Source organism: Lissotriton vulgaris, chromosome 2_1, assembly GCF_964263255.1.
Source record: "Lissotriton vulgaris chromosome 2_1, aLisVul1.2, whole genome shotgun sequence".
Classification (NCBI taxonomy): domain Eukaryota; kingdom Metazoa; phylum Chordata; class Amphibia; order Caudata; family Salamandridae; genus Lissotriton; species Lissotriton vulgaris.
The window spans coordinates 1475572586-1475644674 of NC_141687.1; positions in this window are offsets into that span (position 1 = coordinate 1475572586).

Consider the following 72089-nt stretch of genomic DNA (forward strand, 5'->3'; position numbering starts at 1 on the left):
AGGGCAAGCACACTTTTGATAATCTGAGGTCAAGTAGCAGGATAGACTACTTCCTTATAGATGTTAGAGATTGGCACAAAGTGCAAGTGACATCGAGATTAGAGCGTGACCACAACCCATTGTGCCTGCTCTTTAATCTGGAACAAGGTGAAAATTCTACTAATCAGGAAAGGGGTGTTACAACACTAGATGTTGTTCCAACTAATAATCTCCGCCATATCAAATGGGCGACTCTGGTAGATAAGCCCGGGGACATGAAGGACCTAGAGGAGATAGTTATCAAAGAGGTCACCAGATTACAGATTCATACCAATGAATTAAATTTTAATCAACTGATTGAAGAGTCACAGCCAACGTTTTTTGCTAATTTACAGAGGTTTTTCTTCAAAAAAACCAAGCAGAGGAAGGGTCCTGGCCCACCGATAAAAAGAGGGTGGTATGACCACTCCTGCAGAAAAGCACGACAGAAGCTCAGCGTAGCACTGAGGACTAAAATAGGAGTATTAAAGTCCAGGGATGACTACAGGAAAACACAAATTAGGGCAAAAAGACTGTGGGATGAGAACATATGGTCAGATCTGAAGAAAGCATGTACAGCCAAACAACAGAAAGAGTTTTGGGCCATCTTAAAGTGGGGCAGTGGGGGAATAGCAGACTGCCCGAAAAATCATGTAGCAAAGGAAGCATGGGTGGACTTTTTTAAACCACAATACGCAGATAATCTATCCCCTCCAACCGAAATGCCACCAGAAAGGGTATTCTATACTCATGGAATATTCTCATTGAAAGATGTAAATGAGGCAATGGACAGGGTAACTAGAGGAAGGGCGCCAGGAATTGATGGAATACCAGCGGATGTGTTCTTATCTGACAGGGCCAACTGGTGTAAATATTTTGTATGGCTTGGTAATGCCATCGCACAAGGAGCAACGATACCAGCAACATGGAAGGGTGCGGATATAATACCAGTCTTCAAAAAAGGGGATAAGGCTTTACCAAGTAATTATAGGCCCATTAGCCTTATCGACTCAGCACAAAAACTGATGGGCAGGATGATACAAAACAAAATGCAAGCCTGGATAGATGATAAGGATATCCTTTCCCCGTACCAAGCTGGCTTCCGCCCACTAACTAGCTCTGTTGACCAGGTATTCCACTTTTTAACCATGTTCTGGAAAAATGTAACCCTGTCAAATGGCCCATTATATGCTGTTTTTGTTGACCTGAAGTCAGCGTTTGACTTAGTACCCCGACAAAAACTTTGGACTGTTTTGCGGGATCTCGGAATAAGCCCCGAATTGCTCACTCTGCTCATGAGGATGCACGAAAACAACTATGCCAGGATCAGGTGGGGTGCACAGGGAGACGTCACCGAACCTTTCCCTGTGGAACGAGGGGTAAGACAGGGGTGTGTCCTGGCCCCCACCCTATTCTCTCTTTATATCAACGGCATAGTAGACTTTTTAAAGCAATCTCCGACAGATGCCCCGATATTAGATGGGGAGCGGGTTCCAGTATTAATGTTTGCTGATGACACCTTACTGGTCTCGCGGACCCCTAGTGGTTTACAAAAGACAATCAACGCTTTTGGTGATTTCTGTCGGATTCGGGGCTTGGAACTAAACGCATCAAAGACTAAGTTTATGAATCTGAACCCTGCAAAGCAATTTAAGGGGAAAATGCATTTTAATGGGTCTTCATTGGAGGAAGTGAACGCTTTTACCTATCTAGGTATTTCCCTACAGGCCAACATGAATTGGAAATCCCATATGGACTCTGTGGTGCAAAAGTTCAATCAATTGGCCGGGGCTATAGCACAAAAACACAGATCTTCATTTACAAAACCCATCCAGCCAATAATGGAGATCTACAGTATGAAAGTGTTGGGCGCTTGCCTTTACGGATCAGAGCTATGGGGCTTTACCAACTTGAGTACACTGGTCTCTGCAGAAAACAAATTCCTTCGTCGAATAGCTGGCCTCCCGCAGAGCACTCCATTGATTCCGCTCCAATATGATCTTGGGAGGAAAAAGATTGAGGACATGGCCAGATTGCGTCCCCTCCTATATTGGAGGCGTATAAAGACTACTCCTGAATTGGGACATTACGCAGCTGCTCTAATGGACGTTGTTAGCTCTGATCGGTTTCATAAAATATCTTGGCTTAAAGAAATTAAGAACTTGCTCCAAAAAATGCACCTAGATCACCTGTGGACTGCAGTAGACCCACATGCCTTTCCATCTAAGGCATCACTGAAAAAGATGTATTGGGGCATGATATACAACACTGTTTTGACTTCCAACCAACTAACCATGTTGACATCCCAGTTCTTGGATTTTAAAATTACTCCTAAATGCGAACAGTACTGGGATTTGATTTCTAAACCCCTAGATAGGAAGCTGTATTTTCAGTTTAGAATTGGCTCTTTACCCCTTAATGCCTTCACTGTCAAATGGTCCCCTGGCAATGTAAATATTTGCTCCTATTGTAAAGTACATGTAGAGGACATCCCACATTTTCTGTTTGCCTGCCCGCTATATGCTGCCCCAAGAAGTAGATGGCTAAAACCGGTTTGTAGGAATTTGGGGATAAGGAAATATCTAGAGGCACTAAGGATATTGAGATCAAATTGTGCCCCCAATCTTGCTATCGCTGTAGCCAAATACCTGGGGTGGGCCTGGATAATACGCATGCGCACTTTAAACTGTAATTAATTATGGGAAATGTAATTACAATGATAACTTGCCTCGCCAAGACCTTGTACTGTGACTCGGATTTTACTATGCATGAATTTTCTAAATTGAAATATTCGCCAGCACTGTATAAATTGATGGTATTTAATATGTATTTTATCCTGTTCTTAAAAATGTAGTGTAGTATTTATTCTGTTTAGCTTAGGGAAACATGCTTTTATGACAATGCTGTCGAATAAAGTATTAAAACTTGACTTGATATATTTTCCATTTACTTTGTTTTTAAAATTATTTTATTTTGTTGAAATTATTTTGTTTGTTTTTAATGTTGATTGGACTGGAGTATGAATAGGAATTTGTACTCCTGTGCTATACATCACTTTCCATACTGTTGCACTTATTGGAGTGAGAATAGTAAATGTAGCCCCTCCGCAATCCAACACTTTCCCTATTGTGGTACTGACTGGAGTGGGACTAGTAAATTTTACCCTTCCGCTATCCAACACTTTCCCTACTGTTTTACTGACTAAAGTGGGAATAGTAAATGTTACACTTCCACTATCCAACATGTTCACTACTGTTGCACTTATTGGAGTGGAAATAGTACATTTTACCCCTCTGCAATCCAACACTTTCCCTACTGTTGTGCTGACTGAAGTGGGAATAGTGCATTTTACACCTTCGCAATCCAACACTTACCCTACTTTTGTACTGACTAGAGCGGGAATAGTACATTTTACCCCTCCGCTATCCAACATTTTCCCTACTGTTGCACTTATTGGACTGGGAATAGTAAATGTTACCCCTCCACAATCCAACACTTTCCCTACTGTTGTATTGACTGGAGTGGGAATAACAAAGCTTACCCCTCCGCTACATCACTTTCCGTACTGTTGTACTTTTTGGAGCGGGAATAGTACATTTTAGCCCCTCCGCAATCCAACACTTTCCCTACTGTTGTACTGACTGGGGTGGGAATAGTAAATCTTACCCCTCCACTATCCAACACTTTCCCTACTGTTGCACTTATTGAAGTGGCAATAGGTAATTTTACCCCTCCGCAATCCAACACTTTCCTTACTGTTGAAGTGCCTGATGTCAGATTGGGCCAGACACTCCACTTTGTTTTTTAAAAAGAAATATTTGTGCCATACAGTGGACTTTCTGCTCCCCAACGGCCACATTGGGGCTCCCTGCACCCCTTTCTTTTGCCCCCAATGCAAAATCCCTCTTGTCTTGTGCGGTTTCTACCCTTTTGCAGGGCAGATTTGGGGCAACCTACCCAAATAACTTTTTATCTCCCGTCAGGGGAGAATAAAGGCATCATTGCCCCTTCTGGAGCAGGGTTAAGGGTCAATGCCAGGGTAGGCCAAATCCTCCTTTTGTGTGTTTTGGAGCCTTTTTAATTCCCTGGTGTCTAGTGGGCTTTCTTCCTACACACTCACCTGGGGGAGGCAGACTGGGGCAAACCTCCAGTTTGCTCCCCACGGTCCAGCATTAAAACTGTTGCTCCCCTTTAGTGGTGGGAGCATGGCCATGCTCATAGTGGGCAGTCCCATCTCTCCTTTTTCAAATTATTTTTATAATTTCTGGTGTCTAATGAGCTTTCTGCCCCAAGGGCCAAATTAGGGGTAATTGCCACTTTAACCCCAAGAGAGACAGAAAGACTGTTGCACCTTGTTTGGGGTGGGGATTTGCCAAGCCCATAGTGAGCACCCCCTACCTGTTTGTTTGATTTCCTCTAACATTCCCTGGTGTCTAGTCAGCTTTTTGCCCCCCCCCCCCCCCCCAGAGTGAGATTGGTAAAACGTGCCTCCAAGGGGAGGCAGAAAGACTATTTGCCCTTTTTTCAGATGGGGCTCTGGCCATTGCCATGGAGGGTAGACCCACCCCTCTTTTTTTTATCCCTGGTCTCTAGTGGTCTTTTTGCCCTCTGAGGGCAGAGAGACTCTGTACCCCTTTCGGGTCAGGGGTATGGCTCAATGCCATGGAGGCCACACCCTCCTTTTGTGTGTTTTTGAGCCATTTAGAATTCCCTGGTGTCTAATGGGCTTACTGCTCCCCTGGAGAAGAGAGATTGGGACAAACCTCCAATGAGTCCCCCAAGGGGTGGCATAAACCTTTTTGCACACTTTTGGGGTTGGGGTAGCCATCACCCCTCATTTTTAAATTACTTCATATCCCTGGTCTTTAGTAGACTTTCTGCTCCGCCCGCGTGGCTAATAGTGCCTATCTGCAAATCTCCAATGTGACGCCGGGAGGGGGCAGAAAGACTGTTGTACCTTTTTAAGTGGTGACGGCATGGATATACCCATGGTGGGCAGTCCCCATCCTTATGTTTGGGTTCCTGGAACTTTCCCTGGTGTCTAGTAGCCTTTCTGCCCCCCCCCCACCACCCTGGAGAGGCAGATTGGGGCTAACCTCCAAACTGCTGCTTACTGTAGGCAGAGAGACTGTTTGCTCTTTTTTGGGATAGGGGTGTGGCCAGTGTCATGGTGGTTTGCTCCCACCCGTCTTTTTCTAGATATGCTTTTATCCCTGGGGTCCAGTGGGCTTTATGGCTTCCCAGGGGGCAGATTGAGGGTAATGGCCCCAATCTTCTCCATCAGAGGCAGACACACTGAACATTTGTGGGTGTGGTGGGGAACACAAGCTATTTCCTATGTGGCTGCTCCCCGAAACTCCATAGTGTCTAGTGGCTGGATCCCTGCTTGGGGATTGCTGTCCTGTGGTGATTCTCAAGCAGGGATCCACTGGGCAGATATACCATTGGAAAGAAGAGATTCTCCCCTTTCCAATGTTACCTTCCCCTACACAATCTGTGTTTTCACTTAATCCGTAACAACATCAGCGTGTTCTGCATGCTGATCATCATTACCAAAAGCAGAAAGCCTTGGGTTGGTCATAAAGCTCTATCCGAGCAGCCTGAGCTAAAAATGATCAAAAAGAATCCATCTAGTGCACCTCCCAAATGCCAGCCAGTTGCTGTCACATGCACTGGGGAGGTTGTGCGGGCATCGGTCATTGGCCAATGTCTGCTCTAATGGGTTAAAAGAAACTAAAGAGTATTAATACAAATTTATGAATTCCACAAAGTGGAAAGGAATTCCAAATCAATCAATGCCCAAAGATATACTTTTAAAAAGAAAAGCATGCTAATTCACACTTGATTAAATACTAAGAGGCTCATTATAATGTTGGGCGGGACACCAACTCAGAATTCTTACCAACCGATTTGCGGGCGGTGGTTCCGCCCGCTGCATTACAATGCGACTGAACACTGTTCGGTCGGATTCCCATTGTATCCAATGGGAGCCTGAGTTCCATCCGACAACCGGCCATAACACAGGCCCATATGGGGAAATGGCGTGTTTGTGTAAAACCCTGCACCTTGCCGCGGGCACCCCACGGTGCCTGCCACACAGTGCAGGGTTTTACGGGGGGCCACTTAGCTACCCTCTTGGCCCCCAATCGGAGGCTGCAGGATGAAGGGGGCACTGTTAGGGACCCCAAAGTCAATTTCCAACAGCCTTTTCATGTTGGACAGGCCGACGCAGAAAGGCTGTTGGACATTGAAATTGTCAACCCGAGGACGGAAACACTGCCCATAGGGGTGTACGATGCAGTTCTGACTGACATGAATACTCCGACAGCTGGTCGAAACTGATTCATAACCGGGAGGTCTACCTTCCAACCGCGAACATCAGAAATGGGCGAGCAGATTGTAAACTGACCAAGTAGATCAGAAGGGTCAATGAGAATCTGACTGTGGGGTGGAGGATTTCGGCCCAACATCGTATTCAGCCCCTAAAATAAATTTACCAATATACACAATCAATTGAAGGGGAGTTATTGCTATAGTAGTTGTCACAGGGTTATCAGTGTAAAACTCTTAATTCTTGCATTTCACAATGTAAACACCTTTCTTAGTGCATTTGACAAAGACATCACAGTGTAAACTCTGATTCTCAGGGTAATGTGGCAGAGCAGCCCAAGGATACCTCATGGAGGTTTTTGTGGTCTAGAAAATCAGAATTGAACAACACACAATAAATCAGTGTCCTACCAATGTTTTTCTTTGAAAACAAAAAGTAACAAAAAGTAAAGCAAATTAATGCAAAAAAACAAATACTATATTTAGAGTGACAAATATTGCAAGAATTCAGGTGGAATTAGAAACTGAAGCCCCACCTTTATGGGCCTCTTAAATTAAACAGAGTGCAAAGCACATACCCAACAGAAATATCACAGGGGGACATTAACTGTACATACTGTCTACTTCTATTATGTTTTTGGTACCATGTGGCAGTTTTCACAGATTAAACCTACATACTTCGTAACATCTTTCAAAATGAAAAATAGGAGGCCTGCTGAGTTTGTCACCAAATTTAACAATGACTACAGTAAGTCAAATTGTTTCAAGGTGAAAATAAATAAATATGACCATATGTTCTTTGTCTGGAGATTCCCATCATCACTTTGAGGCAGATACAATGTATATATTGACATGAACAATAAGTGCATAATTTAGAATTTAGCAGATAAGGTACTCTGTCCACCCAATTCTTGTCCATCTGTCCTATTGTAAGTCAAATGGGCTGTCAGTTTTCAATTGGTGGTATTCTCGTTGGCTCCATCGATGGAAAGCTTATATTGTTATCGTGATGGAGTGCTGGCCATCAGAATAAGGGCATCACACCACCTGTCAGTGGGACATACACCCACAACATCAATGCCATGTTGTACCGGCTTGTTGGCGTATGTAGCTTTGGCACATTGCCCAGGACAGATGCAGCTCATTTCCTAACCTTTGTAGGTTCCAGCGGTGTACTCAGTGAATTACAAGAGCACTGGTTCAGTATTTAACACCACTATTTGTTACTTTCACACGCCTTTGCTATTTACTCGCCTTTTGCAGTAGCTTTTCACTTGATCCTGATGAAGGCCAAGACATTTTTATGGGTCCCCGGGCCAAAACATGTTGAATAAAGCTTGCCATAGCTAATCTTGTAACCAGTTTTAATGCACAATTCCCTTCAGCAGTGCAGCCTCTTCCACTACACACCATGCTCACATAGGGTTTTAGAGTAACCCACTCTTCCATAAAACATCCCTGTGCTCCTCCCTCGCAGTGAGGGGGTTGTAGCCTGCGTTGACACTAGCCTCTCAACGCAAGGAGGTACCCCTATGATGAAGCATGACACCTTTGGTGTGTGAGGGGAACCATCCTTAAAAGGGAACCCCCTCCCCTAGCGTGGTTGTCACATTCCACATGCCCCTCAGACAGACTTTCTGGACCCCTGGGCTCTTTTTGTGATTGGGGATCACACCACCTACCTCATGGTCTGGGATGTCCTTTTTTCTGTCCATCAGTGACAGCGAAAACCTGACAACGATGAGCAGAAAAATGTATTATTAATGACACCGACACCCAGAAAAAAAAACTTCCTCGGTCCATCATCGTAGTGGACAAAATGCCCTCTGCCACCTTGAGATATAAAGTAAATACAGTTAAACCCTAAATTTGGTCCTTTGGGCCATATGTACTAAGCATTTCCCCATAGGCATAGAATGGGTAAAACCCTTTGATGCATCTGGCCCCTTGTATTTTCCTTCAGACACCAAGAATTTTCGGTGGCTAAAGCTAAAACAGGACCTCTCTACAAAACCCTCACCAATTGCATTTGACAGGAAGGTCACAATATAAAATACATTCCTAATACATCTGTCAAATTGTTTCAACTATAAAGCCCCTCCCTTTGGTTTTTGTCACAATAAAAAATCCTTTCTCTTGCATTTGAGATAGGATGCACTATTTAAAACACCTTACTATTGCATTTGTAAGAGTGCATACTATAAACCATCTTCCTATTGCATCCATTAGAGGGTTCACAATGTAAAGCCCCTGGCAATGAGTTCAATGTGAAACCCTTTTCTATAATATTTGTCAGAGAGTTCAGAATGAGAAACCCCTTCTTACATAATTGGTCACAGCATTACACCATGCAAAGCCTTTTGCTACTGTATTTGGCTTGGGGTCCTACATTAAAAAACACTTATCTAGAGCCAATTGCACAGTGTACTAACAGTCTACCTATACAGACCTACTGGATTAACATATGGTTTTCACAATAAATATTTCAGACCTCCTGCTTTTGTCCTGCCTTTGTCATGAATTTTTATTGTTAAACAGATCAGATCTCCAGCATCTAGCATAACTTTTCCCATTGACCTAAACAATGGCGGGTGGCAGGGAACGGGAAGGGGACAAGGTGTTTGAAAATAACTAAATTAAAAAAGAACACTTACCTCTTCATGCTGCCATCGCTCCTCTGTCATTGCTTCTCTTCAAGTCTAGAAAGCACACAGGCTCCCCTCAGCCAATCAGGATGCTGCTGTCACCATGACAGCAGCACCTTGATAGGTCTGAATGTCATGGTTTGGCACTCAGACGGAGACTGGGAGCCTCTGCATGTTCCCTACCCAGGCTGTGTATTATAGCATGGTAGAGGACATGCTAAGTGTGCATGACTGCTTGGCCGGCCTAAGATGGCCAGCTAAATCGTCATGTGCACTTACGTTCATGAACCACTCCTCCCCCTGTGACACCAGCCCTACCCCTACATAACCCAGCCCTGCAGCTATGAAAAATAAAATGATAAAAACAATGTTATAATAATTTCATTTTCCCTTCTTCAACTGCTCTCAGAGCAGTGGGGGACTCTCCTCTGCTTTAGTGGAGGAGCCGCTGCTGGACCCAAACAGGCTTGGCTTATTACCACAGCCAACTCAGGCCTACCCTATTGAGCACAATACACACTCTTTTTCAGCGGAAGTACAATTCCGGCCAATCAAATACAGTAGTGAGGAAGATCAACTTGTTGTTGGAGCCACGGTCATGCTGTCAGTAGTGCTTCTTTAAGAGGTTTATACGTTGAATATATAAATTCAGTCCCAAAAAGGGCTCATTGTCCCTGCTAGTAACTGTACTTGCCGTCTAGGTTTAAACACAATTAAATTACGTTTTCTGAAATCCAGCTGGGAAAACAAACTTGAAACAGCCACACAATTCATGTGGTTCAAAGTTTAACCCATATTCATTCATGTAAGCCTACTATTACGTATCATCTATGAGCTACAACTTCTCTGTACTCATGTATATCAATATGGACAAGCCTGATGTAACAAAAGCGCCTGGCAGTGGAACCCTACACACGACAGCACCTGAGTCGCCATTATTTGAACCTCATATGTACTCATGAGGGTATGTGTGCACACCGTATCACACCCACTGTCACAATGTTATTCCTAGCGGAACTCTACAGTTTTTTTAAATAAAAGCTCAGGTGCACCACTTCTCAATCAACAAGAGAAGACAATTATACAGTCTATTCTCGAACTACAATATTATTCCAAAATTTTCTTTATTCCAAAAGTGAAAGAATTATAAATACAAAGTCAAAAGCATCACTTGGTGAAATCAACACAGCCAACGCGTTTCGTCCATGAAGCAGACTTCTTCAGGGGTGTAGATGCCAAAACATATAAACATACATATAAATACATATAACTAGACATCATTCCAAAAACACATTATTTCATTATTTACAAGCAAATAAAACAATTATTAAAAACACACAAGGACTCTTTTTATAAACCAAGAAAAACATTAAAAAGCACATATAATATGTACTAAAACAAGGGACTGTTAAAAACAGAGTTCTTACAATATGACTAAATATGAATCAAGTTTCCAAACCTAACATAAATAACACACTCAAGCTAGCCAAGAAAGCTACAATACCTATATACATATGAATCAATGGTACAAGGTGAAAAAAAACAGGAAGAGACAAAAGAAGAAAAAAAGAAGAAAAAAGAGAGAGAAACAAAAGAGTGAAAATGAGGAAGATGGAGAGATCAATAAAGTTGCCAACTTCATAAATCAATAGCAGTTCATCTAGAGCCGTAAAACAGGAACAACAAGTACTATCACCGCATAATCAAACAACGCCATTCAGGCGAACCAACGCTAATAACATGGTGGTATCAGGATAGATCTCATACCATGTTAGATTCAATTGTACCCGGGTCCTACTTATCGCCCTAAACAAATCACTATAGGAGGATTACAGAAGAAAAATAAAAACATAGTCCAAAGTACAAGGACATTTTAAAGAAACTTCTGAGATGGAAGCGAACCTTGAATCGGTAATAAAGAAACAAGAAATATACAAAGATTGAATGTCTGTCAGGGGACCCTGGGCCACTTACCATTGGTTTATCCCAATCATAAAGGGTAACTAAAAAGGCAAGATTGTAGACCCAATCACAAGGTGCCCTAGACAGGTTTAGTCATAAGAATCCAAATGGTAGCTGTCCACAGAGGAATCTACTGTATGATCTATGAAAAAGATATATAAAGGAGCACATAATCAATGACAGAATTCCCTATAATTAAGGGTAAATAATAGAGAAAATAATCTGTATTTTCAAAAATACTCACTAGATTAAGTGTCAAACTGATCAACTGAAAGAACATAGTCGGAAGCAATACTTATCTGCTTGAAGGCACTTCCTCCCAGAATTGAAAACTGACAATCTTAATCGAAGGTATTCTATAAAATGGGAAAATCCCGCAATTATGCACAGAAGCAAAGAAAGAGTATCAAAACCTAACTCAGCATAGAATATTTAAAAAAAATTAAATCTTATGTTAAGTAATGTTCCGCTGATATGGTAAGCTTACAAGAGGCCTTTAACAATACAAGTAGATGGGCAATAATAATCTATCAAAAAGAACCACGCCCTCTCATACTCACACGGGGTGCGCCAAAACTTCTAAATCACACCCAATCATTTGCCCCATATATGTAAGGGACAAAGAATCATCATTATTTTAGCCCGCAGTCTGTGAAAGAAAACCGATAAATGGAATGACATAAGAACCAAGTCCATAGTACAACCCGATATCCCCTCACATAATTGCCTGCTCTTTGCGGGCCGATCCAACCCCCAGCCTCACTTAAATGACAATATCAAGTGGGGAACATCCTTTACGACGTGGATGTTACCCCACGCTACCATTACGGCGCATCTCTTATAACCTAAGTCGTAACCACGACTTGCGCTTGAGGGCGCTCAAGGACAAGGAATAGTTAATTTACTATTCCAACACCTTCCCTACTATCCACGGGGACTGGTGTTGGAATAGTAAATTAAAATTTTCCTAAGTCCGCACCCTACAGTGCAAGTCGTGGTAACGACTTGCGTTGTAAAACACGTGTTGTAATGGCACGCCTGGTAATAGCCCGCGCCATACCGTCATACATCCATGTCAAGTATAACGAAGCATGTAGGATTAGATTTAACATTTTAAATATTGTAACGCACGTGCCGGGAGCTGGGAAGGTATCCTCCAGCTCGTAATACCTGCACTACGTGCCAGACTTCAGGGTGAAAAGTTAGAAACAGTGGGTTCCGTCAGGACCCTCTATTTTAAACCTTAAACTGTAAAGCAAATCATACACACGTAGAGAGGAGCGACCTCAGGGAAGTTTAAATGAGGTAAACCGCGTGCTATATATAACCCGACTCCCATGGTTAAGGTAACATGGTTCAAATTTAATAAATATTACCTCGATATTCAAAGTCAGAAAAAAGACCCGCCAACAAACCGTATACTCTTTTTAAATTATGAGTTGCCCCCTTTCCCCACTTATCAGAGATGCGCTACCAGGCAAATTTTTCAGTAACCATCAAAATAACCGGCAATGTAGCCGACGAACAGGCACAGGAGGTAAAGCCTGCCGTGTTTGAAAGACGATTTAAATACTCGCGATATTAGGCAAAAAGAAGAAGAAACAGCTGGGAGTCATCTTGATCGGCGCATGTTCTAGCGCGCCGCCCCAATCTGTTGGCCATTTTGGACTAGTCTGAAAGACTCAGACCGCGTATCCTCAATCAAGCAACCAGGTACAAAATCCAGTACTAAGGGCTTATGGATTATTTGAATTTATATAATGGAAAAAACTAAATAAATCAAAAATATTTAAAGGTTTGAACAGATCCTATTAGAAAAGACCATCAAAATCGAGAAATGAATCAACGCCACAAGTGATGATGCCCTACATGGTCTGGTCCACAAAGCCCAGTAAAATTATCCAAATAAACAAGCTATCCTAATATATGAACCGACCTATGTAAAGTCTATCCACAACTTAATCGAATCCCCATTATTTAACGAAATGGAAAAAATAGAGTGATGTAAACTCTTGCTTGGCGGCCATCTTAGCACTATTGCTATATAATAGAAACAAATAACCAAACAGGCATGCTTAGCAAATCCGCAAAATCATAGCCCGTTTTACTTTTAATCCTGGTCCACGATGGACAATGGCAATTAAGTACTAACTGCTCATGACTGGAAAATCGCAACCTTAGTATGTGAATATAAAGGCAACCCACAGGGGATACAGATGACAGAGATAAAAAGAGAATAGTTATATTTGAGAGTAGTGACCTCAAGATAAATGGGTCACCAAAGAGTGAAAATAATGGTATGAGAGATAGTGATGGTGGCATTCTAAACAACATTAAACCAGTCGTATTCATAATTTAAAATACAAAGTCAAAGAAAACAGTTATCAGAAAAAATTGCTCACTAATAATGAAGAACCCTGGAAAAATCAGTTCAGCACAACAGCAGTGTTAAAAGCAAATCAATTTTACACAGGTGATAATATCAAATGATTAGCTCCAGTTAAGTAAATATGAATAGGATTTCAACAAAAACACAGTGTGTACTACACTTATCCCTAAACTAATTATTTCGATGAATCCACATGGGGTGCTCAGGGGGACAGTTACTAAAAGCTTAACTAATTTACACAAACAACAAAATGGATTCAGTTCATTGTATGTCTGGTAACTCATGGGCAAACTACAACATACAATTGGGAAGGGGGCATGTTTTTACAGGAAATAGTGCATCTCATCATCACTGTTGTGCCCCAACTCCACACTTCGTGATTTACTTATCCACCCAGCTTCATTCTTCCTCAGGGATAATTCCCTATTGCCTCCTCTTGGATGGGCTGGAGTATGATCAATGCCCATAAATCAGAGCTTTATAATACCATCGATTAAGATTGACAGTTTTCAATTCTGGGAGGAAGTGCCTTCAAGCAAGATACATATTGCTTCCGACTATGTTCTTTCAGTTGAGCAGTTTGACACTTAATCTAGTGAGTATTTTTGAAAATACAGATTATTTTCTGTATTATTTACCCTTAAATGTAGGGAATTCTTTATATATCTTTTTAATACATCATACAGTAGATTACGCTGTGGACAGCTACCATTTGGATTCTTATGACTAAACCTCTGCTGTCTAGGATACCTTGTGATTGGTTCTACAATCTTGCCTTTTTAGTTACCCTTTATGATTGGGATAAACCAATGGTAAGTGGCCCAGGGTCCCCTGACAGACATTCAATCTTTGTATATTTTTTGTTTCTTTGTTACCGATTCAAGGTTCGCTTCCATCTCAGAAGTTTCTAACAAATGTCCTTGTACTTTGGACTATGTTTTATTTTTCTTCTGTAATCCTCCTGTAGTGATTTGTTTAGGTCGATAAGTAAGACCCGGGTAGAAATGAATTTAACATGCTCTTCTTACTTTGAGATCTATCCTCATACCACCATGTTATTAGGGTTGGTTTGCCTGAATGGCGTTGTTTGATTATGCGGTGATAGTACTTGTTGTTCCTGTTTTACGGCTCTGGATAAACTGCTATTGATTTATGAAGTTGGCAACTTTATTGATCTTTCCATCTTCCTCATTTTCACTCTCTTTTTTCTTCTTTTTTTTCTTCTTTTGTCTCTTCCTGTTTTTTTCACCTTATACCATTGATTCATATGTATATACATATTATAGCTTTCTTGGCTAGCTTGAGTGTGTTATTTATGTTAGGTTTGGAAACTTTATTCATATTTGGTCATATTGTAAGAACTCTGTTTTTAACAGTCCCTTGTTTTAGTACATATTATATGTGCTTTTTGATGTTTGTCTTGGTTCATAAAAAGAGTCCTTGTGTGTTTTTAATAATTATTTTATGTGTTTGTAAATAATGAAATAAGTGTTTTTGGAATTATGTCTAGTTATATGTATTTATATGTATGTTTATATGTTTTGGCATCTACAGCCCTGAGGAAGTCTGCTTCATGGACAAAACGCTTTGGCTGTGCCGCTTTCACCAAGTGATGCTTTTGACTTTGTATTTATCATTCTTTCACTTTTTGAATAAAAAAAATTTTGGAATAATATTGTAGTTCGAGAATAGACTGTATATTTGAGAAGTGGTGCACCTGTGCTTTTATTTAAAAAAATATATGGACAAGCCTGTCTCAGATGAGCATGCAGCCTAAAATCACTTGGAAAAGCTTACTGACCATGGCCATAGTCTCAAACATTTATCCCCACCCTGCACCAGTACATATAAGAGTAAGTACTTAATTTTATGCAGAAACATTCACAAAGGGAATTACCACATGCACTGTTTGCTTTACATAGGCATATTTTGCTCCCAGACAGGTTTTGCACCTTGGCTCATGTGAGGTGCATACTCTTTTCTATTCCTCATTGACAGAGAGAATTGCAAAGGAATGTGCACTTGGTGGATTTCCTGTTCCCTATGTGGCACAAAAACCTTGGTACAGAGGTGTCTCCGGATACGTTGCAATACATGAATGGCATTTCAGATACCTTAATTCATCGCCTATGTAACACAGAAATGGTGAAGTACTGATTTACATTCACACTTCTGTCCTATGGGTGTATAGTAAATCTAAACATTGACAGGTACAGGCTCAATCAAGACTATACTTCTTGTTGAAAATGGGAACTTGTGGACATCAAAGACTCCCCAGAATTGTGATCAAAGGGTGAATGTGAAGCAATTCACAAATAAGCATTCACATAGCCAATAGGTCTGCCTGAGCAAATTGGTGACAAACAAATATGCCTTCACCTAAGCATGTCCAGCATGTTTGCACTAAAAAAATGTTGTATTTAATAGTCAGTGTTGTGGCTCTTTTTACCAGTATATTTTGAGTAGCAAAAACTTTCTAACTGTTCCATTAACTTTTTTCAGTATTACTGTTTGTGAAAGGAGACGAGAAAAACAATGTAGCCAAGCACTAAAATTACAAGCAGCTACATTGTTGCAATGTCATCTAAACTCTTTACAACAGCAACTTAAAAAGAAGACAGAAAATACATCCCCATCTACCTGGGCAGTGAAATTGCAGTCAAAATTAATAGCTAGCATTTAACATTATAAAAAAGTTAAATAAGAACACTTTGAACTAACTTTGTCTCTGAATAGAAAGGAAATATTTTTAGGCGGATGTGACCAATGTGCACATGATTTGTTCAATTGCAAAGTGGATGGAGCCAGTAGCTAAAGTGCAATGTGATCCTGTCCCATTCTGTATGCTGTGGTTGGAGGAAACAAAATGTGAATGACAGTTTAACTGACTAATTAGTGAAGTCTTCTCTAAATGCTACTCCAGATTATTTTTCTGAAAGGCCAGACCTACAAAACACAGTGTGTTTTTGAATGCTGCACCCAGATTACGTTTCTGAATATGGACCAACCCGTGCCCCTAGCGTGGGTTTTAGGAAAGAATGGATTGAATCTCATTATAGTGTAACTTAGAAATTCATTTACATAACATTGCTTCTTTTTTTCTAGACAGATGCAAAATATCTTTCATTGGATTATGTCTGCGTTGCTGCCTATGCAATGCCTGCTTGTCATATCATTTATCAAAATACCATTTAATTCTCATGAAGATCCATCTGAAGTTAAGGATTAATAATTTATTGCAAGGGGGCATGGTTTGGCGAGGACGTGGGATGGCTGCCTTTCAAAGTGATCAGCGAGGACCACGGTGGGGAGACTAGCCTTGCTCTTCCACCCATGTTTTCATCATGCTGTCTTGGCGGGACCTGCTGAGGGAAGCTGTGTAGCAGCAGCAGATCTGTGGAAAACTCGAGTATTTGCCTGCCAATGTGTATTTCCCTGATAAAATGTGGCAGGTGCTCTGAGGAGTATGTCTTGCCCGCTATTTTATTTTGCATGCTTGAGCTTCACAACGTCGAGCTTTACCCCTAATTGCCACTGCATGTTGCTGTTGCTTAAATAAAATTAATGGGGCATTAGATATAAGTTTTGCCATAAAATGTCTCCATTATTTCAAAATTCTGTTTCTAAATATGGAAAGTGTTTTTGGAACTCTTTTTCCATATCTTTCTGCTGCTTATTTCTGTATTTCTGACTGCGTTGCCCCTCTCCCTCCCTCACTGGCAATTTCAGTCTAACATGGGCAGTATCTGGGATCTATAATTGAGCACCAACAAACCACTAGCTGCCAAGACTATTACTAAAGTAATTACTACAAAACCTTTTTCTGTACTGGACAATATGGGTGAAACCAGAAGTATTTGTCAGGATTCTCCCACCAATATGTTGGATGATCAGCTCATTCCACTATTAAGAATAAACTGCTCCCCAAGCTGTCTAAAACTTTCACTGCCTAGGCGCATCAAAGAGTCAAACAATATTCTCTGTCCCCCATAAAATCTACTACTACTGTCTCAATGGAGCTTCTGCTTGAGGAGATTTGTGCACTTACATGGAAGACACTAAAATGAAACTTCAGTCCAGTCTGTAGATAAAAAATTTACTTATGTAGATGATAGGGTTACTCAAATGGAATGATGGGTTAAGGTGATCAGTCAGTCAAAATATCTTTATTCGATTTAGTTAAAAATCATACAAAGAGATAAAAACATTTCAGACATTATAAAATATATACAATACAACTATTTACAAATCATTTACAACAGACAAATCAGAGTATACGTTGGATTGATAAAAACGTAATTCATTTAGTAAAACACCAGGGTCTCACATCTTAATTTACACTTTTTACAGGGGTCATTAAACTAATGGATATGTTTCTTAATTCTAGTCACAGGTTAAGGTGATCAAAGATGCTGCACTAACTGTTCAGTCATTACAGTCTAAAATCTTCTCTTTAAAAAAAAACATGCTGAAGACATAGAAAATTGGAAAAAGAGAAGCAATGTGGGCATTTATGGTATGGCTGAAGGAGAGGAAGGTTCCTATCCCATGCCTTATTCCCAAACATTCCTTCTTAAAATGTTGGACCTACCTATCTCCCCCTTCTTTGAACAAACAAATAGTGCATAGACTCGGTCATTCCCCAAGTGCTGCTTCAACTTCACAGAAACCCAGAGGAGTAATCCTTTATTTTTTAGAATACCTGAATCTTCTTGAAGTCATCAAAGCAGCTAAAGCCAAGAGACATATTTAATGGTCTGTGTCCAACCTACTTTTTGCTCAGGATTTTGCAAAAGTCGCTGCAGAAAGAAGGAAAATGTTTCTTGATATGCGACCTGCGCATTGCTCTCTCAATGCTAGATTTGGTTTATTCCACCCATGTTTATTCAAAGTGTCATTCAATAAAAAGACTACTACTTATAAGTACCCCTCCCTACTGCAAAATGTATTGCCAATTGTAGAGGAGAGGACACATCCAAATTTTATGCTACTTGAGCTATGCTCTTTTCAGTTTTTTTAATATATATATATATATATATTTTTTTCTTCATTTTGCATCTTATAAACGTCATTCAAAATCTTTAGCGTACATCTCAGCAACACAGAGTCCAATATTGATATTAGACGGGCATATTCACTTACAGTGGTGGGCAGCAGTACACATCATCTTTAAATATATGAGTTGGACATTAAAAAATGTTGAACAGTTCAAAATGGCCATACGTAATTAACAGCATGAGAAAGGTAGGCTTGTCCATTCACAAAAGATAGCTCTCTCCCACAACTCGGCATAGATAGTGCATGTAGCCTAATCCCAGCGTCCAAGCAGGGGTGCAATAGGCGAATGGTGCATGTCTCATAGTAAACTAGTGAGGCTGGATTAGGCCTGGGGCTTAGGTTGCGTGATAGTCCGAGGGTGTGTAGAGGGGGACTCGCGGGGTGAAGTGATTGTTAGCTCATTGCGTGTCTTGGCCCATGTTACAAACGGAGCCCAAATACCTTTGGGCCTGGATTTTGTGGGCATTAAGTCCCAGTACGATGTCAGCATCTCCTGGCAATAATTGATATCTTGTATCCACTTGTTTACTTTGGGCGCGTCAGTTGAACCCCAGTGTATCGTAATGCGTCATTTGGGCAGGAGAAGCATCATGGCCGACAGGCGGCCAGTGCCCGGAGGAGCCTCTGCCACATGACCCAATAAAGCTATGAGTGTAGAAGCCTGTTACGTCGTGAATAATATCAAATACTTTATCCCAGAATTGTGAAATAGGCTGGCATGTCCATGCTAGATGGAGGAAGGATGCCTGTGTGGTAGCATATCTCCAACATGTATCGTCCAGTCGCAGGCCCATTTTCTGTAATTGTATGGGCGTGCGATAATCTGTTCAAGTATTTAAAATGAATGAGCCTCAACTTATAGTTAGGTGCCTCAACTTATAGTTTGGTGAAATACATCCGAGTTGGGCACAGCAAAAGGCCCACTGTTTCTCAGTGGGGTGTCGAGCGAGAACGCAACTCCACTGTTCCAGTGCCGTTTGTGTCATAATCTGCGAGGTACGTTGTGTGGTGTTGTAAATGCGTGTGATGAGTTTCTTGGGTGACAGGTTGGCTAAGATGTTCTCTACTGCATCTAGTGGCGTTGGTGCTGAGGGGAAGGTGGAGGGAAGTCGCCTACAGTTGGCTCTAAGCTGGTCGTATAGGAAAAGTTCCAAGATGGGGGTCTGGGCATCCTCAGGGCTGTGTGGCCTATCCAGGAATTCATTATCTGGGTAAAGGTTGTTGAAGGTGACCAGTCCTATCTGGCGTGTGTCCTGGCTAGAGCTTGTGTCTTGCATGGAAGGGAAGCCAGGATGTGTCGATGCAGCATATAACAGTGGCAGCTGTGCGCAGTGTCTAAGATCCTCCCATGCTCATCTCAACGTCTCCACCGTATAGATTTCTTCTTTCATTCTTATATAGGTATAGTAAAGTACCACCTGTAGTGGGGCTGGGGAAGCAAAGTCCCTCTCCACTGCGACATGGGATTGGAATGGAGTGGGGTGCAACCAAAAGCATAGATATTGTGCATGTGCACTTAGCGCATAAAGCTCGAGGTCTGGTGCCCCAAGTCCTTCTTGCTCGAGCAGCAGTGTCAGTACTTCTCAGGAAATACACGGATGTTTACCTGCACAGACGTGAGTTATAAGGAGAGAGTGCAGTTGTTCGAAAAAAGCCTGTGTGAGAGGGAGGGGGATATTGGCAAATAGGTACAGGGGCTTAGGCAGTATTACCATTTTTGCAATTGCAATTCTGCCGGCTAATGATAGCGACAGCTTGGCCCAGGTGGCTATTTTGCTCTCAAGCCAAGTGATCAATCGACCATAGTTCATGCCCCATGTCTCCTGCAGATCCCTACTGAGCCATATCACCAGGTACTTGACCGCCCGACAGTTCAGCATGTGGACCAATAATACATTAAACAAAAAAGTACAAGCCCAAATGGACATTAAAGTATAAATTCATAATTTATTAATACAAAAATGTATTTTCTTGCTTTTTTGTTTTTATAAATATAGAAGTGTGAGACAGAGGCACCAAATAAATATAGATATATCTGTACAATCATTAAACTGCAATCAGTATCATATATTTTTGGTCAGTTTCTATTTGGCATCTTAATTCATTAAATCCATGGACAGCCAAATGTACAATGGTACACTTACATATTTAAAAAAATCATTCTATTATGAAAAAAGACACTGAAACACAACTAATACAATCAATTAACACCAAACATTTAAATCATCACAAAATTTCATGGCTAAAATGAGATATACTATCTCATTTTATGGAATATCAGCGCATTGCAGGAGGTGCTTTGTGGGAAGAAATTCCTTCTGTGCGGCCTGGACCAGTGGGGTAAAATCAGGGAAGATAGATATGTTGTTGCCCTGGTGGTTGATGGGACTGGGGTCTCTGGCTGCTTTTAAAACAGAATCACAATAGTTTAAAAACTGCGCTATTATGGGTCTAGGTGTGCCTCCGACTGGTGGTCTCGGACCCAAGGATCTGTGCACATGTTCTACCACAAACACAGCGGATAGTACAGTTGGAAACAGTTCGTGCAATAGAGATTCAATATAAAGCTCCATTTTGGGGATGACAGTTGTTTCCGGTATCCCAGCGATGTGAAGGGTGTTGCGCCAAGAGCGCTCTTCCAAGTAGTCGGTCTTCGCTTGGATCATTGACAAGACCTTTTCCATGTGAGGAGATGTTCTTAAGATTCGACTTGATACTCGCGCATCTAACTTAGTGTAAATAGATTTTAGATTTGTGAGTACTTCCAGCATAATTGTGCACAGGTCGTCTTCTTGTGAATCCCCTCTGTGCTGAGGCTCAGGTTCGGGTTCAGAACTAGGATCCATAGTGCTGGTGTGACGCTTGTTCTCCAATGTGAGTTTGGGTTGCTTCAGGTAGTGTTTCCCCCTTGTTGTAGGCCAATATTGTCTCTCACCTTAGGGGGTCAGGTGTCTCTTACCACTGTGGAACGCCGCCACCAGATATTTACAAAGAGATATATGCGCCGAGTTGTATTCCTGCTTTGTGACAAGTCCGCACAGGCAACAGGTCCTCAAGTGGATCAGTGTCTGACTTCTGGTATCTAGATAGTGGGGGCCGTGGTAGCACACAGGCCCCAGCCTCAGCAGGGTGCTCGAGTGTTCAGGATCCTTTTGCCCCACTCCACCCCTGCCCAGAAACAGCACCAGTCTCCATCACTGCCTATAGCCTAAAGCGCCTCTGGCCCCCTGGGGCCTGCAACCCAGCTCGCAGTTTGTGTCCACCACAGCCACCAGGGAAGGTCTCAGCCCAGAGTCCCTATGACATGAAGGGCCTGCCCACTCATGTTCAAGCCTGCACAGCCCCAGGGGGCTCAATTGTTACTTACAGGTGCCAGGGGAAGTCGCACAGCCATCGGCTAGATCGGCCCGTTGGACTGCGTGTTTCTTCTGCGGTCCTCATCTCAGCTTCGAAAGGTCGTGGTCAAGGCCTCATACAAGGCGCCAGGTCCACAACGAATTGCTCCGTTGGTGTAATCATTCCTGTTGATGTCATGTTGTAGGGGGGTGTGTGGCTCAGATTCCGCCCCCTGCCAATAGCTGCTGCCGAGGCCCGGCTAGGTTGCGCCTTATTTTAGGCCACAGCAGTATCCTCCGGGAAGGCCGCAGGCCGTGTCGGTTCAAAATGGCAGCATGGCTCGGCGCCTCTTGTCATCGTCCTCCACTCAACGTCTCCAGCCACATATGCCCCCTCCAGGCCAGCCAGGGTTCACTCCTGTCCAGGGGTATTGACGGTGCAGCAGTGGCACAATACAGTCGATGTGGCGAGTTCCAGGTTGCGGATCGCCCAGGCGGAAGTCTCCGCCGCGGGTCGGCCTTGCCCATCATCGCACCAGAGTGTCACAGGCTGCAGTCTCTGCTCTGAGCAGTGCCGTGCTCCAGAAAAGAGGTGGTTCTGACCCATGAAGTATGCTGAGTGCAGCTCTTTTTGTCTAAGAGTATGATCACTCCGCATGTGGAAGGATGATGGAGGATTTAGAGCCTGGACGGCAGAGCCTGCTTTTAAAGCGGCCATCTTGCTGCTCAGCCAAGCCACGCCCCTAGTTTTGCTAATATTTTCTTACATTTTTGGCTTGCTAGTCTATAATATGGTTAATGTTTTCTGTGTATCCTATTTGTTTTAATTAGTTTTAATATGCCTGCATTCTTTCTTTCAGGTTTGTTCTATGTCTTGTCAAGTTTCCTTGGATATTGTGCAGTTCGGTCTCCCCTCCGTTTTGTTGGCTGATCGGAGTTTGGTTGGTCATCCACTTCCATGGTCCCAACTCCGGCAAATTTTTGTTTGTTATATTCGTATGTCCTTTTTGTCATTCTTTCCAGCTTGTTCAATTCCTACTTCTCTCTCTCTCACCTTCTTTTCTTCTTTCCTTCTTTCATGCATTCCTTTTTCTTTTCTTTATTCCTGCTTTTCTCAAGACTTCACCCAAACTTTTTAATACAATCCATTTCTGATGTTTTTTCATTGCTTATTTTTTATTCATCATTTACATGTGCTTTTTCCCCCTTTTTTGTGCGCATTCACTTTAGGTTCTAATGTCTAGTAGCTTAGCCAGTTATGCCAAAAAACCTCTAGTGGGCATCAGAAAACAGACATTGCCTCCCTGCAGGTACATCTCTCTCAGAATGTCTGATTTACGGCAGCTGCGTCACGTGAAACAACAAACGGGGTAGACATTGCAGCATAAACAGAGAGTTATACAGGTGTAGTCATTGGGCAAGTCTGTAATTAATTGCCTCCTCGATACCCATTACTTCCCACAAACTACTAGCCCAACTTTGCAAAAAAGCCCAAAAGTGTTTCCTCTCATAGTCTTTCTCTATTAAGTCTATTTTAGACATATAAAAAAGAAAGTCTAACCACTCCGAGTGTTGAGGTGAGGTACTTCCCACCTAATTTTGACAAATTTCCCTTCTGGACAATAAAATTTAATGACACTGGAAATCTCTAGCAATTCCTAGAGCTCCTTCCACTATTCCAAAAATGATCAATGAAAGGCTTACCTTAATTTTTAGGCCCAAAATACCTGAAACTGTCACTCCCACTTCATCCCAAATTCTCTTGATTGCAGGGCATTGGTGAAACAGATGAACATCTGTCACCTTTCCAAGACCACACTTTTCTCATATATCAGGTCTTCCCTTCCCCATCTTTTACAACTTCTCAGGCTATATATATGCCCTGTGGAGAAGAGAAGAGGTGATTTTTCCTTAAAACCCTGGCTTGACAATGGAATACAATGTGTGCATCGATACTTGACACATATTTTGTAGCTGTTCTCTTGGCAAGCATCTTCCCCACAGTTCTTCTGCCAGACTGAAGTCTCCATCCATGGTGTCTTGTAATTACCAATACAAAAATGAAATTTCTTTGTTTCCTGGGAATTTACCGACAAGTTGCTCTTCAAAGCCATTTCCAATACCCAAGGTTAGCTTTTTGCTTTGTTCCCAACTTTTCAAATGTATTTATTTGAATCTTGAGAGTTTGCCCCCTAACAGCTCATTTAACACGTTCCATGGTATAAGGTTACCGCCTTGAGTAAGATCGCCCCGGACACATACGCCTGCATTTCTTATCAGTAGTGCCAGTTTGTCTTTAAGACACTCCAGAGTCCCTGGAGATTCCCAGATAGGGGCAGAGTGGGAGTATTAAGCTAGTTTTAACCGTTGTCTAATGGTGTTCCACATTCTAGCCACTTCCTGCTAATTTGCTATTTTTGAAAGTATTTTGGGTCTCCAAATTTAAAAAGGAATCTGTCTACACCCAGCTTGCTTTTTGTTTCATTGCCAAGAGCATGGTTCCTATTTTTAATCCATCCGGCGTATTGAAGAGCATTCTGGAGTTAGTCAATTGAAAGGCCCATGCATAATATTGGATTTCTGGTAGAGATTGACCCCCTTCTTCTCCGCAGCCTTTTCCATGAGATCCTAATCCCCTTCTATGCCCTAATAAAGGCGTTTATCACCTGCTGAACTTTATCTATTGAAGATTTCTCAGAATTCAGGGGGATCCTATTGAATAGGAAAGCGATTTATGCAATATTACCATCCTGACCAGTTTAACCCGCCCAAGAATCGCTAGAGGAAGGTGTGCCCATCCTTTTATCAACTGCACAATTTCTTTTGATATTTTCCCAGGTTTATTTCAGAAATTTTATTTATAACTTGCACAATTTTTAAACCTAGGTATCTCATTTTCTTCTGAATCAGCAGGTTATCCATTCTATGATTACATACCATAACCTCTATTTTCCCCTCGTTTACTAGGTGACTGGACACTTTTCTGAACTCTGAAGCGATCTGTAAGGTGGCCGGCAGAGCCACTGCAAAGCCTGAGGAGCAAACCATGAGATCATTTGCGTATGATGCTACCTTCTTTACCCAACCCCATTGGAGAACGTTTTTTTGCAAAGAACTCTATATAGAGGTTCAACAAGAGGGGGCATAGGGGTCAGCCCTGTCTTGTGCCTCTAAATATTTTAAAAGATGAGGATAGATTCCTGTTCACTAAAACTCTTGCTGAAGGATTCTGATATTTTAGTTGGATTGCTCTACAAAGTTTATCCCCAAACTCGTATAATTTCAGAACAATAAAGAGGTAAGACCACCTTACCCTATCCAAGCTTTAGAACCATCTCAAGTTATCACTGCTAAGGGGGTCGAATGGATAGTTGCAAGATCAATAGCTTCTATAAGCCTGTGTGTTACCTCATGTAGATATCTTCCTTTAATGACCCTTTCTGATCCTTGTGTATCACATATCTGGCTATTTTGCTTAATCTCCCAGTCAGGATTTGTTTTCAAGATTTCAAGAGTGATATCGGTCTATACAATTCACAGCTACCGGATTCTTTACCTGGTTTCAAAATAAGTGTAAATATCAACTTGTCCCAGGATTTTGTTAGCTGTGCCCCTTGATCTAAAATCTCCCAGATCATTGCTGTCAAATATGGGTTTAATACCTCCCCTAGAATGTTATAAAGCTCTGCTGGTATGCCATCAGGGCCTACAGCTTTACCCCTTTACTTGATTGTACAGCCGTTCTTACCTCCTCCTCTCTGATATCATGATTTAAAAAGTTTTGCTGAATTGAGTGCAGGGGTTTAATGGAGCCTGCTGAATAACCATTAACCTCCTCCTCTAGTACTGTTTCCTCTTCTGAGTATATATCCCGGAAGTAGTGTTTAAATGTCTCTTCCATCTCCTTGTCACTAATCAGCATAGCACCAGACTGCCTTTCCTTGATTGCCTTAATCTGGTTTTTATTTTGCTCTACATAAATCTTCCAAGCTAATAGCTTCCCTGCTCCCTCCTCATAATCAAAATGGGCTAGCTCACTAGCATCTCATCTTTTTTTAATCCGAGTTTGGAGGATTTCTTCCATTTTATATTTCAGTAAATTTAGTTTATTCCCTATCATAATCCTACTGTTGTCTGCTAGATTTATTTCTATTTCAGCCTTTAACTTTTGCATTTCACCCTCTAACCGAGGGTGAAATGACAAACTACGCTTGTAATCTTACCTCTGATATAAGCATTAATTGTGTCCCATATTATCCCAGTGGGATCCGAGTCACTATTTATCTTAAGTAATTCTCCTACTTCTATTTCAGAGCTTCCTTTACTTCTGTATCTGCCAATATGGTACAATCTAATGTCCACTTCCTTTCCATAAACCTACTAGTACCCCTGATTGTTATTGTCACTTCTGAATGCTCTGACAGATGGGCTGTCTTATACCCAATATCTAAAATATACTCTCTAAGGCTCCAGTCTACTAAAAAAGTAGTCTTTCTTTGATCAATGTCCATATTTCTTATTATGAAATGAGGCACCCTGCAACCATCCGACCATCTCTCTCCACAAGTTGCAAAGAGCATGTTGTTTCACCATAGATTTAAAAAATGCACATGATTTGGGAGTGGATATAGCTCTGCTTTTATTTGATTTACCTAACTTCAGATCCATTATCATGTTGAAATCTCCTGCCACAGTTACGGGGCCTGAGAAATCAAGCAGATTAGTTAACAGGGTTTTTAGTGGATCACAATTGTCGTGATTTGGGTCATAATATCCTACTAGTGTTAGGAATCTATCACCTATTTGTATGCTTGCCATGACCCACCTGACACCCCTTATCCACCCTTGTATCCAATATCCATATTTTTGCTTGTTTTTTCACTACTATTGCTTCTCCTCTTATATTCACACTCAGTACATACCCTCTGTTGTCCCATCTTTGTTTTCTAATTAGCTCAACACATTCCTTTCTCAACAGATGTATCTTCTCAATGATCAAAATCTGTGCAGGACAATCTCTAAGGTACTGTAGTGTCTTGTCCCTCCTCACTTTCAGACGCAACCCATTGATATTCCATGTTAAAACCTAAAAAGACATGTCTCTGCTTTTTTTGCCCTACTGTCCATTTGGGTACATCTATCACTTCTAAATGCCTTATATCTCTCGGAGGTTTTTGAGGACTTTTTATAGTTTTGCCCACATGCTCTCTAACCAGTGCACTCCCTTATCCCCCACCTTCCCTTCTAGAACCCACCCATATTTCTTTCTGGATCTGATGTTAGTCCAATTTTCTATTCCCAGCAGCACCCCAGGCACCCACCAACGAACCATAGACAAAAAAAAATGATATGCCCCCCAGCAATACCTCCTCCACATCCTTAGGAGAGAAAACAGAGCACACCCTGGCCTACAGCTCCACTCATACCAGGTCATCTCCTAGTTTCCCGCTCCTTACTGCTTGATAATCTCCAACAGGTCATCCACCTCTTTTGAACTTCTTAACATATGCATTTTATTATTGTGCATAACTCTTAGGGATGCAGGAAATGTAAGCTATGGTGTCGCCCCTACTTTTTTTAATTCGTCTAGGCGCTTTCCCAATTCCCATTGTCTGTCTAAGGTGACCTGTGACAGATCTGATCTGATCTCAAATGGGAAATCTTCCCTCCTCAATGTCTTCAATTTAAATGCACATAAAAGGATTTTTTACTTTAGCGCTTACGTCTGAAAGTTAAGGAGAATCTTCTGCGGCTTAACTCTGTTTGGATTTTTCCTGAATGGATCTCTGTGTACCCATTGGATATCTTTTGCAATGTCCACCTCACTCCCATACATCCGAACAGTTGTCTTTATATAAGGGAGACCACAAAGGCTTTTATTGTAGTTATTTCTTCTTGAGTTTTTCTCTAGCTGCTCCAGTTTCCCCTGCAGTTCTTGCTCATCCAGGTGTAGCGCCTGTAACTCCATTTTATCATTACTTAGATCGTCTTTCAACTCCCCCACTGTAGGCTCAAGCACTTGCGTTCTTAAAAACAAAATGCCAATCTTTTTCTCAAGGGCCTAACAAAATCTACGTATTTCACCCTGTTTTACTTCCGATCCCACGAAATCCTTCCTAATATCAACCGTGAGTGACAAAAAACAGTCTCTAAGGAGCTAGCTGGGGCCTCAACATTTGTTTTGTCTTTCCCTAGTATTTTTAAGGCTATTCCTGGCAGGAGTTTCCAGATACACTTATCTTGTGTTGGATCATCCACTGGGGGCCCATCTTTCTCTTTACTACTACCTTTTAAAGCAGTTCCTTGATCAATCCATTCTGGCTAGATAGATTCCCCTCCGCAGCCATCATTGGTATAAATGGTTTATCCCACCCACCTACAGCCGCTGTTTCTTACTCTCATAGAGTCAACACGGAAGGTAAAACCTTAAAAAAAGACCTTCAGAGAGGGAGTAATTTTTAACTTACACAATTTACAATTTAATTTCTTCTCTGCACTCTCCCTGTTCATTTAATCTCCTTCCTAGACTTCTCCTTGGATCTGCACACCTAAGTTCCTTCCACACTATAAACAGCTTGGGGGAGTATTTAAGGGTTGCTCTAGAAGTTATTTTTTTTACAGTCCTCCGTTGGATTAACAACCTTCTCCTTTTGCAAAGTCTTGGACATGCCCACAATTTGTTTTCCCCCACCTGGACTGACCCACCTACATTTAACTTGTGTGGCTGCCTTGCTGTTGGGAACCTTCCTTTTACCGACCAAAGACTCTTCCTCAAGGCACTCTGTGCTCTCCCCAGCAGCCAGAGAGTCTTCCACCTCTTCAGGGACTGGGGGGAGGGCAGCATATGTGCTGACGCTGCTCCCACTGACCCAGAGTAGACCTTGCGCTGCAGCCCTGCAGCTCTTCCTGAGCTCCATGGCAATCCAGAAAAAGTGTGAGTCTCCAGCGCTCTTGTCCCGGCTGTTCATGTTAAAGAGCCCTTTTGAAGCCTCTGCCGGTACCGATACAATCATGGTGAGGCACATAGATCTAGCACTCAATTACCCCCAGTGGTGCGTGCTCAATGGCACTCTAGCGGTCCGCCCTTAGAACGGCCACCATGTTTCCTTTGCTCAATAAAGGTCGATTATTTACATGTTCTTACTGCTTTCTTCTTGTTATTTATATATTTCCAAGGTTACTATGTTTTTACTATCTTTAAATGACTTTAAGAGTTGTTTCATGAAATGTTAAAGGTTTAGGCTTGCCTATGAAGCATCAGAGGGTGTTCACTCATTTACCTAACAAGGACATTTGTAAACTTAGAAAACAGTGGGTTGACCACATGTCTGCTTCCCCAGGTACAGAGAAACACAATGGAGTGGCTATTTTATATCATAAATCCTTAGATATTCAAGTTTGCTCTCAAGACTGAATCTATAGCAAGGTGGGCTACTGCTTCCATGACTGTCAACAAAATATCTATAGCTATTTTAATGTGTATGCACCCACTACCTCAGATAAAACTTTCTGGCCTGATGTGTTTTCCAAACTGATATCTTTAAATGATGATTATTAAATTGTTGGTGGAGATTCTAACATGGTTATTGATCCATTTATTGATTGACAATCTAAATCCAAAAGTATCCCATCATACATTTAGATATCAGCTCCATCTTAATTTGAGATAATACTCCTGTCACTCTAGGTTTAGATATTCTTCCAATAATTCCTGGTAGTAAATAATGGAGACTTATTAACTTCCTTCTTCTGGATCCTAATGCTAGACAAAGGTTTAAAAACTTTTTGCCAACTTTCTTTCCTGAAAATTTAACACTGGATGTTCACCTCAGACCATCTGCCCATAAGGCAGTGTTAGACCTGGTATCATTGGAGTGAGTCTCCCTTCCATTTTTTTCTGATTGCCTCCTCAGTTTTTGATCTGTTTTGCTGGTTAGATCCTTTGGGCACTGTGCCACTGCTATTCAGTGCCACAGTGCACGGGCTCCCTATATTAAATTGTTGTACTAATTAGTGACTCCATTATTGGATTATTTGATTTACTTGTTAGACCTTAGTACAGTGCACCATGTGTTCCCAGGACTTGTAAATCAAATGCTGCTGTTGGGCTTACAGCAATGGTTGTGCCACCCACAGAAGCAGCTTGTAAAGTATGTCTCAGTCTGCCATTGCAGAGCCTGTGTGCAGTCTGTGACTGCCATGTCGACTTGGCAAGTGCACCCACTTGCCAGTCCCTAAACCTTCATTTTGCTGCATATCAGACACCCCTAAGGTAGGCCCATTGTAAGTATAAGGTAGGACATGCCCTGGTGTGTGTGGCATGTCCTAATAGTGAATTACAGCCATTTTCGTTTTTCACTATTGCAAGGCTACCTGTTCCCCATAGGACAGAATGGGCAGTTTGATTATAACATCTTATAATCCTAACTGACTCAGGGAACTAGGTAGAAATTCGAGTTTAGTATGCCTGAACTCAGAATGATAAAATACATCTTGTCGTGAAGTTAGTTTTAACATTCTGTGTTTGGAAATACCACTTTTAGAAAGTAGATGTTTTCTTGCCTAACTATCCAAGCCTGCCTCTGCTAGGTTGTGTATTCCTTGTCTGGAGTTTGAGTGACAGGGGCTGGGGGATTCCAGGAGACAGGGTGAGTCAGCACAGGGCTGAATAGAGAGATCTGCATGCCGATGGGAGGGAGGAGGTTGCACCTGGGAAATGAATAGGGCTGTGCCTTCCCTTCACAATGCTGGCTCCATCTCCTGTGGTGTGTCTGATGTCCCTGGCCTACACTGTTAAAGGAAAGAAGGAGTCTTGTCAACAAAGTGCTTCAGGACTGACAAGAACTGGTTTGGACTAGGCAGAGGCCTCTCTGCCTTCAGAGAACAAAGAGAATATGAATATAAATATGCGGACCCAGACCCCAAGACTTTAGATCACTTCTGGGAACAAGACAAACCTATTGCCACGGAGAAGAACCAAGGAAGCGGCAGGAGTTTTGACTGCCCCTCTGCCAGTGTGCTGTTTGCTGGTTTGGCCTGCAGTGTTCTCTTCATTGCCAAGGAAAGGAGAAGGAACTTTTAAAGAACTTTCATCATCTTGCAGAATATTTCTCCAAGTGTCTGAACTTGTGCTTGCCTCCTGTGGAAGTCTCAAGGCTACAAGACTTCACCACCAGCTCCCCTATAAATTTCCTTGCTGGGAATTCTATCTGCAGAAGCCTGCGTGTCGCTGGGAGCTGGCAGCGCGACTCAACGAGAAGAAGCATGTCGCCGCCGCAGCTGTTGTGATCGCATCGCCGGAGAAGCGTGCGGCTGCTGCATCCCCAGAGAAGTGTGTCTTCATCACAGCTGTTTGCCGTCGCATCACCGGAGAAGCGTGTCGCAGGGCCAGTCGTGGCTCCAAAGTACAGGGCTCACCACACGGCCTCGGGCGTGCACGCATCGTCTTCACGTTGTCGTATCAAGGACGCCATCATATTGCATCGCACCGGATCATCGCATCATGGCGCAATCTTGTTGCAGCGCAACCAGACCGCATCACAAGAACCTACGCATCACCTCCTCTCCGGTAAGGACCAAGACCCTCCCCTACTCTGCGCAAGGAACCATAGCATCTCCATTCCTGCGAACCTTTTGTTTGTTTTGCGTTACGCATCCAGGTACTTTTGTGAGAACTTTGTTGCATTCATCATCAACTTTAATTAAGTAACTTCTACCATCTTTAAGTCTATTTTGAGTACAGTTTTGTGGATTTTTGTCGTTTGTGGTCTTGTGTTAAGTCTATATAAAGAATACTTATTTCTATAAAACCTGTGTGGTGTCCTTCTGTAGTGGTTTCACTGTGTCACTGTGTATATTCACAAATGCTTAACACACTCCCTCTGAGATAAGCCTGTCTGCTCGTGCCAAGCTACCGAGGGGGTGAGCAGGGGTTATCCAGTAGTGTAATCGCCTTTCCCTGACTTAGAAGCAAGGGTCCCTATTTGGTCAAAGGTGTATACCATTGCCAACTAGAGACCCCCAGTTCTAACAGGCAGCTTCTAGGAATTTCATCATTTCCTTGGAAGCTGATAAGAAACAATCTGCCTCCAATAAATTCAATGTAATTATAAACTGTATTAAACAATTAGAGCATTCTAATCATTTGTCAAACTCTACATCTTGTCTGGAAGAGTTCCTTAAAGCTACATTTGCTTTCATTAGGATTTACTCAGATAATGCCATCTCATATCTCCTTAAAGCTAGTGCCAAATATATAAAACTTCTTGCTATTTACCTCAAAATTAAAAAAGATTGTACCAAAATTGACTCTCTCTCAACCGCCACCATCCATAAAAACTAAGATATATTCTTTGAATTTTTTTAACGTTTCCCAAACTCTTTACACTCCAGAATCCTATGTCAATCAAGTTGACATTCTTCAATATTTATCCTCTATCAAACCATCTTAAGACCCCAATATAAATGTCTCTTCACTTGAGGAAGATATTTGCATTGATGACATTCTCACTGCTATAGCTATTTGTTCCATCATACAAGAGAAGGCCCCAGGGCCTGACGGATTCACTATAGAATGTTAATCACATTTCTCCAAATTCCTCACTCCCAAATGATAACAGCTTTTTTTTCCCATTTTATTCCGGATAAGTTTCCTGGGTGTTCCTTCCAAGATATAATGAGTCTTATCCCTACAGAAAACAAAGAACCAACACTCTGTAAAAATTACAGACCCACTTCCATTCTTAATTTGGATTATAACATTATTTTGAGAAAATCCTTACTCTCTGTCTGGATCTCCTATTACCTAATTTAATAGGCAGGGGACAGTCTGGATTTATCAAAGGTAGGCATATTTCAGATAAACTTTTAAGATTTTAGGTAAATCCAAATCATATTAAAATTCTTTAGCATCTACTTATTTGTAGGCTGAAAATGCATTTCACCCTGTTAGTTCGCCTTTTATTTTTCTAATCTTTGTTGGTTCAAAACTAAATTCATTAATTTAATCTCCCTATTATATTCTTCTCTCAAAGCTTCCATCATAGTCAATGGCCCAATTTCTCATTCTTTTGCTCTTCATTGTGGTGTTTGACAAGGATGCCCTCTTTCGCCCTTATTATTTGTTCTTGCCCTAGAGCCCTTTTTATCAAACTTTTCTTTAAACTCAGAAATTAACTGTTTTCAATATGGTGACAAACAGTTTATGCAGAAGGCATTCTGCTCTCTATATCACAAACGTAAACCTCTTTGCCAGCCTTCCTGAATGATGGCACATGCTTTGCTTTCAACTCAGGACATAAACTGAATGCTGATAAATGTAAAGTTATCATTATCCCTCCCCATTCGAAAAAATCCATGTAAAGTACTCCAACTTATTTTTAACTCCCAGCAGAATACTAAAGAACATTTTCTACAATCATCATTATGGCATAATAAAGGTAGTAAAATAAATAATACAACTATGTTTGGGAAAACCTGACACAAAAGGGCTCAGCTGGGTTTATAAACTTTTTGATAATGATTCTTGCGCCCTTTCATATTAGATCAACCATGCTTTTCACTTCCTCCCTTGCATTAAACTAGATACATGGCATTAATCTTTGTAGTTCAATCAGCATACGATCATCTACCACTTATTATTATTCCTAACCCTCCTACCTCTTGAATAGCCCCTCTATTGTTCACTTCTCTCTCAGCGTCCCAGTTATATAACAATTTACCCAATTTGCCAGATGATTGCAACACAACCGTTGTGGAACTACAATGGGAGTCTGATTTACAGATCTCTTTTTCAATTCATTTTCCGAACAATATTTGGGTTAAAATGAGTAAATTCCCTCCTCATAAAATTAATCCTACACTACCCCCTCCTGTAGGCCCTGCAATAATACCTCATCCTACCGTAACCATATGTTATTTGAATGCCCTTTTGCACACCTCTTTTGGCTACAAGTCTGGAAACAGATAAATAATATCACACACATACTCTTCACTTTCACCAATATTTTCCCTGAGAGTTTTTCAGAAGATTGGTCTTCTCACTCAGATACTGTTCATGTACTAAATTTACTTTTGGCAGTTGCATTTCAGCAGATTACCAAAGCATGGAAAAATTCTACTAAGGTATCTTTTCAGACTTGGTGGTATGGCGTCTGTTACACTCACAGACTAGACAGAGCAAACGTTAATCCAAAAGAGATCTTCTCTAGTTACCAGTGGCACATTTCTTGGATTCTTCAGCAAAATCTGCCTGCCTGTATAACCGTAGGATTGACGAGGTTCCTAAACCGCCATGACTGTTTATCATGACTGTGGATATTTGATTCAATCTGCTGATTTCTAGTCAAACTTTGATGTTTATGTTTATTAGCAATGATAGGTATTAATTGATCTAGTCCCCTATCGGGCCCTATATTCATGACCTTAACCTTACGGTGGGAAATCGCTATCACAGACTTTCTCGGAAGGCTGCTGGTCCTATGCTGTGCCTCCACAGATTATTTAACTCCCCCAAAGACATCTTGCAGCTGCCTGCAGGTGTGATGAGAGGAAGGTGGACGGTGTAGGAGAGTAGTTTTCAGAGCCCCTAGCAGAAAGCGAGGACACACAGTGGAGGGGAAAGGAAGCCGCCAGCTTTGCCAGAGACGCTGGCTGGAGCAAAGGAGTGAGGGAAGCAGTCAGCTTCACCTGTGTAGAAGATGCAAAGGAGAAAGAAGGAAACCGAGAGCTCCAGTACACTACTTTTATGCCTGGCGGACAGGAAATCAGTGAGGCCGCCCTGGGTCCCACCGCCACGACCCAGGAGATGGGTTGTGACCTGAGGTAAGTTCCACGGGCCCTGCGCTCATTTTGGTGGTGGCGGTGGGTGGTCAGAAGACATCTTAAGGGCACATCAGTCTGCATGCACCACAGGACGAGAGCAAGCACTGGGGTATAAGTAGTGGTAATCAGTGAAAACACAATACTGGCGATGGTAGCACCTGGTTTAGATACAAACCATCACCAATTAACCCGATCCTTTTTTTTTAAGGCCTGACTGGCCTGGCAAAGACTGGGAGGAGTCCCTACCTTACTGTGGAGGACGTGCAGCAAATACACACCAAAGACCACCTATAAACCTTAGCAGAAGGGTTTAAACTATCTTGATAACTTTTACTTTAGGATTCATTGACATTCCTCTTAAAAATGGTTACGCAGAAATCTAACCTTGGCATTGGAGATTTGCACATAAATCAATCTAAAAATACATAATCCATTACTAATTATTTAATGAATGCAGTGGGAATGATAGAGCATGAAATCAAGAATGTGGAGGCTAGAATGGCTGTGACCAAACCTACCGTGAAGGAAGCAAGGTGTAGGGGGTTTGACGTTGAAGTGGAAATTCTATTGACCCTTGCCACAGTAGAGCCTGAAAATGTTACTAATGCCTATAAAGACAGCAACTTTGCTACCACCCAACCCTCAATGACTTCTGACTCTCATGATCCTGTAGTACTTAAGTCAAATTTAAACCAAACGCTAGTTCCCCCTCCAAATAAGAGAGTAGAACAGCTGGTGGGTAATTTAGGAGCACGTGGTATAGAGCAAAAGGATATTGCTCAAGGGGGAAAATAGAAGTTCTGGAAAACCAGGAGTGAGTTTAATCAAACGGGGGAAAATTACCCATTTCCAATAGGTTTTATAAATAATATCGAACTACTATTCAAAAGTCTACACACTATGATAGATAATATGGAAAAAACTGTTTTATCAGAGCTTAGGGATATTAAGAGAGAGTAAAAAAACTTGAATTAATGACTAAACTCCAGGTATCACAAAAGCCAAGTGGGAATACTTCCTTTACTGCCCCCTCAAAGAGTTAGAGCTTTATACTAGGGGACAAAACCACTGGGCGAACTGTTCTAAACATTCCGCTAGTAACAGTCCCAAAAGCTCACAGTGATATAGTTGATAATTTTGCATTGTCTGATAAAAACATATCTAGTTTGTTAGCATCACGTGTAGTTGTACCATCGACAGAAAGCAATAAAGATAGAATAAAAACTGCACCCATGCCCAATCCAAAGTACTCTCGAGACGTATTGAATCTCCTGCCTGAATCAACTCCATATGTGATAATCTTGAAAGACGTTCCCAAAGTTGTACCCCAGGGGAAGCAATATTGGTAAGATTGTAAAAGTAAGGTACTGCATTAGATGTCACAGTGCATTTGTGAACCACATTTTATGCAAAGTGAAATACTTGTTGTCAGGAGGGTAAGCTGGGTGGGACTTTCTCCCAAAAAGGGTACTGACGATTGCATTGTTGTAAACTTTAAAAATCCATCAACCATAAGATACTTTTGAATTATGTCACCTCAAGACTCAGATACCAGAACCGAATAGAGGAAAGGATCAAGGCTGTACCCTTGCAATAGGGCCCCAGCAATACCTCAATTCAAATTTAGGAACTCCCGACCTGTTCTTTGCCCCTTCAAATAGGTTTGCCACTTCATGCAATCTTGATGGGCAGGACTGCCACCAAAGGATATACCTCCCAGACTAGCCAGGGGGGCAGGAACATAAGTATGTCTTCACAATACCCCGAGAGGGCCCAAACTGCATCGTTTTAAAACGGGGGAGATACATTCATAAATAGCGCAAAGACATACAGGGAACAAGGTGATATAAAATCTCTAGTGATTAAAACTTGGAATGTGTCTGGGATCTCAAACAAGCTAGACAGCGAGGAATGGTTAGAATTAATAGGCAAGGGCCATAGATGGCTTTTCCAGGAGACTTGGTACACACAGTCCTTTGCTGTGAATGGGTTTGCAACTATAATAACCCCTGCCCTGCCTTACGCACATAGCCGAGTCAAGGGAGTCTTGACCATACTAATTTCAACCTCAATCAATGCACAAATAGTCAAATCTAACTTGTCCTCCCCCTTTTTCCAACTGGCATCTATACAGATAACGACATTCCACGAACTAGTGTTAGTAAACTTCTACAACAATGTGTTTATTAACCTAAAGCAGAAAGCTGTAGAAGGTCTGGATAGAGAATTGGATGCCTTTATCGAGGGTGGAAAGAAGTATCTAAAGATAATTTGGGGAGGGGACTTTAATATACAACAATGTCACCTGACAGGCTAAGGCCTGTGGTATTAATGATGCTAAAGGAAATAAATCCTTTGTACCACTTCTCACACGATAATTAAGGCAAATGATGAAATGAGCTAATACATAAATATGATCTGGAGTTACGGATACAAGACCAGTTGGGGGAAAATATTCCATTCCCTACATGTATAAGAAACACATGTAGCTCCCACATTGACCATATGATAGTATCTGCATCAGTAAAAGATTTCATCAGTCCTTAATCTATAGACATTGCCCTTCTTAGTGAACACATGCCATTATCGTTCAAACTGAAATTTGATTGTAAGAATAGGTCGACCCTTCCACCAACATTAAATATTGAGGTGGCAACTAGGAATGGCAACACCCTGAAATGGGCTAGTGTTTAGGGTGACGCTATGGAAAAAAATATTATATTTTACTGTGTATATCTTTTTTAAACTGTACCATTTTGAACCTGCTCAAATAAATTAAAAAAAAAAGGAAAAAAAATAAGGATAGCTTCATGACTTGTACCAACCCTGAGGCTCCTCCAGTGGCTATTGTGACCACTGTACAAGCATAATGTCAAGTATTGCAATGAACCTGAAAAGGTCAGGTACTAGAGCCCAGACGAAAACTCAAGGATGGTTTGACACTTCATGCTCACTAACGATTTGTACTTTAAGAGAGGTCTTGCAAACAGTACCTAGAGATTATAAGGAAATAAAAGAACTAAGAATTCAATATAAATCAGCAATAAAAATGAGGAAATCGCACCTGCAGCAGGAAGCTTGGGCCAAACTAGATCAAGCTGCAGACACTTAAGATACAATTCTTTTTGGGGAGGTTATTAATTAACCTTTTTTAAAGGAGTCCCGAGACCCAAAGGTTGATACAGTTGTATCCTCCTCAAAATGGCTTTCAGATTTTGGGGATATTTTGAACCCAGTTGATTACAAAAGAATGGACCCCAGTAATCAATGTCTAAAGACACCCATAAAACCAGTGACCTTGGAGGTGGTCATACTGGCTATAGACAAATCTGCCGCCGCTAAGGCCCTGGGGCCAGATGGCATACCAGTCGATGTTTTTAAATCCAACATATCTAAATGGGCATCTATTCTCACTGTAGTCTTTAATGTTGTTGTGCAGGGGGAAATCCCACTCACGTGGCCTGAGAGCATAATTGTTCCCATCTTCAAAAAGGTGAAAGAGTGAACCAAAATGTTACCGACCGGTATCCCTTTTAGATTCATCTGAAAAAAATCATGGGCAGAATTATTTTAGACAGGTTAGAAGATTGGGCAACGGAGAACAGTATACTTACAGACACACAATATGGTTTTAAAAGGGACATAGGGACATTCAAACAATGCGCTAACCTTAACTTGCAGATTAGTAAATACACTGAGGTAAAACATGGGCACAAATACCTGTGTTTTGCCAATTTAACTAATGCCTTTGACCGTGTCAATCATGCCATATTATGGAAAACCTTATGGAGTTGGGGACCCGAACAGATATATTACATTAGCAATCGTTCTACCTCGGCACTCAAATAAATAACACAGAAGCAAAATACTTCTGTGGAGAAAAGTAGTCAAGCCAGACCTTATTACATAATCACGACTTCACAATGATCGGATGAAGGCATGTTCAGAAATAGACCATTATGTAGAAGACATCAGAGACTCAAGATATTTTTGCTATTTTAATGTCTGTTTGGCACAAATCAAGTTAGTTCGATGTCATATCAAGTTAATCAGATGTCATATTAACAACACATATCCTGTGATACGTTATTTGCAAATTTCACAAGATTCTGGGATGCTTAGTAGAAAGTTCTTCCATGTATGGGTCCCAAAACAAATCACAACAGGCAGCCGACACGTGTTTCGTTACTCAACAGTAACTTCCTCAAGAATGGTGAACCTTTGACAAGAACAGGTCTCTCTATCATTGATTTTAGATAGATAATGTGGGATAGTGTAATCCTTTCACATGAGCATTTTATGTTAGAAGCAGCTAGTAGGTTATAGCACGGTCAGATGGCAGTACATGTAGAAGTATGAGAAGCGCTGAAACTGACGCGGTGAGACAGAAGATACTATAATCACCAGTGTGGGTACTTGGTGACAGATAAAAGCCTCTTCTATATTTGTTTCCTTAATTTGCTCCCTTCTATGGACAATCGACCAAAAATTGCAGAAAGAGAAAGTCCATTTTGAACTGTCTATTTGAACGTAAGGAACCCTGGTAAGCTCCCAATAAGAATCTCGTAAGACACATTTGAGTGCCGAGGTACAACGATTGCTAATGTAACCTATCATAACTTTCTTCCATTTGGACGTGAGTTTGAACCAACATCCTGTGCAGTGGGATGTTTATGCTATCTTGAGGGGCACCACTACATTACTTTAATGATACGGACTGTTTAACGCAATTTGAACAATACTTTTATTTGCAACTCTTGGATTGGCAGTGCAACAATCTTTACCACCACTGCATGTGCATTGTTATTGTGGCCCGAGCAGATATAATCAACCACCTATCTAAAATTTATGAAAGGCTGACTATACTAGTGAGACATGAGTTGAGAGGGGAATGTATATCTACTTTCAACTTGACTAGAGGCATAATACAGGGATGTGCTTTGGCGCTCTTTCTCTTCTCAATATACATCAACAGGGTAGATAAGGCACTACAACAGTTAGAAGTGGATGCCCCTAGTAAGACCTCTGTGCTCCTGTATGCAGATGATGCATTTCTGATATCAAGAACCGCAAACGGATTGGGGCTCTTGATCGAAGGATTCGCATCATACACGGAGATTAGGGATTTAAGCCCAAAAATGGCTGTTTTATGTGAGGGGTACCAAATTGGGACAGAGTTTCCCTTATCCTGGCATCCAATTTTCTAACAATAACAAATGGGGCCTACATATCAGGAATGCAAAAACATCTAGAACTATTGTGGCCTTGAACAGAATTTATAGAAAATTAGGAAATAAGCGCATAAGAGAACTGACTAAATTGTATGGGGGCACATGCATCCCTACTGCTATTTCCGGAGCATCTGTATGGGACACAGCAGATAGCACTCCCCTCCAAACCCAGGAAAATTGGTTTCAATGTAACTGGCTGTACCCTGTACCATTTCATCCTATATAGTACATAAAGAGCTGGATATGCCATTCATAAAAGATTTGATTGACCAGAGCACTGTTATCTGTTGGTACAACGTATGGAGCAAGGCAGGTTCGAAATTTACGAAAGAGGTTATACCTGATTGTCTAAATCTTGGCGAGCACCACAAGATCCCCTGCTAACTTATGTAAGTAGATTGCTTTCTGAATTATTTGCAGGAGTAACTATTGCTAATCCAGAAAGCATTTTGCAGTTTACCAAGAAGGAGATTAAACTTGTTTTCAATAACCATAGGAGGAGTTCAAGAGTTCAAGAGAGAATATTGAGAATGGCAAATTTTCTGTGACAAGTTACATGTCTAACTAGTCTCAGCCAGGCCTACCTAAGGACCTATCTTTAGTGAAAAACACACAGCAGGGGTTTTGCCTGACATGTATGTGATTGGGCGCATTACATCCATTAGTGAATTGCCCTAAACGAGCCGCATGAACATCGGGCTTGCCAAAATGTCCCTGTGATGGCTGAACAAAATAATCCTCTAGTCATCTTATGCCATTTTGCAGCCTATACAGAGACATTAGGAGTAGTTTATTATGCCCACGTTTCCTCCCTCAGAAGCTTTTCTTGCACCAGGATGCATTCAGATGGCTATGTAAACTAGAGAATAAATGAGTGTTATACAGTCTCAATTTAAATACCACACGTTATTCACAGAATAAAAGAACTAACAGAATTGGATAATTTGAAATATGAAGAATAGAGCCCACAGAACCTTGATTTGTGGAGGCCATATTTGACCTAACCTCTAAGTAATAGATTTTGTTAAATGGATTTTTGATGGCATATTAGGATTTTAGATTATATGTTTATGTACAGATTACAAGATCATCCTGCGTAATGTGTTACCCTTTAGAAAGTATTTTTGTGAAGTTTTTAAGCTGAGTATTTTTCTACAGTTTTTATGGTTATTTAATTATGTGCATGAAGATATGACGATTATGTTACATCCAAATGAAGGCCCAGGTGGATTGACAGTTTTAAGATGCTCATGATAGCTCCATTTGATTCCTGTGAACATATCGGCCCCTTTTGAGGTTTTCTTTGTCAGGGATCTGCCAAGAGTATGTTTTTGACTGTCTATAGCAACCTTTTGCACTATACACTCTAAATTTATATGTATGAATTTCCCCTTTTTTTACATGTGCTTTTATGGTCAATATTGACCAAATAAAGCTATTTTGTAATTTTGCTTCTGATAGGATATAGTGATGATACCTTTTTCTCTCTTCCTTTCTATTTTCCCCTTTTATAACTCTATTCTGTAGCTATTTTCAAAATCTTAAAATTATCTCTAATACTTCGCACATCATACTGTATTTATATGCTTGTATTCTATGTATTGTGCTAACTCAATTGCTAAATAAACTTTATCTTTTAAACTTAAAAAAAATATTTATTGCAAAGATAGCCGTGCATAATGTACTAATTTAACCTGTACATTTAAATGCTTCATTTTACATGCACTGAGTGGAGGTGAAATGAATAAATCAGTAAAGGGTACATAATGAACCCTATTAGCAAAAAAGAATATATCATCGCAGCTCAATTTCTTTAACCCGTCAGTGTTATCTCCCATCACAAGCTAACATACAATTACCAATGTTATCTTATCTGAGGCATACTATTAAAGAGCAGTAAAGGAAACTTCATGTCAGCAGCTATAATATGATTTTTGATTAATGGGGGTATTTTTATGTGACAAGAATATTTCTCTTGGGCAAAGTATGTACATGTAGTTTTGCCTGAACTGGCTTTTTTCTGCCAGACTTTAGTTTACAAGAACACTTTTTCAGAAATGAACACACTGTGCCTCTGAACTGAATTCGCCATATTTCCCTAATCACATTAGCATGATGGTAACATTAAACTGTGAAAAGTATGCTTCCAATTTATTCATAATATAAACAGATCTGAACATTCCTACTCTTTACACACTACCCTGAGTTAGACAAAGAATTACAATGAACAAATAAGCTAAAAATATAATGTGCTTATTATTAATGTATAAACAAGAAAATATTTTTTCCTTGTCATCTTGGCTTAGTTACAAAAATGGAATCCGGGTAGAAAGGTTAAAATGTGGGATCCAATGGAAAATTAAGTATAAATCATAATATTACATTTTTAAAATACTACAATAATTACACAAAATACAAAGCTAAAGAATAAGAAACCTATATATCCCCCCTTACGGCTAGTAAAATGTTAACAGGCAGATTCAGAAAGGTGTTGAGTTAGACAAGCATTTTATGTTAGGCGAAACTTATGCTTTGAAATTACTTGCACTCTATGCTGGACGTCATATATTTCTTTAAGGCAACAGTGGTCCCTTACAAGCGTGGATATACAATCAATAAATATCGACGCAATTATTTCTATATTGAAATGACATGCCCAGCCGGGCAGAGGTCGAATATTTACTTTTCAAGCAATGTAAGACAACATTTGCAGACAATATGCAAGGCGGGGCACAAGCCTGTACCCAGCTTAATGCACAATAAACAAAAAGGAAGGAAACTAGGTAAGGAACAAACAAAGGGCTTTTAGACAAACGCTTAGTGTTCTGTTATCCTGTTAATTCCACAGTTTGAAATGTAAACAGAACAATACTTGCACATTTACACTTTTTGAAGACAAATTAGTTTTTCATTTGTATAAGGTGCACACATTTGTCGACGGCGTTTCGATCCGTTTAACACAATACACGAATCATCATCAGGACATGTGATAAATGCCTAATAATTCAAAGCCTCAAATGCCGTGTGCAAGCCCGTAGAGATCATGGCTGCGGCAAGGCTGCATTTGCAGCAGCGGTAATCAGAAGTGGTCCGGTGGGCCGAATGAATTAGTCCGGGAGAGAGCCTCAATGGAGCCGGGATGTTGGCTTAAAAAGAGATCGCTCTTGGTACAGGGTTAGTACTAGTGAGCAGTAGTATAATAATCGCCTCCGTGTCCAAAATCTAAACTTGCCTTCTGCAGATAGAAACATTTGACCAGTTTGTAATGTAATGTAATGTAATTGCCCATTTATACCGCGCAACACTCGCTCCAAGGAGCATCTCGGCGCCCATGTATGGTCAACCTGGTGTCATGTTGCCTTACTGCTTGGCTTGACCAGGACCGGAATCACACTAGAGCTCTGGCAGTTGTATCTTGAAGGTTGTAGATCCAGGTTTTTAATTGTTTCCGAAATTCTGATTCCCTGTCCGATGCTCTCAGGTATGGGGGAAGGATATTCCACACTTTTGCACCTAGTACCGCCAGGGACTTGCCCCCTCGGGTTTTGAGTCTGAACCCTGGGACGGTCAATAATTTGCCATTTGAGGATCGTAATGCTCGAGTTGGACAGTATCTCACAAATTTTTTTCTTAGGTATAGTGGGCCTAGGTTGTGGACAGCTCGAAAGGTAATTATCAGCACTTTGAACAGGACCCTTTTTGTTATGGGTAGCCAGTGTAGTGCTTTAAGGGCTTTGGTTGCTGAGGATTTTCTCGGCCATTTTAAAACCAGCCTTGCTGCTGCATGTTGCACCATCTGGAGTTTATGGGTGACCACTTTATTGGTACCAGCATACAGGCTATTACAATAATCGATGCGTGATGTCACTAAAGCAACCGTGACTGTTTTCCTTGCTTCAAAGGGCAGCAAGTCAAAGAACTTCCTGAGCCCCTTTATCACCCCAAAATATGTGCCTGCCACTTTTGACGCCTGTTGTTTGAAGGACAGGTCGGCGTCAAAATGTACCCCAAGGTTGCGGGCCGAGGTGGTAGTGTGAGGCGGTATTTCTGCCTTCTCAGGCCACCATAATCTGGGAATGAAATCATTTTTGGGCCTATTGGCATGATCTCAGTTTTGCCTGTGTTGCATTTTAAATGATTTCTCCACATCCAGTCAACAGTGACCGTTAGGCAACATTTGAGTTTTTCCTCCCATACCTGGTTATCTTTATCCATTACCAGGATAAGTTGTGTATCGTCGGCATATGCTATTACATCCATGTCAAATGACGATATCAACTTTATCAGGGGTGTGGTGTGTAGACATTAAACAATGTCGGACTCAAGCTGGAACCTTGAGGTACTCCCATCGACAGTGGTTTCTCACTGGAACGGAATAACCCCAAGGTCACCACTTGTCTCCTGTCACTTAGAAAGTTCTTTATCCACTTCAGGACTGTGCCTGTGATGCCAGATGTTACTAGCCGGTCTATTAAGATAACATGTGAGACCGTGTCGAAGGCCGCCGACAGATCTAGTAATATCAGGACGGCCTTCTTGCCTTGGTCTAGGGCTGAGCTGTTAGTTTCAGTAGTGAACAGGAGAGCTGATTCCGTGGAATGTTGAGTCCTAAAACCTGCTTGGTTAGGATGCCATGCTTCACTATCTTCCAGAAAGCGTGTGAGCTGTTTATTTACCAGTGACTCTGTGATTTTACACAGTTCCGGAAGTAGTGAGATGGGTCGTAGGTTGGATAGTGTTGTGGGGTCGGGAAGTTGTTTTTTTTGCAGAGGTTTCACTGCTGCCAGTTTCCACTCTGAGGGGACGTTGGCCGTGGACAGTGAGTTATTGACAATGTCATTTATTACTGGGTTGACAACTTCTGCAATAAGGTGCAGGAGTCCAATGGGGCACGGGTCAAATGGTGATCCTGATTTTGTTGCCAAAATTGCTCGCTTGGTCTCTTCCAGACTGATTGCTCGGAAGGCTGTTAGCTGAGTTACCTCCTGCTTTGTATTATCATCCTCTTTCCTTGAACCTGGTATTGGGACCTCGAAGTCCTTCGTCAAACCCTGAACCTTTTCCTCAAAGAAGTCTGCGATAGTATCACAGAGCATCTGTGAGGGCGGAATGTCCTGCACTTGACATTTGGGTTTATTAAAATCATTCACAATTTTTAAAATCGCTTTATGTTTGCTGTTAGCTGTTTCTATTGCTGACATAAAATATTTCTTTTTTGCCTGTTTGATTTGCTCGTGGTAAGCACTCTTAATCTTTTTGTATTTACCGTGCTCTGTGCTGCAATAGTTTTTCCGCCAGCTACGTTCAGCTCTTCGTAGCAGTTCGTTTGCAGATCTGAGAATGTCCTCTAACCCAGCACCAGCCCAGAGGGCTTTAGAAACCATAGCCTCCCTTGTTGAGTGAGCTCCAAATGCACTGGTGTCAATGCCCACTAAAAAAACATGATCCATTTAACCCATCTAGCAACTTTAGTAGATGGCACTGGTTTGTGAGGTTGATGGAAAGAAACTAACAATTTTACAAAAGAGGACGTTCTCAAATTTGCAGTCTTTGAGATATATTTTTTCAAACAATATCCTACACACGTCTGATCCCACCATTGTCAAACGTGAGACTGACAAGGGGGGAAATGTGGCCATAATGGAAAAGATGAGTTCCATGAGGGAAATGGACCGGCAACTAGCAGATATATCTTGTTACACCAAACTTCCAGGGAATACAATCAAGATCATCAGTACATATATAAATATGAGACTTGTAGAATGGCGTGAGATTGGTCTGCCAAGTGAAGAGGAGTGTAGATATTTGACAGTCCTGGAACCAGTTTTCCCTTGCATTTACATAATGCCCAAAATACATAAGGGCGGCCCCTTTCCACTGGGTTGCCCTATCATTTCTGGGGTTAATTCACCTACGGAAAAACTGTCTGAATATGTGGACCATTACATACAGCCCCTGGTGCAAAACTTACCAGCATACATAAAGGACACAAAAGACAACTTGGGGAAATGTGAAGGCTTCAACTGGTCCGAGACCTTAACCTTTGTGACTCTGGACGTAACCAGTCTGTTTAGGTGTATTGAAAAGAATTTGGGGTAAAAGCACTTCAGTTCAATTTGGGACAAAGGACAAAGGTCGGCAGACCATTATTCACATAATGAGGTCTTGCTGGAAATGACTGACATCTTCTTGTCCAAAAACTTTTTTCTTCATGATTCTGAATGGTTTCATCAAATTCAGGGGACTGCTATAGGCTCCAGATTTGTTCCCGCTTATGCCGGGCTATTTATGGGCTGGTTCGAGCAGAAGCATGCCTGGGGCCGCCATGCTGCAAGGTGGATGGAACTTATTATCTTCTGGGACAGGTACATCGATGATGTTATTAGCTCTGGAATGGACCTGCCTCAGAACTCATGGATTACCATGCTTATCTAAATGATAATCCTTTCAACATAAGATTTACTATTAATCATAGTAAGGAAGAGATTGACTTCTTGGACGTCACTTTCTTCATACAGGATAATCACATTCACAGCCGCACACACGGAAAAAGTACTGCCTGTAATAGTACACTACACTTTCAGAGTTCACATCCCCAACATGTGATTAAAAACATCCCTTATGGGGAGATGATTCGCATGCGACACAATTGCAGCACTGAGGAGACCTTCTTACTGAAACCCCTTTGTTTTCATGATACACTAGTGAGATCTGTGAATCAAGAGAGAAAAAATTGAATTGTGTCGTTTATCCTTTAATTGCACCAGTCATAATTTATGTAATGGTTAATCCAATGACGACTGCCCTGGCTCTACACAAATATTGGACCACATTTGTCCAATCTCGTGTTCGTCTACTTTGCTTTCCTTCCTTACTGTTATTCATATGTCTCTAATCATCACTGGGTTTTCTTATTGTCTTACTTGATGAATTTGGTAATCCTATGTTTTTACAGCTTTCCTCCTATATCATGAATCTACCATCTACTCATATATTCTAATTACTCACTTTATATATAAAGTCTGTGGACACTTTGTTGATCAGTCAGCTTGGAGAAACTAGACTAGGGTGACACCCCGGTTAGACTATTAGATTTTGGATTCATTTACACACTCGGGTCATAACTATTCTGCTTTCCCATATTTTTATATGGAGGTTTATAGGGCTTCAAGCATAATTATTTAACCCTATACATTTCTGGCGCATTCTGTTTTTCAAATCTTTAATGCCTGGAGCGCTTTGTCGATTCATAGTAACCTGGTCCAAGATATCCGCTGTGCTGTTATCAATATCGGGATGTTGCTCCTTTGTTTGGAAGCTGAATTCCAGATTAGTACAACATGTATGAATGATACTTGCGCTCCTCCAATGATGGATTGCACTAATACTAACGCACCAGGGTATTTATTGTTGATTGTATACATTGTGTCTGGCTGTTATGGGCTTCTATTGATTGAATGCGCTATTTTGGCAGTTAGCGCAGCGATTATTATTGAGATATTGTTTGCCCCATGGCGCTTTGGGCATTTAGGAGTATCACACTCTTTATAGTCTTTTGTTTCTCTCAATACCTTAACTTCGGTTAGCTTCGGATCCGATTTTTATCGCTACAATACGGCCCCCACGCTAGGACCGAATCGCATGACCTCTGTTTGGCCATGCCCTTTTCACGTGACGTGGGTGTTCCGGTTTTTCCAGGTTCCCCGAGTTATTTAAATCCCACATAGACACCATTGCGGCCTGCTGCTGGGCTTTCCTCTGCTGTTACGCTTGTTAGAGCTCCCGTTGACTGCAACTATCGCATTGCGGTAAGTCTGACTTCGGCATGCTACCATCGAGGGTAATTAATTAATTATTCATGTTGTTCCTTCTTACTTATAACCGTTACGGATGGTCTCGTTATTGTTTCAATCCGGGTAAGGGTTTGGGAGCTTTCCTAATGCTCCTGTGGACCGCCACAAATGCATCGTGGTTAGTCGCATGTCGGCAGCTCTCTATCTAGGCTAAGTAATTAATTTCATGGCAAGGCCCAGAGGCCAATATCATGCATCATCTTTTATAACTCCTCAAACACAGCAGCAACATCTTAGAATCAGAACATTATAAACACTCCAGAACGCAGAACATGCATATAACCCAGGAACAGGCAGCCATCTTCCTCTTTTGTTGCTGCTCAAACACGAGTTAAGTACACATTATTACTTTCTGTGCTAAAATTATTTATTTAAGAGATTTTTAATAGATTATTTTGGTATTTATAGATTGTATTTAGATAGTAATGTTAATAATTATAATAATAATGTTTGAAGTACTAAAATTGTATTTCATGATAAGATCGAAAATGTAATTTATTAGAAAAGGTTTAATATGAACAGAGATTTTTGAGTGTTGATAAGAGGAGGCGTAGCGCTTGCATTTGGATGTTTTTGAGTATAATTAAATACATTAAAAGGCACCGCTAGCGTTGTTACCGTTGGTGGAATTTTTTTAATGCTGGCGTGTAGGTGAGAAGGAGTGCGTCTCATCATTCGAAGACTTCACGCGCAGGGCTCGAGCGCTGCTTCTGAGACACTCGAGCGCTTCAGACTCGGAGTTTCCTTACGGCGAACTATGGAACGTTCTGTGAAGGAAGATTAAACTGGGTGAGCCACCGTACGCACGCAGCGTGCGGCGGCCATTTTAGTAGATTAGGAAGTATGTTAGTTTCAATGAGGCAATGATGGCGGACATGTTTTGGGGTATTTTAATAGCGCCTGACTGAACAAAGTCAGTTTCAGTCAGACGAGGGTTAAAAGTTCGTCACAAAGGATCGGAGGCAGAGGAAGGTGTTTATTTGGTTATTGTTAGAAGTGATTTTTGGTGAGAGTTAAGGTTTTGGGCTATTTTGATATTTTGAGGGAATAATTATTGAATTGGAAGTGGTTTATTGGAATTTATATTAGAGTTGACTAGTTGGAATAATTTGAGAATGGAGAATTTGGAAGTAAATGTGGAAGAGAGAATGAAGAATTATGTGGAAATTTTTTGGGGAGAATTAAGTGCTTCAATAGATAAGAAAATTGAGAGCACAATGGAGAGAAATATTTAAAAAAGGGATAATAGACAAAAGTCTGGTGAGGAAGACGGTTTCTGGACAACCAAAGAGGTTGAGGTAGTAGCAGGAACGTCTGGAGAAAAAGCTAAGAGGAAGGAGAAAAAGAAGCATGTTTTGAAAGGAAAACAGGCAAAGGAAGTTGAACATAAGGTTCAAAAAGGGTTGGCTATAAAGGCAAGAGAAAGCACTATAAAGGCGCATAAGAGGAAACATATTGCAGTGGCGTGTAACTCAAGTTTAACCAGTGGTGATGTTGAGTTGACATGTAGTTTGAGATTGTAGGAGTCAGACGTAAAAGAGGTACAGATTAAGCGAAGGAGATTGGATGAAGAGGAGATAAAGTTAGAAGCTGGTGATTTTGTGGACCCACAGGGCGAAGAAATGTTCGACCCTTTACTGATTCAACACCCACTGTCACCCCAATGGTCTCCCGTTGAACATGTGTCCAGATACATAAGATACTGGATTAGAAGGGAAATCCCTAAAGACGTGAGAACTAGACTAAGATCCGAGTGTCCAAGACCTAGTCTTAATTGCAAGGTGGCATTCACGCCAGAACTTGACCAAAAAAGGTTGGCATTTATCAATAAGGGTGAAAAGGATCCTAGTAGAGGATTAGACAAAGGGTTGAAAGGCTGTCAAGACAGGCTATTGGATGTCTTGGGACCCTTGACAAAAATCTTTGATATGTGTGAAGAAGCTCACACAAATAATATTGGAGTGGATGTTGAACAAATGCACCAGAGGGTGCAAAGGGCAATTTGTTTTCTTGGCAATTCGAATGCAGCTTTGTGCTTGGAAAGGAGGAAAAGTATTTTATTCAAAAGCGATCCAAAACTTGCAGATTCGACAAGTAAAGAATTAGGGGAGCAGAGTGATGGACTTTTGTTTGGGGATGATTTTGTCAAAGACATGGCAAAATATGTAGGGACATTTAACTCATTATAAAAAGCCCAAAACGATATTAGAAGTGTTTTTGGGATGGGCGGGCGAACACGGGGTCAGTTCCCCGGCCGAGGATTTGGAGTTACGAGAAGTAATTTTGGAAGAGGTAACAGACCCCCATGTTGTCACTTGAGATAGACAATAATGAGGGTCAGCTGGGACTTTTGGCCCTCAATATGTGTTAATCAATATTAAGGGTTTTTGTATTGCTTATAAAATGTAAATAGAAAAAATAATAATTGTTCAATAGCCTGTTGGTCTGTCTTTGTTGTGTACAAATGTGCAAATATGCATAATTAATGTGATATGACTATGGGTTAGATTCTAGCTCACTTGTGTTTATGTATAGGCTGTTCTATATTTGTTGTAGGTGTTGTTCTTATATATGTATATTTATTTGTTTGTATTTGACAGCCCTGAAGAAGTCCTGCACCAGGACGAAACGCGTCGGCAGTACTGTGTGTTAAGTCATTAGACCTGGACTCTGGTTTTTATCTACGTAAAACAAAACTGGAATAAAAAGAAAAAATTGAGGATTTTTTTTTTCCTGGATATGGACTTTATAACTGTCCCTATTGATCAAACTTTGTTGTGTGGTGCACCTGTGCTTTTGTACTAAATTGCTAGATTCCTGAGGGAACAAGCACTGTGACCATGGGTGCTAATCAGTGTGCACCCAGACCCCTGCAAGTATAGACGGGACAATACGGATGGAGTGACATTAGGTTAGGTGCTGGTAGTTAGAAGGTCTCACTGTTAGGTCTAATTGTTTATGAATTTCCTACACACAGTTTAGGCTGGTGAAAGAAAATAAGGATAATGTACAGACAACGTCTGTGAATTTGGAAAGAAACACCTGTAGGAATATATTGTACTGAAGATATATATAAAGCTCTTACATCAGATATTTGTTTTAACAAAACAAAACATAACAATATCGTTAATTTTGCAGACAAGTACTTTAAAAGTAGGAGAGCATTATTTTGCCAAGAAACCTCAGAATCAGATTAACGTCCCACGTTTGATTCTACTTTGGAATAGGAGGTTTAGAAAATCTTACTCCCTTCAAAAGATGACAAATCAAGGGTGCTCACTAACAGGTTTTCCAAAAAACCCTACACGTTCTGCATACATTGCTGGTCTATAACAATTTACTCTTCTGTATACCTTTACATGGGAAGCCAAAGAGTCAAAAAAATGAACTATTAAAATTACATCGGCTAAAAAGGGATCTAAACTCTTGTCCATACACTGGTTACGCCACACCGCCCAGATGGATTTGTGTATTATTTGTGTCATTCATGATGCCCAAGATTGGTGGAAGTATTAAAAAGCTTCTTCCGAAATTCCAGGGTTTCTCCAGGTTGACACAAAATCTTCCAGGCCACCAGAGTAAGGCTTTGGTTGAGAATCATGTCATGCGATTGAATCTCTGGGTTGAGAAGGGGAGTAGGAAGGATTAGGATGAGAATTATGAAATCGATTGACAGTTCCAAAACATGAGGAGAACCAAGGTTGACCCTGCTAAAAGTGTGTCACGAGTACCAGCAAAGCTTGCTGGCAACGAACGTGAGCTTAAACTCTTGATATCATAATGAATAGTTGAGATGAAGGGACCAGTCTTGAATAAATGCATCCATTTCTAGAGCTTGAGGATCAAGTCTTCAGCTGTGGAATGATTGGTATTCAAACAAGATGCAAACAAGTCTATTGCCGTGGTTCCGAATTTCAAAGAAAGGCTTTTGAATACTGAAGTGTGAAGATGCCAATTGCTTGTGTCTTTGAGGTACCCAGAGTAAAATCTGCAATAGTATTTAGTTTTCCAGGAATGTAATCTACAAAGAACAATAGTTTTCATTCTAGACAGAATTCTCAAAAACCTTTCGCCAGATCCGCCAAAAAATTGGATTTTGTTTCTCCTAGATGATTGATATACTTGATCACAGAAAGATTGTCCATTCTTAGAAGAGTTGAATAACTGATTTTGTCTTTTGAAAATATCTGAATTGCAATGGAGCCTGCTTGCCTTTCTAAAAAATGTATGTGCAGTGAGGACTCTGTCTCTAAAGATGCTCTTCCAGTCAAGTGATTGCCACATCTTGTGCCCCAACCCGTTCGACTTGCATTGGATTCTAAGACAAGATCCGGGACCATAGAGAAAATTGCTCTCCCATTCAAGGGTTCTAGGTGCTGTAGTCACCATTAGAGTTCTGCTCATGACGTCTGGTCTCACTAGATCACATCTGAATGATGAAGGCACTTGCAAAGATGGCAAATTGTTAGTCTTTGAAGAGTCCTGTAATGCCAAGGTTCAGGAAATATGAAGTGGTTAGAAGAGTCTACAATGCTTACTATCCTTGCTCGATACCAAAGAGAAATAATTGATAGATTTAGAACCTTTTGAACACCAAGGAACTTTTGGACATTGTTAAGGAATTCTCCAACTCAGCTGCCAGCAAAAATAACATCACATCCTCACAGAAGCTGCGCGACAACCTTGCCCACTTGTTCCACGATAAGATTGCAACAATATACAGAAACTTCAAACCCCATCTTACATCTACGGACTTCCTCAACAGATACACCACCACAGTTACTGACACAAACAAACCATACACTGACCACCTAGAACATCCTCTCCACCCAGGACACCACTTCCACCATATGATCTATCCACTCGGGAGCCTGTATCCCCCAATCTAAATAAAGCAAGGTATAGTGGAGCATAACAATGGAGTACAAACATGTTGGTAAACATAGTATTTTTTTAAATAAACAGATATAGGAAGCAATCTTAATCTTAAACTGCAGTATGGCAACTGCTTTCTGTATTGGAGGAGAAGGGCGATTATAAACGGGGCATGTCACTTCCTGCATTTACACCCTAAAATTAACATTACAACAGCACTTGTTTTGCAACGTCTGACTGGGCTGCTAGATTTTGTATTGGGAGTACGATTCCATTAGTGTAAATAACACGAGGTTGGAATAGAGCTTGAACAGGTACATAAATATGGCTAAAACATAGTTTAAAAGTCTCTGATAACAGTTTTTGGAAAGATGGATATAGGAAGCAAACTAAATCTTGACTATAGTATGGCAATTGCTTGCTACATTAAACAATATTTGCAATTAGAAATGGAGCCGGACCCTGCATGTTTTTACACACTGAAATTAACATCACATAGAAATATTGTGGCAGGTTAAAATAATGGAACATACTAGCAGTTGCAACAGAAATCCACTTTATTTTACAAGAGCTACACAGATATGGAGGTTCAGAGGGAAGACACCTTCAATAATGGGGCACCTTGTGACAGTAGGAGTAGAAGGGAAAAATAGAGGAAAAAATGTATGCAGCATATTTTCATAGGAAATTATTGCAGTGAACAATGCATTTTAGGAAACTCCTACACAATCGCAAAGGCTTGGCGGAAGATGACATTTTACCTCATCCGTCAAAATCACTATAAGAAACAATCAGGTTCAGAAGTTAGGAACACCCCATGAGTAAAACCCTGGAAATACCTGTGACTACACCCAAACATTCAGGTGAAACTAGGGGCAGAGTGAGAATGAAGAGAGCCATCAACACGGTCTGTGGCATATATTTTGGTTAAATAGCAAAAGGAGGTGTAAGACCTGTCTTTTTGAAAAGCAGGCCATTAAGGACTATTACCACCCAAGAATTCTCAAATATTGGCTTTTAATAGGCTGTCATCATCTCTTCCTTTGACCCAGAGAGTGACTACAGGATGGCACCAGGTGCCAGATACACATGAAGACAAAATATCCCAAAGTTAGGGTTAGAAGAATGTTTGCACGCTCCAATACTATAATATATTATTTTTTTAATTATTGCATAAATAAAGTCATCCCCTCTGTACTTAGCAATTCACACTTGTTCGTCATGTGATTTCTGGTACGTATTCATCGAATAGTGGGAAATCAAGAATACTCATATCACTAATGTTTTTTAAACATGAGTCTTATATTCTTGAGCAGAATATGAAGACGGAAAATTCACGAGTTATCCATAAGTTCACCACATATGCAGAGACACGAGGTAGAGAATGTCTCTAACAGTATGCCCTTCTTTTTTCCCTTGTCCATTTTTTACACTCAAGTATGTCCCACTGATGGATTAAAATCTGAGGCAAGAGCTGTAAGCATCTTACACACACATAAATGTTTAGCTGGTCCATGCAGGTATAGAACTTCAGTGCTAAAGAAGGCCCCAGATCCATTTGGACTCATTGTGAGGGCTGAAATATGTTGGCACATGTTTAAATCAAGGTTAATTGAGTAATAACCCTTAACTATAAACTTGTCATCCCCAATTTTTTTTTATTATTTTTTTTTGTAAATTTTATTATTTTAAAACAAGAAAAAGGGAATAGACATATCCAGTGCCATACATACATACATAAAAATAGGGCGGACAGGTACAATGACAGGATAGACGTGAAGCAACAGAAGAATCGCTGAGACGCCTGCACTAGTAGGTACGAAGCAGGATTGGTAGCATTACAATCGATAAACAATTTAAGTGCAGGCTCTCAGAGCCCGCCCACCCATAAAATCAGAATAGTAGAAAAAGCATGGCAACCAGACACTGGAATTTAAACAAAACAGGATATTTCGCCAATATTACTAATAAGGGAAAGACTAGAGAGAAGATTGAAGAAAAGAAAACCATAAGAACGAGAACAAAAATAAAACAATAAACCCATCCACCCACCCTGCACCCCTGCATATGGCTATCGCCTAACCCCAACTAGCAGTGTGCCTGTCACCCAAACTAACATAGTTCTAAAGATAGAAAAGAGAAAACATGGGGGAGGGCATTTCCGTATGGGCTCCCGGTCTCCTTCCCCCCCCGCCAGAGACAGGCACCCCCTAGGACAAATATACAATTTTATCAGAGATCGCAGAAAGAGTAAATTAGGGGGAGCCATGATACACTGCCCAGCCTCCCGTTAGACCAACAGTTACGAATCCCACATTTATTAAGGCCATAGTACCAACCCCGGTCAATCGATCTCAGCCTTGGCCCTTCTGAACCATCATGCGAACCCCTCCCAGTTGGACCACTACTTCTACAGGAGAATCCGAAAAAATTCAGTCCAAAACAAATCAAAGTCCGTAATTCCTCAAGAACTCCATCAGCACAGAAACGCTCCCTCATGGACAGATAGTCCCAATGTTGTTTTCTCCACAATCGTACAGTCACCAAAGAGGGAAAGGATGAAACAGAAGTCCAAGAACAATCACCAACATGAGTCTCTGGGAAGGGAACGCCAATCGATTCTCTTAAAGTCAGCAATGATGGCAGGCGTAGTAATACGTTCGAAACACCGGGTTCAGGATTCTCCAGAGTACCGACCAAGGGATTCGACGCCACTTGTTGCACGGGGTCCTTGTCCAGAATCAAAATGATCGTCATGTAAATCATAGCCGGCAGCAGTACCTGCAGTGGAGCAGGGTCCGGTTCCACACACTCCTTCTCAGATAGGCCCGTAATAATTTTGTGAATCAGGGCATCCAAATGTGACTGAAATGCCCAGATGGCTGCCAATACTGTCTTCAGCGACGGCTCACGCTCCATCCGGCCCATTTCTCCTCGCTCAGTACCGATCATATTCACTTCCCCCCAGAGAGCCAGGTTTCTCCTGGGGAACAGACAGGAGCGGAACGGATGGCATCGGAGGGTGACTGATCGGTTTCTGCGGCAGCAATCTGCACTCCGCTGCCGCGAGTGAAGACCCCGACCCACCGAACCCCGGCGGTGGCAAACCGGGTCTGCGGGACAGGGACCTCCACCCACAGCCACTGTCGTGCCACGTCACTCCTCCCTCGGTGCTCGTCAATCAGAATGACCGCCATCAATATCGGCCAAAAAAGACCTCCACTGCAGTAGACCGGACCCTGCTTGATTCTCACGGCCGATGTTGTTCAACTGCAACCCGACTGGGTCAAAACTCGAGGCCCCGCCTCTCCTGCTGGACTAGGCCGCAAACATCATATTGACACAACTCCGTCAATCAAGCTGATTAATTTTTCGGGATTGCACCATCGGAGCGTGGATCGGTTCATCAACACGGAGGTTGGGCGTAAAAACAGGATTATTGACAGGATCATCTGGCAGGATACGGAGGTCGGCGGAAACGGGAGCCTAAGCAGCCATCTTGATTACTAGTGTAGCTCCTCCGTCATCCCCAATTTTAACCATACCCCAGTATCCTATGAATAAAAGATTTGTTTTGGGACATACTGAAGGCATTTTAACTCACTATCTACTACTCCCAGAGACTTACTTCTGGCTGAGTCCATCCAAGTGGTAATACCCTACCAGAGAGTGGATAGGGTCCAATGATGATATATTTCATTATAAGTGAGTGAGGCGTCTAAACCTAGATCTTTGGATACTCCAGGAAGCCAATACATTTCTTTGGCTGGATCTCTCCACAGTTCAGTCACCCCTTTGTGAGTGACTGTAGATTTGTTATATTTTTTACATTCTTCAAAAGGAGAAAATGAATTTCTGAATTGAGTAGTCAGGAGTAGTCTTGGGAAACTTTTAAAGGATGGGGGGAGAATAGGGGTTTGATAAAGGTCTATGCAGTAGCGTTGATCCATTTGTGGGTCTGAAGTGATCTTGCTCCAAGTTGGGAGAAAAAGTGCTAGCCCCCCCCCTTCGGCATGAAGCCCTGAACCAATAAGTATTACCAGTGTTCTTGGTCCCTTATTGATGGAAGCCCATACTCGTGAAGCCTCTTCTAGAACTGGTATTTATACTATTGAGTGAACCTGAAGGAATCTCTGTAGAGATTGACTTCCCATGAGGCATAGCAGCGGGTAAAGCAACTCCTTCCTTTACTAGCCCTGCTAGCAATTCTGGAGCAGAATATTTACCTTAGAGAGGATTGCAAACTATCAATTGTACTAAAGGGGCCACATATTTATTAATTTTTGAAATAAAAGTGTCTCTAAAAAGTTGTTTGTTCGCTGATTGGCCTTCTCCCGCAGAAAGATTAATTTATTTGGGGTCAATCTTTAGTAGAACACTTTTACTCCTCTCCTGGGATATGGCAGCCTTTGCATTACCTAATAAGCAAATTTCTCTTTGAGCCCAGTTGGTGAGGGTTTCCAGATAAATCTGTGAGCCTTCCAATCTAGTCCAATATCCTAGTTAATTGTCTAGTCAAATCGAGAACCTTATACTGGCAGTTTGGCCAGGCCCTGTCCATTCCTTTTTAGGGTCCTTACCAAACTTGGAAAAGAATAATAGCATGTTTGGATAAATGGCTAGAGTTGCAGTAACGTTATTCAGAAGAGAAGTAAGGGGACATTCTGAACATAATTTTTTCTAAATTACCTTTTCTAAAGGTTGTCTCAAAGAAGAGACATATTCAACCACATGATCAGAAGGGAACCACTCAGTAGAATTGGGATGTTGGATAATAGTAGGATCCACCATTATTTCCCCCATGCAATCTAACACTGCCATGTCTCTTTTCTGTGAGGGTTCGTCCATATCCATCTGAGACTTTTTTTGCTTTTTATCTGGATGCCCTTGCCAGACAATGTCTGGGTTGTGGTTGTCACCATTATTCCAATAATATTGATCCATCAGTATCTCTTTAATGGGTAATATGTATTTGAAGAGAAACCTTATCCTCTGTATTAGAATCCTCATGAAGGAGGACTGGAAATCTGGGAAGACATCTGTTTATTTAAGACTGAAGATAATCAGTGTTTATTCCCCTTTTTTGAATTAGAATCTTCTTTTTGCAAATTAACTGTTTGAATTGAGGCTTCTAAATTTTTTTGCCTGTTGCACCGCATCTTGAATAAAGGTAATCAAATTGTCATGGAAGACCTGAGCTTCCTCCCCATCATTATAGACTGCAGTATTTTTAGACATCTTTTAACAAATAATGTACAAATATTAATGAAAATAGTACCACAAATATTTATTAACAAATATATACCAAGTTGATTGGAAGGCTAACAGTATCACCATGTCAAAATATTTTAACTTTTAAAGGAAAATATTGCTCCCCAAAATGTGTTTGAAATGCTGTATTCTAATATATGGAAGAGTAGCTGGGAAAACTCCACCCAAGAGGCTTTCAAATGATGCTGAGCAAACGGAATTTCTAAAGAGGAAGAAGACTGTGATGATGAGACATGACATATACGGTATGAAGAGATTTCCCCGCCGGCCCTGTAGAAGCAGCACATCTCTCTACAGAACTCAGAGAGATGCATTGTCTAAAGGATTGCGCACTCGAGCGACCGTTGGGGCAACCGTTTGAGGAAGGGCACTCCACAGACCGAGGGGTCGATTCCGATTCCGGAAAAATAGCTCCGATTAGCTGTACGGAGCTTATTTCCTGTATGAATCGTACACCTACAACGTCCCCGTACGTACGAGCAAGTATGATTCCAACCCAAAGCGCCACTCCGTACGACTCGTACCAAACACTGTACAACTTCAAAGTACATACGGACTGTCTTCTGGTGACGCTGTACGCTACGTCCGTATGTAAATAGGCAGCCATTTCCAGACCAGGAAGTGCGATCCCTGTTGACGACACTCCGTACGGCCCTTTTTCATTCGAGAGCTGTAAACAGCTGTAAAACCAGAGTCCGGCCCGAACTGCACCCCGGTACGCGATATACAGGATATGAACTCCCTCGAGCGTGTCATCCCAGCCCTGTAAGGCTACGACCTCGTATATAGAAACCGACGACGGAGCAGACGGTGAGTACAACGTACCGCAACAACGGAAGTATATGCATATCACCATTGCTACAGTGATACGTGCCGCACATACGCCATTAACGTCAGGGTACGGTGCACCACACGCTAGCGCATATCACCATAGCAATAGTGATACGTGCCGCACACACGCCAGAAATGTCGGGGTACGGTATGCCACACGCTAGGGCATATCACTATTGCAATAGTGATACATGCCGCACACACGTCTGAAATGTCGGGGTACGGTACACCACACGCTAGCGCATATCACTAGTGCAATAGTGACACGTTTCGCACACACATCAGAAATGACGGGTACGGTGCGTCACATCTGAGTGGTGGGTGGTAAAGACCCCCAGCAGTGTCCATCAGTGCCCAACAGTATAGGGGGTGGGTGCAGAGAACTCCCAGCAGTGCCCAGCTGTGCCCAACAGTATAGGGGGTGGGTGCACAGGACTCCCAGCAGTGCCCAGCAGTGCCCAACAGTATAGGGGGTGGGTGCAGAGGACTCCCAGCAGTGCCCAACAGTATAGGGGTGGGTGCACAGGACTCCCAGCAGTGCCCAGCCGTGCCCAACAATATAGGGGTGGGTGCACAGGACTCCCAGCAGTGCTCAACAGTATAGGAGGTGAGTGCAGAGGACTCCCAGCAGTGCCCAGCAGTATAGGGGGTGGTTGCACAGGACTCCCAGCAGTGCCCAACAGTTTGCGCGGTGGGTGCGGAGGACTCCCAGTAGTGCCCAGCAGTGCCCAGCAGTATAGGGGGTGGGAGCAGAGTTCTCCAAGTAGTGTCCAACAGTATAGGGGGTGGGTGCAGAGGACTCCCAGCAGTGCCCAACAGTATAGGGGGTGGGTGCAGAGGAATCCCAGCAGTACCCAACAGTATACGGGATGGGTGCACAGGACTCCCAGTAGTGCCCAGCAGTGCCCAACAGTACAGGGGTGGGTGCAGAGAACTCCCAGCAGTGTCCAGCAGTGCCCAAGAGTATAGGGGGTGGGTGCACAGGACTCCCAGCAGTGCCCAACAGTAAGGGGGTGGATGCAGAGGACTCCCAGCAATGCCCAACAGTATAGTTCTCCTGTAAATGGGAAGATCTCGACTTCCCTGACTGTGAGGCGGGCCTGTTTAAATTAACTCTTTCCCCCCAATTTACCTTAACAGGCATTCTGATTTACCGTCCACCTGGATCAGTGAGCGGTTGGGCTACTGCACTTCCCGAACTCATTGCTCCTTTATTAGCACAATCCACTAATTTTACCATTGTTGGAGATTTAAATATTCATTTTAATTCTGTCTCGTGTGCTATTGCTCAACGTCTCTTACAAGATCTCGAAGCTCTTGACCTGCATCTCTACAATTCCGACCCTACCCATAAGGCCGGTAACCTTTTAGACCCCATTATTTCCAATCTGACGACCATTTCCTATCAATCCTCTACCCCTGTTCTTTGGTCAGACCATTTTTTAGTTAAGTTTTCTGTTAAAATATGTATAGCTGACACTTCCAGGCCAGACCTTACCCACAAAACTAGTAGAAACTGGAAACGTCTAGATCTTGACAGATTTAACTCCTCTCTGGCCAACTCTATCCCGTTGGGTTCTAATATTACGATTAAAGAGCTACCCATAATTACATCATGGTTAACTACAGCCTTGGATTCCTGCTTACCTACTCAAAAAAATAAAACTCAAATTCACCACCCCCCGGCGCCCTGGTTTAATGACTCTTTACGCCTGGAAAAATCCAATTGTAAGAAACTTGAACGTATCTGGCGTGCAAAGTATAACCCAGAGCACAAAGTTAACTATAGATCCGCTCTTAAATCCTACCATGCGGCATGTGACACTGCTAGAGCTAATTTTGCCAATAACACCATACTCACGGCTCAAAACAGGCCCAAGGCCCTGTTTAAAATTGTTAAGGAGCTCTCTGGTGCTTCCTCAGTTCCGAAAGACCCATGCTTAGACACTGCACAGTGCAATGCTCTAGCTAATTTTTTCCGGGAAAAGATAGACAAAATTTATGCCATTTTTAATTCCACTTCTGCTACTCCTACCCATGACGCGCCCCTGGTTAATCCTCCCTGTTCCTCGCCTACCACTCCCCCATTGCTTTCCTGGGATCCTATTTCCCCGGCGCTTTTTAAAAAATACCTTCAGGACATCAAATCTGGTTCTCCCCTTGACCCCCTCCCCCCTCAAGTTCTGGGTTCCCTTGACCCAGTTCCTCTCCACATTATTTTGGATGTCCTCAACGCCTCATTGGTAGAAGCGACTGTTCCGAATGAATGGAAGCACGCAATGGTGGTACCACTATTAAAGAAGGCCAATGCTGATCCGAACAACCCTTCCAACTTTCGCCCTATTTCTTTACTTTCCTGTTTCTCCAAGATTTTGGAGAAACATGTCAATTCCTTACTTAGTTCTTTTGTTGAGTCCTCCAATTTTCTCCATGGATCCCAGTCCGGTTTCAGGGCTGGTTTCTCCACGGAAACTACTCTCCTTGGCGTGTCAGAAACCATCAGGCGCCAAGTGGATAATGGTGAGACGGTGGCACTCATCTTGCTTGATTTGAGTGCCGCCTTTGACACCGTCTCCCATTCCATCTTATTATCCACCTTGGAGGCAGTTGGTGTTGGTGGTACCGCCCTGGCCTGGATTGCTAACTTTTTGTCTGATCGCACGTTTCAGGTTTTTTCTTCTACCTCTGTATCTTCCTCCCTTCCTTCTCCTCACGGTGTTCCCCAGGGCTCTATCCTCAGTCCCCTCTTCTTTAACCTGTACGTAAGGCCTCTTGCGTTCTTGGCCGAACAGGCTGGTCTCACAATTTACTCCTACGCTGATGACACGCAGGTCATCTACTCACTTTCCACTAATAAAAACCTCCCTTCCTCCTCTCTTCAAACTGGATTAAAGCATATATCGGACTGGATGTTGAAGCACAAATTAAAGCTCAACGGGGACAAAACAGAGCTGCTTCTGTTTGGACCCGACACCTCTCTCTGGGGCCCTCACCATTGGCCTCCGGAGATGGGTCCTCTACCTATTCCATCAGTGTCTGCGCGCAACCTCGGTGTGATCTTCGATAACCAACTCACTTTCAAACATCATGTTGTGAAAGTTGCGGCCACCTGTACTACCATCATCAGGTGGCTGAGGAAGATCACTTGGATGCTGCCTACAGACACTTTGAGGACCGTGGTCCAGGCCCTTGTCATCTCACGCCTGGACTATGGGAACATCCTGCTCTTAGGTGCTGCCAAAGAGGTAACCAGAAAATATCAAGTGGTTCAAAATATGGCAGTTCGTCTGATTTGCCAACTTCCCGCAAGATCATCGGTCACTCATCACAGGCGTAACCTGCATTGGCTGTGCATTGAAAGCAGAGTGCACTTTAAAGCACTCTGCTACATGCATAAAATCATGACTGATAGAGCCCCGCGCTATCTTGCTGCTTTGGTCCAACAATATGTTCCCCCCCGTACACTCAGGTCCTCGTCACAAAACAAATTTAAAATTCCACGCACTAACAGAGCCAAAATGGGTGGCCGCTCGTTTGCCCTGTTGGCTCCATCCTTATGGAATTCTCTTCCTCAACCCTTGCGCACGGAATCGTGTTTTCTGAGATTCCGTAAAGGAATAAAAACATGGCTTTTTAACAACTAATGTCCCTCCCTTTTTTTCACCGTTCAGTTTGCTTTAGCGCCGGGAAACCTCCGGGTAGCTGTGCGCTTAATAAATGTAATAATAAATAAATAAAATAAATAGGGGGTGGGTGCAGAGGACTCCCAGCAGTGCGCAGCATTGCCCAACAGTATAGGGGGTGGGTGCAGAGGACTCCCAGCAGTGCCCAACAGTACAGGGGGTGGGTGCAGAGGACTCCCAGTAGTGCCCAGCAGTGCCCAGCAGTGCCCAACATTATAGAGGGTGGGTGCAGAGGACTCCCAACAGTGCCCAACAGTGCCCAGCAGTGCCCAACAGTATAGAGGGGGGTGCAGAGGACTCCCAGAAGTGCCCAGCAGTGCCTAAAAGTATAGAGGGTGGGTGCACAGGACTCCCATCAGTGCCCAGCAGTGCCCAACAGTATAGGGGGTGGGTGCAGAGGACTCCCAGCAGTGCCCGACAGTGCCCAGCAGTGCCCAACAGTATAGGGGGTGGGTGCAGAGGACTCCCAGCAGTGCCCAACAGTATAGGGGGTGGGTGCACAGGACTCCCAGCAGTGTCCAGCAGTGCCCAACAGTATAGGGGTGGGTGCACAGGACTCCCTGCAGTGCCCAACAGTATAGGGGTGGGTGCAGAGGACTCCCAGCAGTGCCCAGCAGTGCCCAACAGTACAGGGGGTGGGTGCACAGGACTCCCAGCAGTGCCCAACAGTACACGGGTGGGTGCAGAGAACTCCCAGCAGTGCCCAACAGTATAGGGGTGGGTGCACAGGACTACCAGCAGTGCCCAGCAGTGCCCAACAGTATAGGGGGTGGGTGCAGAGGACTCCCAGCAGTGTCCAACAGTATAGGGGGTGGGTGCACTGGACTCCCAGCAGTGCCCAGAATTGCCCAACATTATAGGGCGTGGGTGGAGAAGACTCACAGCAGTGCCCAGCAGTGCCCAACCTTATAGGGGGTGGGTGCAGAGGACTCCCAGTAGTGCCCAGCAGTGCCTAACAGTTTGGGGGTGGGTGGAGAGGACTCCCAGCAGTGCTCAACAGTATATGGTGTGGGTGCACAGGACTCCCATCAGTGCCCAGCAGTGCCCAACAGTATAGGGGGAGGGTGCATATGACTCCCAGCAGTGCCCAGCAGTGCCCAACAGTATAGGGGGTGGGTGCAGAGGACTCCCAGGAGTGCCTAACAGAATGGCGGTGGGTGCAGAGTACTTCCAGTAGTGCTCAGCAGTGCCCAACAGTATAGGGGGTGGGTGCAGAGGACTCCCAGCAGTGCCCAACAGTATAGGGGGTGGGTGCACAGGACTCCCATCAGTGCCCATAAGTGCCCAACAGTATAGGGGGTGGGTGCAGAGGACTCCCAGCAGTGCCCAACAGTATAGGGGGTGGGTGCACATGACTCCCAGCAGTGCCCAACAGTATAGGGGGTGGGTGCAGAGGACTCCCAGTAGTGCCCAGCAGTGCCCAACAGTTTGGGCGGTGGGTGCAGAGGACTCCCAGCAGTGCTCAACAGTATAGGGTGTGGGTGCACAGGACTCCCAGCAGTGCCCAGGAGTGCCCAACAGTATAGGGGGTGGGTGCAGAGGACTCCCAGCAGTGCCCCTCAGTATAGGGGGTGGGTGCAGAGGACTCCCAGTAGTGCCAAGCAGTGCCCAACAGTATAGGGGGTGGGTGCAGAGGACTCCCAGCAGTGCCCAACAGTATAGGGGGTGGGTGCACAGGACTCCCATCAGTGCCCAACAGTATAGGGGATGGGTGCAGAGGACTCCCAGCAGTGCCCAACAGTATAGGGGGTGGGTGCACAGGACTCCCAGCAGTGCCCAACAGTATAGGGGGCGGGTGCACAGGACTCCCAGCAGTGCCCAACAGTAGGGGGTGGGTGCAGAGGACTCCCAGCAGTGCCCAACAGTATAGGGGTGGGTGCACAGGACTCCCAGCAGTGTCCAGCAGTGCCCAGCAGTGCCCAACAGTATAGGGGGTGGGTGCACAGGACTCCCAGCAATGCCCAGCAGTGCCTAACAGTATAGGAGGTGGGTGCAGAGGACTCCCAGCAGTGCCCAACAGTATAGTCTGTGGGTGCACAGGACTCCCAGCAGTGCCCAGCAGTGCCTAGTAGTGCCCAACAGTATAGAGGGTGGGTGCAGAGGACTCCCAGCAGTGCCCAACAGTATAGGGCGTGGGTGCAGAGGACTCCCAGCAGTGCCCAACAGTATAGGGGGTGGGTGCACACGACTGCCAGCACTGCTCAGTCATAGGGGTGTGCATGTCCAACATCATACATCAAGTACATGCCTGTATGTGTACATCCCTAATGGAGAACACTTATGATAGTTTCATATCAACACATCACACACAGCACTGACCTACTCCACGGAGAATGGTATCCTGTCACACACTGGGTGACACACCACATGTGGGTGTATTGTCAGATCCCAAATGTATATCCACCAGTCTAGTTCGCTGGCACACACCCCTCGAACATGACTCAATAGTGTGTAGTCATGTAACAGACCACCAAACAAATGAAGCACAAATGGACTAATAAAGTGTCATGTACATCTCGGACATGATGTGATTGTCCAGGTGGTGCAACATGTACTCCCTCATGGATGTGACAGGATAGAAATCCCCTAGATACAAAGAAAAGAAATGTATTTTGTGTGTCCAAATATTAAAAATGTACTTTCTGAATCATAACATCAAGGATGATAACATTGTCATGCATAATCTGATAAAGTATGATTGTCTCCCTGAAGGCATTACTACATACTACAAACCCAAGCACAGTGAGTAGCATGGATGGCACTGACCAATTATCTGAATTCATTTGTGAGCAGGCATGGGCATTGCTGAAGGGAAGGTACAAATCTATAGAAAATCAAAGGAAACGTCATCACAACAATTGTGTAACTGTCCGTAATGAACATCACATGTGTCACTGAGGAAGGGACACTCTTTGGGACAATGTCTGCATGCAAACTGCAGACACACCAATCTAGATGGTTTGATGCAACATTGGGATGGCACAAACATACCATGGTCCACCTAATTACCATCAGGAATTAGACATATGTTACAATACCCAAATATGAACATTACACCAACTTGTAGGCACACAGCAGTCAAAGCAATTTCCTGAAATGCAAAAGTTCAGAATGAAAAAAGAAAAGCTTTATTTAGCGCCACAATCAAAAATACGAACATAATGAGTCCAGGCTCACAGAAGGCCAATGGCCAGTCCCAATAAATGTCCTCAACAGTGGTGGCGTTGTGGATGTTGTCACACTCAAATTTGCCTGCACATGGAGATCAGATGTCTGTGGACACATGGGGGGCATCATCGGGGTAATTGTCCGGCACCGCAGGGACAGGAGAGGAAAGGGCAGGTGCAGTGGGTGCAGGTGGGGTGGATTCTTCCACAGTGTCCAGTGCAGCGCAAAATGATGACAAGTATTCAGCGCTGCACACTGCTGCCAGTTCAGACAAACTACCACCTGAACCCGGGGACACAATTGGGGTGGAGGTAGAGGGCTGTGAGTCAGGTGCCGTGTGCATGTGGACGCATGTGTGATGTCTGTTCCCTCTCCCTGTGGGTGTGCCTACATCCCCTTGAGATTGGGTGCGTGGAGATTTGCATTTCGCCTGCTGTGTGGGTGTGCTGGGTGTGTCTGTTGTGGTGTTTGACCTGTGGCATCTGTGTGTAAGTTGGACAGGTATGGGAGAGGGTGATGTGGATGGGTCTGAAGGAGTGGGGGGGCTGACGCTGCAAGATGGACAGTGCTGCCGTCAGTGAAGACTCTATAGCTGCCAAACTCCGACTTTGGCCAGACATGGCTGATGACAAGCCCTCCATGTATGACAACAACTGTGTCATGATGTGTGTTTGGCCATGGAGGACAGTCAGCATTGATGTCTGACCAACTTGGATCTGCCGGAGCAGGTCCACAGACTCAGCTCTGAGGGCAGCAGGGGAGACAGGGGCAAGGGCTGCGGTGCCGGGGACAAAGGAGACACGGGGGGTAGCACGGACCCTAGGGACCCTAACAACTGGGAGGGTGGAGATGGTTCTGGAGGAGGGGGGACAGGCATAGTTGTTGTGAATGGCATAGCTGCATACTCCCCCTCCTCCTGGGAGTCAGAATCCGAGCCGTCCGCATGGTATGCGGTGTCGTGCTCATGAGGTCCGACCTCCTGACTCCCCTCACCCTCTTCGCCACTGCCTCCCTCCGACTCCTCAAAGCTAGTGGCACTGTTGCTGGGTCCCTCTGTCTGTTCCATGCCTGTGTCTCCTCCAGATTGTGGTGATGATGCTGTTGGCAAGGAGAAAATGAAAAATATATCAGTCACGTGTACACATCAGACATATCAGCAACAAATAATTTGGGGACATTTCGAATCATGGCATGCATCATGAGTCACATGCCACATAACTCTGCACATGTATAAGTCTAGTATTGCACAATTGTTATAGACACAACTCTCATTGTATACAAAGATACAAGTAACAGACAAGGCCACAACTTGTATGAGAGTCACAATGATGAGCCACTGCCTGTCAACAGAATAGGTGTTGATCAATTACCGTTCAGTTGCCCACTCTGCCACCCAAGTCCAGACATGGTCATGTTCAAATCTGTCTGATCCTGTGCCACATGAGAACAGTCCTGCCCGAACTGCCATGTGATGCCATCCCTGGACCTGAAACAAGTTTTCACTCACCTCTCTCTGGCATCACAGCTGTCTACAGCCAGGCCTGTGTGAAACACAGATTTGTATTCAAACAAGCATGGCTGAAGACGGCTGTAATACCAGAAAGTGATTCCAGGAACCTTGTTCCCAGTCCCGGTAAGGCATGGCTTGACAATTATGGCTGGACTGTTCTCATGAGGCACATGGACATACAGATTTGCAGATGACCATGTTTGAACTTGGGGAGCAGAGGGGGCAACAGCGAGGCGATGGATAAAACCCTGACCTGTTGACTGGGTGTGAGTATATGATTGGTACAGAGGCTCCCTCCATCACCACACACTGTAGTGACACTCCTCACAGGGGCAACTATCACCACACCATACAGTTGCTAGCACAGAACACACACTGGCTGTCAATTGAAGTGGCACACATGTCCAAAATCCAGAAAAAGACAAAGCTAATGTGCCTACAATTGTGAATGTGAAAAACATTGATGCATTCTTGACACACCTGCAACCACATGGGAAATGTGAATACTGTAGTGTGCACACCAAGAAAAAACTGTGTTGCACCACCAATCCATACATGTAGCCATAAACGATGTGGAACAATCATCTCTGGAAGCCAATCACATTGCCTGTAAATCCAACAATGACTGCATTGTCCAGCAGCACAGGCTAAGTGCATAGTGACAAGTTCACATCAGAAATAACATACACAGCACACCACTGACAAGGCCAAACAGGCAGGCCCATCACACCCCCCATGCACAACACCCCAATCACTCCGTCAATCTGAGTGATACAGCTCAAGTAGTGAAAACTCATAATCTGGATATCAATAACTGGGCAGCCATATCAAGTAAGCCAAGGTCACATTGGGTGGCTGCCCAACAATATTAGTTCCAAACAACCTGCAACATTTCTTGTGAATATGCACACACGCACTGCCCAGTGTGAGTATGCACCAGCCAAATTTGGTATACATGGACAGTGTGCACATGTAGCTAACACATGAGAAGTACAAAGTATACCAGGGAGATAGGCCACTGAGGCAGACCCGTGCTGAACTCCATGTAGAGACTCATGATCAGTGCCAAAATATCATGAAGCGCAAACACAGTGCACATGTCGTGCAACGGGTAAGGTACCAACACGTGTCACAGACCTCCCTCCAACATGATGATGAGATAAGCAATATGCATACTAATACATTTCACCCTAGGAGGACATGGGCAAAAAAGAAAGACCCAAAGCGGGGGACAAATGTGGAGGAGGGGAAGGGATGTAAAAGAGCATCTGCTGAATATGGGGCATTCAAATGACAATGCATAAAGTGCCTGTCTGACCACACCACCCCAACCTTGGGAGTGTTACTAGGCTTCGGAGCACTGCAGGTAGCATGTGACACACATTACAACAAACAGACATGTACCTACCCCCTCCTTGCTGCTGTCCCTCCTGCAACTGCCTATGGAGGTCTGGGAAAACCACTTCCAGGACCCGGAGCATGTGGGGGGTGAGGTGATGGGTGCCGCCATGCCAGCGTGGAGCTTCAAGCTTCAGCTGGACCCGGGCGATACGGCGTGTCCAGCACCGGATGTCCTGCCACCTCTTCCTGATGTTACGGATCCTCTGGCGAGGGCCCCCCTCACTCCTGACAGCCCTGGCTATGTCCAGCCAGATCTCCCTTTCTCATAGGCAGATACCTATCAGGAAGATAAAGTGAAACAACATCAGTACACCTGGTCCATGTCCCAAAGACACCCACTTGCACCACATTGACGATGACAACAGGACATAGGATGCTGACCGGACTTGCATCATTGTCCATGTGAATGTGGCCTGTGAGCAAACACCAATGCCCTACATGTCTTTGAAAGGCTACAGATACCATAAGGGCTGCAAACCACTCACTGAGTATGGCACACACTGAACAAGATATGCTACTTTAGGGTGTTGGACAGCACGTGACATGCTGTCACATATCCCACTACACCTAATAACCCTCAGCAGACCACACATGCACACCCTGGCACAGATCATTTGCTTGTCATTGTTAACAGTGTATACAACATCACTTTGCACATGTCACACTTTGGGAAGATGTGACACAGCCATCATGCTAACTGTCCAAGTCATGCACACGGCACTGCATACTTGTCACATCAGATTGGTACAGCTGTGGTATACGTCATGCATCAGTGTTGCTAAACATCATATACACAATTAGCCAGGTGACAAAGAACATTCACACTCTTCAATGTCCATGACTTCAAAGCATGCATTTGTCCAACATCCACACAGGTGATGAATAACAATCATCAACAGTGAGTACATTCATCTGTCACTCTGGGGGAACACTGTCACACCTCAGTAAATCATGCCACAAAAACATGCAAGGTGTGGCACAGCAGAAAGTGTGATTCACATTGCATTGAATGTCACAGTTAGCACAATGCAGGTGAGCAGTATACACTATTTTGACACGTCATTCACTGCATGGAAGATACCACAATGTACACACCCGGCACTCACTCCAAACAACATTGCATCTCAGTTCCATTAATACACAATGGCTGTAGTGTCACACACACAACAGGTGCACAGTCCAAGGTAGTGCAGTCATCACTCACCTGCTCCCCTGGTCTCCCATACAGCTTGCCGTAGTTTGGCAGGAGGGCATTCAGCAAGGCCTTGTTCTCTCCTCACTGAATGCAGGTGCCCTCTCCATGCTCAGAAAAATCAGGGTCCAGGGAATGCAGAGACAGCAGCAGTGTTGTCCACTCCAATGTTGTGCAGGCAAGTGCCCTCTCACAGCCACATGCAGCCTTAAATCAGTGCTGCTGAGGGGCTGTCAGTCCAAGGAGTACAGTGTGATAGGCCAGATTAGTTTGCATCCTATGTTTCATCCAAGCCCATTACACATAAAGCCATGACACACATTTGAATGGTTTAAAAACTGAGCTTGAGCACCACAACAAATTTTGCAACATTATATAGTTTTGCCCAACTGAATTTTCCAGAAAACCTATAGAACACACTCAAATCTCTGTTTCCTTGACAACTAGCCTGCATTCTGGGCATTCTACTCGTCCCCTAGATGTTCCCTATGTATTATCTGGAATCCCCACACAAGTATGGTGCCTTTTCCGTCGCAAATGCAACTTATTCAATAGTGAAACTTCCCGCACACACACACACACAATGGCTGGGTATGCTCCGCACGTGTATGGCTCGAATGCAATAGTGAGAGGATCCGTACACACGCACGCACCAGTGGGGTACGCTCTGCTCGCGTATGGCTACAATGCAATAGTGAAATGACCCTCACACACGCACGTACTATTGGGGTACGCTCTGCTCGCATATGGCTACAATGCAATAGTGAAACAACCCGTACACACGCACGTATTATTGGGGTACGCTCTGCTCGCGTATGGCTACAATGCAATAGTGAAACGACCCGTACACACGCACGTACTAATGGGGTACTGGGCGTTTCACACGCTCTAGTGAATGCATGTGTACAGCGCATTCAACAAGCTCACGCATGGCACCATTACTATAGTGATAACAGGAAAACACATGGCAGGGATGTGGGTGTGGGGTCATTATGAGGATGTCCATGTATGTGTTGGCATGGAATACTTACATGAGCAGGCCCTAGGTGTGGCACACAGCTATATAGCAGAGAGCATGTGATCTAGTGGCATAGTTGATGTGTGATGGGCTGTGAGGACATGACATTTGTGATGGGCCACTATGTGGTTCACATTACCTTGACACTTGTCACATGAGTAACATCATGAACATGTTGTTATTCACATGAATACTGGGATGTCACACTCTTCAGCATGACCCTGTGTGACAATGTATTGTGTGTGCCATGTATCAGATTGGACATGCTGTTTGTATCTGATAAATGTAATCCTCTTTAGGTGCATCTATGATGGGTCTGTGTCATGATTGCAAGTGTCTCACATGTACACACACCATGCCACAGAGGCATTTCTACAGCTCATATGTGTGATGGCATCATAGAGCATTTGTTCACAGACATACAGATCTGCATTCTGGGGATGGGTGTGGTGTAGTTTTGTCAAATGCACAACTCAGGCAAAATATCACAGACATTTTAAATATATAGCACATGTGACGTGGGTGTGTTCCTTGCAGTCAGCTGTCTGGATGTGTTGACAACCTTCTCATGCAGGTCACGTAACGTGTGTCACTGACGTGATACATTGTTCTGCTAACTCAGACCAGCCCAGCTGAACATTTGAGTACATGTCATGTCCATTTCACAGACAACAGGTGAATCAGTTTTGTTGTAGGAGTGCCAATTAGCTGGCATAAGTGGCCATGATGTATAGCCCATGGCAGAATCATTTGTGATTTTATGTGTTGAAGCAGTGTTGATTGTGCTATGTACATTGTAATTGTTCTTTGCTGATAGTTGTACACCTTTCTCCCCAAACATGTCGTGCAGGGCACCCCCTCTGCCAAGGCTGTTGCCTGACTTGGATGCCATGAGGGAACGTGATTGCATCTGCTGCTACAGATTCACTCGAGAGTTGATTCAGAAGTTGACGGACAGGCTGGAACCACATCTCCAACCGCGACACAGTTATCCAACTGCGCCAACACCCAACGTAAAGGTGATGGCAGCCCTACATTTCTTTGCCACAGGTACGTTCCAATTCACCATAGCTGATGTGGGGGGGATGTCCCAGACCATGTTCAGCCGTGTACTACGTGATGTCTTAGCTGCTATGTTGGAGCACATTGATGAATTCATTAAGTTCCCTACTCCAGAAGAGTAGACCGATGTCAAGGGTGAATTCTATGCCCTGGGACACATGCCACATGTAATTGGGTCCATTGATGGGACACATGTTGGATTGGTGCCACCACTGGCTCAGGAGCAGGCCTTCCGCAACAGGAAACATTACCACTCCATAAATGCCCTGGTGGTGTGTCTTGATAACAAGATGATTTCCCATGTTTGTGCACGTTTTCCAGGATCGTGCCACGATGCATTCATCATGAGGCAGAGCAGGGTACCACAGATGATGCTGCAGCTGCGCAACCATCGGGCATGTCTTGCTGGTGGGTAAACACTGTTTCTCATATATG